This window comes from Arachis ipaensis, chromosome B7, assembly GCF_059453495.1.
Source record: "Arachis ipaensis isolate K30076 ecotype BB chromosome B7, ASM5945349v1, whole genome shotgun sequence".
NCBI lineage: Eukaryota > Viridiplantae > Streptophyta > Magnoliopsida > Fabales > Fabaceae > Arachis > Arachis ipaensis.
Window position 1 is genome coordinate 42,592,005 of NC_142442.1, and position 72,089 is coordinate 42,664,093.

The following is a 72,089-nucleotide window of genomic DNA, read 5'->3' on the forward strand; positions in this document are numbered from 1 at the left end:
GACTTGATAAAAACCACTCAATTTAGCACAAGATAAACCATAAAATAGTGGTTTATCAATCTCCCCACACTTAAACATTAGCATGTCCTCATGCTAAGCTCAAGGAGACAAAAGGAATGAATGGGGGAAAGTAAGACTCATGTAATGCAACCTATGTATGTGAATGCAACTATATGCTAAGATGTTTCTATTCACTTGGTTAAAAGTAAACAAGTTCTCCAAGACAAACATAAATCAGATTCCACTAATTCAAATCATACAGTAAAAGACAAGTAAACTTGTAAGAAGATAGCTCATGAAAGCAGGGAACATAGAATCAAGCATTGAACCCTCACTGGAAGTGTATATGCACTCTAATCGCTCAAGTGTCTAGGATTAATTCACTCTAATCTCCTCTAGTCATGCTTTCTAAAACTTTGTTCTTCCTCTAACCAATCAACAAATATCTAATGTACAAATGCAAACATCATGAGGTCTTTTCAAGGTTGTAATGGGGCTAAGGTAAGGGTGAGAATATATGTATGGCCAAGTGAGCTATAATATGAATCTTTGACTAACCTAAGCTCTCACCTAACACACACACACTCTATGTAATTCTAAAATCATGCCTAACTACCCAAAAATCCCACTTTTGCATCACATACTCATGTATTTAATTCCACCACATATGCATTGATCTTTTATTAAACTTAACATTGGGGTAATTTTGTCCCCTATTTATTTATTTATTTATTTATTTATATTGTAATATTTTTTTTCTATTTTTATTTTTTATTATTCTTTTAATTTATTTTTTATTTTTTTTATGAACATGAAAGCAAACATAACATATCAATGCACATGGTTTTTCTAGTCTCATATGAGTAGGCATCCAAATTCCCAATATTCAAATAAAGTAGAAACATAACACATTCCCATTAACCCAGGTTCCCACAATTTCCCACACTTAGTTAATACAATATCTTAAGCTAATCAAAGATTCAAATAGGGTAATTAATTATTATTTTTTTCGCTTAAAGTTAGTGATGTGGTAATATAAAGAACAAATGGGGATTAAAAAGGCTCAAATTGGCAACCAAAGGCAAATGGAATGGTAGGCTATTTGGGATAAGTAAGCTAATATCAAATGATGGCCTCAATCATATGTATGCATGCAAATACACTAAACAATGGACATATAGAATGGAACAAACTATAGATTGCAATCATAGAGAAGGAAACACACAAGAATAGAATTATGGTTAAATAATGTAACCATATAATTAAGCTCAAAATCTCACAGGTTGTGTTTTCTTAGCTCAAAAACCATGTTCCAAATTAAAATCTTCAAACAAGTTTAACAAAAAAGTTTTAATTTCAATTAGTGAAATGCTATAAAAATGGTCTTAAAAAATAACTTATTACTCCAACCAAGTAGTGGTAGAAGAACATGCACAAAATCAAACAAACATGCAATCAAACATGCAAATGCAACAACTAATTTAACAAGAAAAATTAAACATTGGTGTTGAAATAGGAAATAACTAACCCACAGAAGTCGGTATCGACATCCCCACACTTAAAAATTGCACCGTCCTCGGTGCATGAAAAGATGTGCAAGTGGACGGGTGGCTACAACGGATGCTTTTCTCCAAAGAATGTGCAGGTGGACTTGTATGTCGCCCCATTGAGAAGCTTCTCCTTTCCCTTCTCGGTGGCCATCCTGAAAGAAGAGAAAAGGGAAGAAAGGTAACCAAAAATAAAGATAGAAAATGAATAAAATATGGTTGGGTTAATGCCAAATAATGAGAGTCTCAATTACATGGTAGCTACAACATGCAAGTGAGAAAACATTAGAAGCACATGGCATATCAATAGTGCAAAAATTGCAACAAAGGGGAAGAGAGAGTGGCTCATGAAAGATAATATAAATTCATGTCAATGCAAAAGGAATACAAGTATCATAAAGGATTAGCATTGACTTAAATAATATTACCCAACAATGTAAAACAAGTCACGAAACACCAACATAATGCAAGAAAAAATGCAACAATTGAATAAGAACATTTAACACCAATGATAAAATAGGAAATTAGAAAAGAAAATAAAAACATGAACAAAATTAAAATACAATGAAGGAAAATATGCAAATGCAATATGTAAAAGAGAATGAAAGAGAATAAGGATGAGAAGTTAAAGAAATGAAGAAGAAGAAAGTAAGAAAAGATGAGGAAAGAAGGAGAAAAGAGAGGAGAAATAAGTGAGAAATGAAAAACAGGGTGCAACGCGCGCGCATGCATCACGCGTGAGCGTGAAAACTGAATTATCCAGGCGACGCGTAAGCGTCGCCCACGCGTATGCATGGTTGGCAAAAAATGCACACTGATGCATGAGCGTCGGTCATGCGTACGCGTGACTACTCGCTCGATTCCAGCACAGTGGCAGTCCAACTCTCTGTTCAATAACCTTACTACGCCGATTTTTCATTCCACGCATACGCGTCGCTGACGCTTACGCGTGGATTGGCAAAAACGCAGGGGACGCGTACGCGTGAGGCACGCGTATGCGTGGGTCTGGCTATGCGCCTAGCACCCCTCCCGCTCGGCTTTTGCCCAACTCTCTGTTCATTTTCAATATGTTGCGCATACGCATACGACGCGTGCGCGTCGTAGACGCTTACGCGTCGGTTCCCTCTTTTTTTCAGAATGCAGGTGATTATGTAGAATTTTATAAATGAACACTGAGAAAAATAAAATAAAACTAAAAATAAAAAAAGTAACGATCATACCGTGGTGGGTTGTCTCCCACCTAACACTTTTAGTTAAAGTCCTTAAGTTGGACATTTGGTGAGCTCCTTGTCATGGTGGCTTGTACTTGAACTCATCTTGAAACTTCCACCAACGCTTGGACTTCCAATAAGCTCTATCAATACCAAGTAAATTCCCCAAGCTTTGATGGAGTTCTTCACAAGCTCCGAGCTCCCAAAATTGATCCTCTTGTATGCCGGGATCCCAAATCTTGTTTCTACACCCGTCTTCAAGTTGATCATCATGATTCCATCCGGGTGGTTTAACCTTGGAATTCTCATTTAAGCACCCAAACATCCTCCTAGACCCAATCAATCGAGAATTATACCAACCCTTGCAATTAGGCCTTGAGCTTCAAACCATAACGAACCTAGGATGGTGTTACCAACCACTAGCCATCTCCCTTTTACTCTTAAAACCACAGATAGCTCTAAGTTGTCCATCCGTTTCAAGCAGACCATATTCAAGTGGGAAGGTAGAGTTTAAGGATAAGAATTTTACCCACTTGAATGTTGTGTTGGATGGTAATGGCTTGGGGGGAGGTATCTCCAGTGGCGGCCTTGCCAATGTATGCTTCAATCTCTTGGGCTCCTCTTTGATGATCTCCACCTCTTGACAAGCTTCTACAACATTAACATCTTCCTCTAGTTCAATGGGAGAGGGTTCAATTGTAGGTAAAAATTCATTAATTATTGAACCTATCTCATGATCAACCTTCTCAAAGTCTTCAACCATGATATGCCTTGGAGGTTGTACACCTCCTCAACATCAATTTCAAGCCTCTTGGAGGGAGGTTCTATGACTGGAGGTTCCCATGGAGGTTTCGCATCTCCTAAATCTTCAACCACTTCCTCTTCTTCAATAATTTTGGCTTTCTCCGCTTGCTCTAGTACAAAATCCAACTCCTCATTTATGACCTCCACCTTTTGACAACTTTCTTCAAGAGTCTCTCCTACCTCCACCTTTTGGGCCTCCTCTTGCTTCTCTTGAAGTATGTATGTGTGAACCCGATCCATTACGTCCATAAGACGATCCCTTCTCTCTTGTTCCATGTCAATAGCGTAATTCAGATCATTTTGCTCTTGGATTGATGGACATGGGTGAAAAGGAAGTGTACTAGAGCTTGAGGGTTGAGTATTGGGAATAAAGGATGGATCCACACGAGATATAAGAGGTTGGAGAGTAGAGGTGAGACCAGTGAAAGCAGAGGTAAGTGTGGTTTGAAGCTCCTGTTGCCCTTGGCGAATAACACTAAAGGTATCATCTATGGGAGCTTGGGGTGGATAGGAGGGTTCATTTGTTGGGAGAAAAGGTTCATAATACGGAGGTGGTTCTTCTTGATAAGGGTAGGGAGATGGTGTATATTGAGGTGGTAGTTCTGGGTATGGTTCATATGGTTCATATAGTGATTGGTGTGATGGATAAAGGTTAGGGTCATGTGGAGGTGAATGGTGAAAAGGGGCTTATGAGTATAGTGGTTCAAAGCTATGTTGAGGAGGGGGTTCATAGGCATATGGTGGGGCTTGTTAGTAACTACAAGGGGGTCCACCATATCTATTGTCTTGGTACGCACCTCGGAATGGCTCTTGCTCATGGCACATTGGAGGATGTTGTTGCCGAAAGGGTTGATCAAATCCTTGTGGCTCCTCCCATCTCTGATTGTCCCAACCTTGATGCATGTTCTCATTATAGCTTCCATTCCCTACAACATAATTTGAACCAAACTCGTAGCCAAAGGGGTGAGAATTCATAGTAACCAAAAGAAAGTAAAAGCAAAAACTAATAAGAGAATAATGAGAATAAACTCCTAAAACTAGAAACAACTAACAAAGAAACAAAAAAACAAAATTATAGTTGCTAATGGCTTTGATTTGTATTTGCTGGTTTTGCTTTGATTTGTAGTTGCTGGTTGTGCTGGTTTTGTTAGCTTTGTTTGTAATTGCTGGGTGAAGGTTTAGTGTTTTGTAATTGCTGCTTTGTTTTCTAATTGCTAGTTTTGCTTATGGCTCCTAATTTTTTTGTTCAAATTTGCTAATGGCTTTTATTTGTAGTTGCTGGTTTTGCTTTGATTTGTAGTTGCTGGTTGTGCTGGTTTTGCTGGCTTTGTTTGTAATTGCTGGGTGAATATTTAGTGTTTTGTAATTGTTGGCTTTGTTTTCTAATTGCTGGTTTTGCTGATGGGTCCTAATTTTTTGTTCAAATTTGCTAATGGTTTTTATTTTAGTTGTTGGTCTTGCTTTGATTTGTAGTTGCTGGTAGCTGGTTTTGCTGGCTTTGTTTGTAATTGCTGGGTGAAGGTTTAATTTCGCATCTGTTTTATTAATTTCAGTTATAGATAATAGTATTAATCAAGAAGCAATTGCTGATAACAGTGCATCTGTGAATAATAACTTGCCTGTTAATCCTCCTATTTCGAATGATGCTGCTAATCCTAATCTCCATAGTACTAATGATAGTCAGTCACAAGGTTCTTCTAACTTACGGGGAAAAACGAATTTAGCTTGGAAATATGTTGTTGTACATATGAATTTGGTTGATGATATTTTATGTAGTGTTTTAAATTTCGAAGATATTTTAAGATTTATATTAGACTATAATTATATTTTAGGATGTTTATTTATAATTTATTTATTATTTTATTCTAAAACGATTTTTCTAGTTGAACCACCGGTTGGACCGATTGGACCAATAAACTAGTGAACCAGTGACTAGAACGATTTGATGACCGGTCCGGTTCTCAGAACCTTGCTTTTAATGAATCATTCCCCAATAAAGACTTGATTTATGAGACACCTGCACCTGATAGATGCAAGAATGTGGGTTTTGTCCCGCTTGCTCAGTGTTGTGGTATAGTTATGGGAATGGTGGTTCGTCCTGCCCATGGTAACTCGGTAAAGATGGTGCAACTGTCTCGCTCACGAGATAATAAAATTGATTGAGTCAATGATTAAGACTAAATGTGATAGGAAAACAGAATTGACAAGGATGGAGTTTTGTCCCAGTTGTATAATATTTTTGGTTTTTTTTTTTTTTTGGTGACTGTACTTGATTTTTGGTTTAATTGATTTTCATGTCATTTTAATTTAATCGTGTTTTAAATTATATTTGTTACATTTAAAATATTTTAACCATGATTCCTAAATTTAATAAAATTGTGATTAACATTATTAAAAAAATTTATCATTTTTTGTTAGATTAAATATTTTATTTTTTTTTTTTCTAAATAGGCTTACTGTGTGAAAACTTTGTAAAGTTATATAAAGATTTGAAATATTTGATAATATTTAGTTAATAAAAAATATAAAAAACAAAACTTGCATTGTATACAGACATAGTAAAATAATACTAAATGAAAGTTTTCTTAATTAATTAATCCTTTTGTTTTTCACATACAATTAACAAGCTAGAAAATAGCAAAAAAAAAGGGAAAAATTAAACAAAACTAAACGGGAATATAATTAAATTAAGGGAAATTATAGCCTACAGATTTGTTTATACAGATTGATGGATTACATGACAAGTGGCAATATGATGCTTGAGACTTGAGAGGGGATAGGTTTGGTAGAGATTCTGACTCTTATCGGGTTTGCAGGGGAGCCACGGCTTAGAGGACGATAACTAGCTGCTTGCAAGGAAGGTGGGCCATTGTTTTAATATTTGGTCATGGATCGTTCTTTTTGGTCATGGAAGTTCTTCCTTTTGATCTTTTTATTTTTTTGGTCATATGGTGAGTGACTAATTAAATAGGCTTTTTCTTTGGTTCTTTTTATTTGGTTAGATTGAATTTTATTTTGGAAAGAAATATTGTATTAGATGTGTATTAAATTTTTTGTTATTTTTTATGAAATTCTAAAAATGCATACAAATATTTGAAATAAAATGGTAACAAATTATTTTATTTTAAATTAAGAATGTTAAGCTTAAGAAATAAAAGAGGCCTTAACAAATTTTCTTTTAAAAAATATATATATTTCATATTAGTTATTCAATACAAAACAAATATTTTAAAAAAAGAAAAGATCGGATAACAATTAATTTTATGTTGAATAAATAACTTTTACTGAAGTAAAATATATTAAAATATTGACTAATTGACTGGCTCTTTATGTATATTTTATTTTGATTTAATAATGATAATAATAATAATAATAATATAAATAATAATAACAATAAAAAATAGATAGTAATAATGTTAAGAAACAAAAAGTAATAAGATAGTAAAATTGTATTTTTGGAAGAGCATAAATAAAAAAGTAATAAATTATTTTAGAAAAATTAGCACAATTAAATTCCTATGTCATCTCATCCAAAAAAATAGATGTAATCGAATAATTGTATAAAAATATTTTATACCGTCAGTATATCGAAATTGAACTATAATCTGTATCTCAACAAGGATTTAGTTTTTAAATTTACTAGCAAAGTAGTTAGATATTTAATTTTTAATATTATTAAACTAATTTAAAATAAATTATTTATAAATTATTAATAAATTAGTACCGTAAGTAAACCTTAAAATATTGATTAATAAAAATAATTTTTAATACGTTTAATTTAATAAATCATTGTGTGTATTTCTTCCAGAACAGTATTAACTAAAATCTCCCATATTTTAGCAAAGTTTAAAATTAATTGAACTAATTTAAAAAATAATTATTTAATTGAACTAGAATGTCCTTCGATGAAGATGGGTTTCACTCTTTGTTCCTATTAACAAAATAAAAACCACTTCAGGTCCATTTTTGTTTTTTTGGATACCCAATTCAGTGATCTAATGCTGCTAAGGCTCATTCCACAAGTTTATCAGTTACCACTTCCATTCATCAAGCTTGGCTTAGCTACAACTACTATCCAAGCCCTGCCAGGACCTGTACCTACCAGTGCCATATGTTGATATGCTATTGAAGCAGATGAAATATCTATAAATCTGTACCAAATAGCATATGTACCATAGTGCGACCCTTAAATTAAATAACTATCAAATATATATAGTTCTTGTAGACCCTGGAATACAGTGGGGCCAACCGCACATTGATGTCTATTTTGATGGTTTAGGCACATCCATATATCACATCAATTGAAAGTATAATGGTATTCTATGGCGGGACCTATCCCTCTTTGGTCATTATTTTTTTACCCGAAAGTCCCAAACCCTAAAGTTAAGCCATCGATGATAGTATTAATAAGAGAGAGAGATACACCTTCAGGTGGAGTGAGTTTTTTTGAGATATGACTTTTTTGAGATATGAATATTATATGCCGTTTCGTTAGAAACCAACTACAAGTATAACTAATTAGAGTTAATTAATTTTAAAATAAAAAATTTGTTATAAAAAAAATAATCTCTCCCTACTCTTAATTTTTTGAATTTTAAAATTAAAAATATAAAAAATTAGTGTGAGTTGTCTTATGATATAATTAGTTCCTGGAATTTTTTCATATGATAAACACTATTTTTGGGCTTTTGGCTGATGGGTGTGGTGTGTGGAGTCCCCACCTTATAAATCCATATAATTTCATGGTTTGAACGGTCAAGCTACAAATTATTGATGTTCATGTGAAACATAAGATACCCAACTCTTTATTTTATTTTATTTATTTATTTTTCCATCTTTAAATTTGTGTAATGCCCACTGTCATCAATTCATTCTTTCTTTTCTGCACAATCTTGCAAATATTATTATTCTTTCTACTTGAGTTATTTCCTATGTTGCAAGCTTGTATATATTTGTAGGCTTGCGTTTGTGATTAAATTTCCAAGCAAAAAGTAAAAGCTCATTAATGAATAATAACTCTGAAAGAAAAATAAAAAGAACAACATAGGATTAGCTATATTTATATGTCCTAGCAGTGGAAATCACAAAAACTATATATGATAAAGTTTATTGAAGAATATGTGATTTATTCATAATTAATTAAGAATAAACTGAGCAAAGCTTGATAAGGAGAGACAAGATGAACAAGTTACTACTGTTTGAGTCTGCATATTATTAGACGATAGCGATTTATTTTATTTTTATCTTTTCCCTCAAGTCCTCGGTATAAACTGTTTGATATGGAAGGTAATTCAAAAGGGGAAAAAATCAAGTGAATATATACATATATAGGTAGAGTTTTTGGTATCTATGATTATGCCGGTTATATATAGTGTCTAAAGAAGTGTAACAACATTTTAAAACTATGGTGAAAATTAAAGTAATATTTTTTTTTATATTTTTATAAAACTTTTTATTTTTGTTTTTCAAATTAAAAAATAGTTAAATAATAAAAAATATTATTTTGATTTTAATAATTTTTTTTAAATATTAGTCACTGTAGCCGTTATAGCTATAAGCATTATGCATGCAATATTATATATATGTATATATATCATGTCTAGTTGTTTTTTTTTTTTTTTTTTTGAAAATTCTTATTAAAATATGACTTCGAAAGAACTTTTAGCTAACAAATTAAAAGAGAATAATGAAATGTGCCAATAGTTCCTGCTTATTAGTCTAAACGATTGAACAAAAGTAAAAGCAGCGCTGTGCGCTAGCGGTAAAAACAAAATTCTTCGTTAAGAGTTTAATTAATTATTAATTAACATTAGTTAATATTTTTAAAAATTAATTTTACACTAAATTCTAATCCTATTTCTAATTCCTATTCGCATTTAGAAAATAAGATTATAAAGTAATTTTATGATAAAAAGGTTAACTAATTTGACTAATTAAAAATTAATTGTTATAATTGTTCTTTATTTTATCAACACTTATGGATCGTGTTGGATTTTTTAATCAATATAGCAACTCTATATTCAACTAATAACAAGGGAAACATGAAGGGTTTGGCTAATGAACAATCATACAAATATTATTTTGATTTGCCTGTCGCAATCGTTTGGACACTACTGGGATCGGATTATTTAATTTGTTGTTTTCCTTCAAATGATCGTACAATTTAACTTATATAGCATGCTTCATTTGTTTAACTATTAGAATATCAAAATTAAGATTTTGACAACGGCTTGAAAACTGTTAAAATAATTTGGAACTTCGTAAACAATATTAAACTGTACTTGAGGCACAGTAGATGGCGACTGATGATCGAGGATGAGAATAATAATAATAGAGTTTCGATATCATATTAAGGCTTGTTACCAACGATGAACTTAGAGAATATAAAGAAAGTCTAGGAACCAACTAGGACACCAGTTAATTTTGCCAACTATAATATAGATCATAATAAAAAGGTTTAATAATTCAAAACAAAACATTTCATAATATTATTTGAACCTAACCTTAAGTTAATTTCTCAAAAACAACCGCATATTCAATGAGGAATATAAAAATGTTAAGTTGTGATGATAGAGATAGAGCATATAAAAATAATAAAAAATTTTACATAAACATATCGAAGTATATAATTAATAATATAAAATATTAAATATTCAATAATATTTTATTATTCATATTAGTATATTATATATCCATATTAAAAATTTAATATTAAATGTTAAATAATAATAATAATAATAATAATAATAATAATAATAATAATAATAATAATAATAATAATGTGAGACTAGTCAAGATAATATACTACAAGAAGAGCGGAGATTAGCGGCGGTTTTTTCTGTGATTCACGGCGGTTTTAAACCGCCGCAAAAACCAATGCCGGCGGTTTAGTGAAACGCCCGTGGCGCGGGCAATTGTTTTCGCGGCGATTTTTAGCAACCGCTGGTATAACCGCCACTAATTGGATCATTGATTTTGCGGCGGTTGTAAAACCGTCACTATTTTCCTTACTGGTTTTAAAAAAAATGGCGGCGGTTTAAAACCGCCGCAATTCTAATAGGTGCTTTAAAAAAAATGCAGTGGTTTTCAATGATCATACCTACAGCAAATGGCAATTTTGTAAGTGGCAATATAATTCAATTTAGATTAGTTTCCATAGTAAGGGCAATAGACTAAATGGAAAACCATATTTTTTGTTAGATTTTGAGATATTAGTATTCTAATTAATTCCTTGTCAATTGAAAAAAAAAAAAAACTAAAATCAGCTTCAGAAATGCCTTTTTTTTTTCTTTCAATCCTAATGTGTCACCGATTTTAGACCCAACAGCAGTTAATAACTTACTAATAATCTAAGTTGAGGTACTTAATTCATTTAAATTTTGTAGAACATAAGTTAACCTTTCCCATGGTGCTTCTTGTTCAAAGGAAACAGAACAACAAAAAATAACTACAGAAAAAGTTTAGAAACTTTATGCTTCTGTTGATTTAATTTCTAGACATAGTTTTAGCATTGAATTTTCGTTCATTCTTTGCACAGATCTCTAATCAAACTTTATATAGCATCTTCATCAAAATTAATATTATGATTTGTTATTGGCTTTCTTATGAATCAAATGATATAACTTTTAATCCAAGATACTTATATATATTAAGCAAGGTAAGTGGCACATATGTGAGAATTTACAACTAAAATCGCATTCATTCCAAAACTATAAAATTAAACCAAAGAAATAAGCAAAGTATGTAGTAGGAAGCTAGAATAACGCTCAGTATAATGGTTGAAAGTGATGCTGACCTCTAATAAATGCTATTGAAAGAAACCTCAAGATAAATGATTATAACAAAAGCATATGTATCTTAACAAGAATGTTCTATTTTAGAAAACTTAAATCGTTTTAATATATTTTTATATTCATATATAGCTTATTATAAGCTAACATTCTTTATTATTGTGCATGTGTCACAGATTCCTTACAGCATACCCTTTGCTCTAGCATCTATATTCTCTAGCTCCACAGGGGCAGGACAAGGTAAAAAGCTTAGCAATTTCTAATTTTATTCTAATTTTACCATTACATACATAGTTACAATCTCTTCTTGAAACTATACTCTAATTTTGCTATATTTGGGATGTTTCTTTTGTAAAACTTAGAATATTTCTATTGTTAAAGTTTGGATGTTTCTTTTATTAAACTTTGGATGTTTCTTTTTCTTAAACTTGGGATGTTTCTTTTTTCGATGTAGGTCACTCCACACGGTGCACAGAGGAGTTGTGGCAGAGGATACAACGGCAGCGCGACGGACGGTTAAAGACGAGGTACTGACGATGTAATGAAAGGGGATGAGATCGGCTTCAAATTGACAAAGCGGTTACGTTTTGCTAATCCTAATTTGGTGGCACTAATTCTAATTATTTAAAATTCTATTTTTTAAAAAGTCAAAATTTTTTTTAATGAGTTTAAAAAGTTGTTCAAGTTGGTTGGTACCCTAGTTGGTTGCTTAACGGGATTTGTAGCTAATAATATACATACAGTACATTCCATCAGAATAATAACTGGTAATTGTAATTTTAGCAAAACAAAAAGAAATAAAATTAAGGTATATAGATCATATATATCTAACATGTTCTCTTACGGAAGACTTCTTTTGAGTTTGTATAAAGTTTTTACACATTATTTTTCTTATTTTTTGCATGTCTTATATATTTTTTTTTTTTTGGAATTCAAAAAATATCGAACTCTAAACCTTTCGATCATAAAAGCTCTGATGTCATAGCATGAAATCACTTCAAGCTTTTGGAAGAAGTAGTTTCATGACATGGTATCAGCGTTAGAATCATTTTTTTACATCAAACTTCCCACGTAATTTTAGATTTATGTACCTTCCCAAGATATACACACCTGAATACTTAAAAGATTCATTTGCATTAATATTCAATAGCATATCATGTTTCTTCACGATTTTTTTAAATAAATATTTTAAATATTTTTTTATCAGTATATATAATTTGAACATAATTTATGCTTTTTGTATCCCATTACTTATCTCGTTTCCAACATAAACGAATTAATTATGAGTATATCTTATTTAGTAGTATAAACAAGATAAGACACAAATTTTAAATAAATAAAACGTGTGCACCCGTATTACATCAAAGTTGACGTACTCCACATATCTTATTTACGATGTAAACAAGATATACTCATGATTAATTTGTTTATACTATAAAAGAGATATGAGTATTTATAAGTAATAAAAATATAATTTTTATAGGCAAAAAAATATAATTTTTATTGGCATAAAATATAATTTTTTAAAATAATATAAAATATTAATAATTTGATTTGAACCAATTTAAAAAAATAGATATATTTTGTTACATTTTAAATCAAATAGAATATTAACAAATATTTTAGTTCGATAATTGGATTAAAAAAAATTCAAATACGGAGTTACTAATATGTTGTAAACGTGCTAGAAATTAGAGAACGTACTAATTGGTGAAAATTTTTGTAAACGGTCTCTTTCCATTTGAATGTGAGATTACTAACTACATATTTTAATACAATCTAAACTTTATACAATGGTAACAATTTGATTTTTTTAATCTATCTAACTAAAATATTTGTTAATATTCCATTCAAATTTTAAATTTTTCACTAAAACTAACCTCCATATTTTTAAAGTTTAGAACTTTTTATGTACTCTTTTGAGTACCAATTGGAATGTCAGTTAATAAATAAATTAGTCACAACGAATGATAAAAAAGAAATAAAAAAAAGATTATACCAATAATAAAGTATAGGTAGACAATAACATTGTTGAACAATATAAATAATGGGATTAAAAAAGTAAATTAATCTTAAATTTAATTAATGGCATGAGTAATTAATTTCTAATAAAAATAATAATAATAATCATATTTCAAATTTAAAAAATTCAGGGTTTGCACATTGTTAGTTACACATTTCATCACCTCTAACGACGCGTGCTTCATTGGTGAATTGTGGTTCTACAACTAGTCGCTGATCTTCTCTTACTCTCGTTGGACTTTCCCCGCCCTGGACGGCAGCCATCACCGCGCAGCTGCAGCCGACGCCGCCTCCCTCTATGCCAACGTCTCAGCAGCCCGCCGTGCACTAAAATTTTTACTCTCCCACAGCCCATTAACCCGTGCACCGTGCAGCCCCCGAAGCCCACCACGTCCACCGTCATTGCCTCTTCGTCTTCGACCGATCCGCCCGAATACAGGGGAGAGCTGCGGCTGCCGTTTCATACATACGTGACCTCTTACCGCCACTTCAATGGAGTCCAATTTGGTTGAACTAGTTTGTCATGCCCCAGCTTCCTTCGCCGACGATAATACCACGCATTCAAGTGACAACCTTCTCAATTCTTGTGACGTGGAAGGTGAAAAGTCTAACAAGGTAAGCAATGTATGTGGGTGCATTGGGATGTATGTTTATTTTCATATAAAGAATAAATGACCATTTGTACTCATGAAAGATGAAAATGCTGACATATGTACCAACACTAAATCGAAACTAAACTTGTACCCACGAAAGATCCCCTCCGTGTGACAAAAGTACCCTACGTGGCACTCCAACCCTCCAAAGATAGGGTACTTTTCTCACACGGAGAGAATCTTCCATGGGTACAAGTTTAGTTTCGATTTAGTGTGGGTATATATGTCAGCATTTTCATCTTTTATGGGTACAAATGGTCATTTATTCTTCATATAAATGAGATCGTTATTCTAAGTCCAACATTCTTAATGATGATATTCATTTAGAAAATTTTTTTATGGTGTTCTAGTCCGTCAATATAGTAGTTAGTTAAAGGGTAATAAATCATATAAGGAGTTTTAAAGAAGATGAAGATGAACATTTATTTACTTGAGCCGATAAACTATTATGTTACCTTTATAATATGTTATACTGAAATTGGTTCAGTATATGCTTAGTGTTAATTGAAAAAACATTGCACATGGTTGCTATTAGAATGTTTAGAATTTCCATCCCTATGCTCCCATGCCATGCATGCACAAACAAATATGGCTACATATGTAAGGAAGATACAGTAGCTAATAATGAGCTTTTTGACTTTTCAAAGCATAGAAAAAGACTCGCTTTTAGGGTGTGTAGGTATACTTTAGATGTGGTGGACCCATGCATGCTCTATATAAATAATTAATATAAGCCTAACTAGTTAGGTGGGACTTTTTATGAGTACATGTCTCATTGTTATGATTTCTTTTAATTCATGTATGGTAATAAATTTTTAATGATATTCTTAGAAAAAGTATTAATAAAATATTTTTAGTTGATATTTATTTAATAGTACGGTATCTAATTAGTTTATTTGTTTGTGTATATTTGATTGTAGGCCATAGAATGTACGGACATTACTGAGTTTGGTAGTGATGACACGGATCTTATTGATGAATGAGGTTTGGACTCTAGTTTATTGCTGTTTTTTCGTGAACCACATGTTTGAATCGACCATTAATCCTCATGTTCATCGAATGATGTCCGTTTTGAACTGATTCGCAGTTACTAGATCACAGTTGCCTTGTTAAAGACAAAATACTAAGAGTTGGGATGCGGTTTGAGCATTTAAAGCTGGTTCAGGATTTTTATACGACCTACGCAAAGAAAGTCGGTTTTGTAAGTAAGATACGGAACACAAATTTTGACGGGATGACAAAAGAACCGATTAACCAATTTATTCATTGTAATTGGGAGGGTTTCCATGGATCTCGTGTCAAAGCACCCACACAAAAGAACACAATTGCAGCCGTGGGGTGCAGAGCAAGGATATATGCAAAGTTTGACAAGGAGAAGCAAGATTGGGTCATGTTGAAGGTTGATTTGAGGCACTTGCACCCATGTTCAACTAAAAAGGCGATGCATTACCATGAGAATAGAGAGTTGACCATACATACGAAATGCGTGATTGAGGTTAATGATGAGGCGGGCATTCGACCCAATGAAACATTTCTAGCATTGGCTAATGAGGTTGGTGAGCCGTTAAACCTGTGTTTCTTAGAGAAGGATATTAGGAATTACATCTCATCAAGGCTTCGAGCCACTAATGTCAACTTTGATGTCAAGGAGATGTTGAATTACTTCATGCGAATGAAGGATATAAATCCGAACTTCTTCTACGCAGTGAATGTGGACGACGATTATAAATTTAGGAGTGCAGTTTCGGTAGATGCAAGGTGCAGGGTGTCCTATGAATACTATGGAGACATGGTGCCATTTGATACCACATACAGCACAAACCGGTAAAATTTATTTACGTTGATTTTGTTTACTTTTTTTTTGTTATTTTGTATTATTTGGATGTTCATAAATGGGGTTGTTTTTACTTTAGGCATGGTTTGCCATTCGCCTCTTTCATCGATGTGAACCACCATGGTAAGTTTACTTTGTTAGGTTGTTCTCTGCTAGGCAGCGAGGAGATTCCAAGTTTTGAGTAGGTGTTCACACAATGGATGAAGTGCATGAGAACTGCACCGCAGGGCATCATCACAGACCAGTGCAGGTCCATGTTTGGTGCAATAAGGAAGGTCCTATGCAATACACGCCACCATTGGTGCATCTGGCATATAACGAAAAAGATACTGTATAAGCTCGGTGGTTATGCTAGGTTCAGCGAGTTGAATGCAGAGTTGAAGCACATTATATGGAACTCTCGGTTGGTTGAGGCTTTCGAGGATGGTTGGGCTGAATTCATTGACGAGTTCAACCTACATCACAACACATGGCTATCAGGTTCGTGTCTTTTAAGTTAAATCATGTATTGTAATTGCTTAGATGTTGTAATGTTCTTGTATTTTGTTCTCAAAATCTGTTCCTTATGCGGGATTCTATTTTTGGGTGGTTTATTTTGTGTAGACCTATTTGAGGACCGACGCATGTGGGTGCCGATATTTTTCAAGGGTCAATTTTGGGCTGCTATGAGGAGTATGCAAAGGAGTGAGAGTATGCACGCATTGTTTGGTGGATACTTACATTGCAAGACTAGCTTGGTTCAGTTCATCCACGAGTTCGACAATGTGTTTAGAAACAAGGAGCAAAAGGAACTAGAGGACGATGCTGCAGACTCGAGAGGAGTAATCCCATGTGCAATTAGCTAAGCTATTGAGAGACAATTTCAATACACCAACGACATGTTTAGGGATTTCCAAACGGAGTTTGGCAAGAAGGCTGATTGCAATATTCGTGCCGTTTATGAAAAGGGTGACTCGGCCTGGATAAAAATGAAAGAGGAAATATTGGCCTATGAGAAGACCTGGTATGTTATGTACAACGTCCATTTTGACCGTTTGACTCACGAGGTTTGATATCAGTGCAACTTGTTCGAGAGTATAGGTATACTGTGTTGCCACTGTCTTGTAGTATTTTCCTCTTACAAAGTGAATAAAGTACCTTCCTGCTATGTTCTTCCTCATTGGAGCAAGAACATAAAGCGCAAGCACACCTACATTAAGAGTAGCCACGATGTGAGACATTCGGATGAGAGCCACAACTTATTCAGAGGGTTGTGTGCACACTTCTACAATGTTACGCAGGAATTTGTGAATGGTAACGATGAAGCAGACATGTTGCATGCTGCTCTGAACAATGCAAGGGCCAAGCTAGTTGATTACCGTGCCAAGTTATGGAATAAGACTGTCACTGATGCACACACTAGCATCGCCACAGATACTTCCTCCGTGGCGGGCACAGAGGACATTCAAGGCCCATCAAAAGTAACCATAAAGGGTCGTCCAAAAGGTAAAAGGCTCAGATATGAGTTGAAAAAATCAATCAAGAAATCCATGCAGAGAAAGCGGAAGAGTTCAGGCCAGGTTGGTATCGTAATTAATTTAAAGCTTCACCTTTAGTACATAGTTGATTATGTCGATAGTGACTTATTTTCGTTTGAGTTTGTTTCTTTCAGGATAATCGTGTAGAATCTTGTGGAAACATAGATTTGGATGCTCCCGCTCAGTAGATTATTCCGCAAGGAATTTGTGGATTCATGTCCCTGTTAAACTTTTTCGGCAATACCTGGACTGTTTTGGATACAAAATCCGCTATTATATTAGAGGTCATTTTTGTTAGTTATTCCAACTCAATATGTATGTTTAATGGTTATTTTGTAGTCCGAGTTGTTGATGGTCAAATGTCTATGAAACTGGTATTCTATGAGTTTGGCTTCTTGCTACGTGCCCGTGGCCGGCGTCTTTCTATTTTTTATGTGGTTTGACTGGTTGTAGGCTAATGTTAAGCGAATTCATGTTGTGTTCGAGTTATTTGAATAATACAATTGTGATTACTTTCTTCATTTCAGAATTACTTGATACATAATTCGGATGTTCACTGGAATAGGGTTGTACATGGTTATTTTGATTCTGAATTGGACGATTATTTTGTAGTAATACTTGACTACATTTAACATTGGCTGAACACGCTTGGATATTCAACTCCGTATGTGTGCGGATGGTTATGCTAATATTACCTTTTGTAATTGTTTGATTGCTTTTAGTTTAACTTACTACTTGAGAGATTCTAAATATTCATTTCACTAGGTACCCGGATGGTTATTTTGTAATGGCATTGGTGTGGTGTGCATAATTAGTTATAAGTAATCTAGGCTGGATGTTCGACTCAATAGGCTAGTAGATGGTTATTTCTATTGGTACCCAGATGGTTATTTGTAATAGTCTTGGTGTAAAGTGTATGAATAGTTACAAGTATTATAGGCTGGATGTTCGATTCAATAGGGTAGCGGATGGTTATTTCTCTTGGTACCCAGATAGTTATTTATAACCGTCTTGGTATAGTGTGTGTGATTAGTTACAATTAGTATAGACTGGATGTTCGATTCAATAGGCTAGTGGATGGTTATTTCTATTGGTACCCAGATGGTTATTTGTAACCTTTTTGGTATAGTGTGTGTGATTAGTTACATGTAGCATAGGCTAGATGTTCGATTCAATAAACTAGCGGATGGTTATTTCTTTGGTATCTAGATGGTCATTCTTTACTATTAGCTTTTTCACGTCACTAATATAATGGAACAGAATCAAAGGAGTTCGAAACTAATACACCATAAAAATGTTATTCGTAATGAAAATTTATCCTGTCTGTTGTAACAAAACTCCACTGCGAAAACACGTAAACAATGTCAAAATGGTATTTTTGGTATTAACACTAAGTACATCTATTGCTTTCTCCCATTTTGGTTCTTCCTCATAAGTGATTCTCCGACTCGTTTCATCAATGTCCTTGTGCTTGGTGCTGTAAATGGTGACTTAACCTCTTTTTTCTTGTTTCTTGGACAGTTGTGGCATACGTATTCACCATTTTGTTCCAACAAAGTTCACACCTGATCAATTGATTTATTGTGTGCTCTCATGACAATATCCATCATCAACTCCACTCTCATGTCCAAAGCATATCCTGTATGGTGTTTTCATTGTGAGCGCGATGTTCAAAGTGTCAAAGTAACATGAAACGCAAATAACAAACTAAAACAAAGTGACTAGGTAACTTACATCGTCCCATTCATCTAGTTTACAATCTTCAGTCCATGTCTCCATGAATTTAATGGCATAGATGCCACAATCCCAACTACATAATTAAGTAAGAATGGTGCTATCAGGATGATATCAATATTACAGTAACTGGGAATGGATACATTTATTGGGTGTGTTGCTTGGTTCTACTTACCCATTTGGTTGCATAGGGACTTTGCCAAATTTTTTTATATCAATTGTTAGTGATTCCATTCTCAATGAACTAGTTTCTTTTCTTCTTTTTAAGATACACTTCAGTGACCATATTATCATTTGAATTATCTTTCTCATATTAACAATATTGTTTATTTTTATCATATTAAAATTTTCGTGAGTAGGACTATTCTTCTCCTTTAAATTGGAACTTTTCTGGAGTAAAACGGTTCTGCTCTATCAAATTGGGACTTTCACCATCAATATTATTCTCCTCCAGTATTTAACAGCCCAAACTAAGCCTATCCTTAAAGTCTTTTGATAGGGTGTTACTCATTAAGGAGAAATCTCAATTCTAAAGGAGAGTACTCAAGGGGTCTTATTAAACTATACAACAGTTATCAACGAAATGAGATATTGACACGTTCAATAGAAACATAATATCATATGCATCTCGTTCATAGCATTTAGTCAAATATCTTAAGAAGAATTAACTAAAAAATACAATACGCCATAAACTAAATTTGGTCGAAAGATCTTGTTCCTAGCATTCGGTCAAATATCTTAAAGAGAATTAACTAAAAAATACAGTACATCATAAACTAAATTTGGTCGAAGAAACTCCCATCCTCAGTTCCATACTCCATCCTTCATTTGAACCTTTCAATATTCCACAAATCTAAATACTAATTATCTTCCTCCAACACTTTTTTTTGCGGGTAAAGTAATTTTCTCCTCCGAATTCTCTTCCATTAGGTACTCCTCTTCTGGAGATAGTATAAATAAAAAAGTATGAGAACTCAAAATTTTCAGTGATATGTAACACTTCTATACTTATCTCCAACTCATTCATGGGATTTTAAAAAGAAACGTAGCATGTACTATAATTTTTCTTGAGCAATAAAAGAAGAGAAAATTTAAAGAAAATAATGGTAATATTATCACATTCAATCATGCAGAACAAAACATAATCATATTTTTTTGTACTATTTATTTCTTTTCTTGTAACTTGTATATAAGGTATTGAATTCAAATCGGTATAAAGTGATGAGAGTTTTCTTTGCAAAAATAAACTTCTATAAAGTTGTCTGTACTGTATTGAAATATTGTTAATCTGAATGAATCCAAGTTCAAAAAAATATAGAAAAACAAGATTAAATTGTCTAATACACTGAAAAGCTTTACGAATACACCATAAACTATTCAAAATACACCGAAAGAATGTGCATACATATTTTTTTTGTAAATTATAACCAAGAGATATGAAAATTCTATAATTTAAATTGTTACCCTCTTTAAGTATTGAATTGTCTATGTATTATATATTTAAAACAAACAAATCCCTTCAGATAGTTGAAGACACTAATTTCCAAAAAAAAAAAAAAAACAGTAACATGTCAAATGGAACAAAATAAGAAAATATAAAAAAGAAGAGCATGCAGAATACATAGAAATTATTTTGTAGTACACCGAAATAGTGTCACACTACACCGGAAAAACTATCCTATGCTACAATCTCTGAACTGATAATTCATAACATGTCCATGATAATGGCTAAAATTTGACTGTACCACTGAACCACTATAAAAATGGTTCAACTGCAAAAGTAAATAATATATTACCACAACTATTAACATGCACAAACTCAATTTTCGGTATTTAAAGAACATCATTTTTACCTCGATTAGATCCTTCTTTTTCTTTTTCTTTGATGCATTTGCAATCTATTTTTTAGTGTTTAACCCTAATCTATTTCTCAGACGTCCTCATGTTCTAATCTGTTAAGGGCTTTGAAGCTCGTTAATATCTTCCAACGAAGCACCATGGTGAGATAACGAACATTTTCTTTTACTTTTGGCTTTGTATTCTTGCATCCCAACCATAACATTATCGTAAGAATGGTGCAAAATTGTAGTTCATTCATGAGATTCTGATGCAAATTCATAAATATTTTGCGATCAAAACACCAAATCATCAAATCTTTTGCTTTTTAGCTCCAATAGAGGCTCGTCATGGCTGCTCTTGATATGTGTGTGCCTCCTCTTTACGTTCTTGCTCCATCGTTCCAATATATATCTTGGTGACACTTTATTTACTTGTTCAAAGCTTAACGTGCTCAGAGAATGTTGGCACAATATCCCTCTTAACTCAAATAATAAGCACTGACATTTAACTTGAGCTGATATCGTGTCATATGTAACTGCAAACTTGTTGAATGTTGAGTTTGAAACCTATTCTACAACTTCATATACCATATAACCTAGAGCGGACTGAGTTGTTCTTGTGATGTAATTCACCTTTCCTTTAAATTGTGCTTGGACTTCCCTGAACTTTGTGTGAGTATACACATGCTAAAATTAAGCTTCTATTGAGGATTTTGTTGCACACAGTATGATGGTATGAAAATCTGCAGTATCCGATTCTCCCTCTCTCTGCTCTTTACTTCCTAGGCAATTATCATACTGTTTGACGAATTGTATAAGTGAGCTGTTGCGCGTAATAAACTTGTTAAAAAAAGAATACATACTCTCGCTCCTTTGTGTGCTTCTCATCCTGGCCCAGAAGTGGTGATCCAGATTAACTGAAATCCATAAATGACAATATTCGTAAAGCTCTGAAAAATTCATAAAAATACTAAGTCAAAACAAAAAATACATTGAAAGACATATAGTTTGACACCTCTACTGGACAGCATTACACTGAAGCACATAAAAATATCAGTTAATCCTAATAAAGATGTAAGATCCAGAACTTTTGAAAAATGGCTATCTTGAGCTAATTTCAAATTCAGTAATTCTGTAGCTTTAATTTCAGAAATTTCTTTATTAAAAAAAATTAAAGCAAGTTTCGATTAATTGAATTTGAAATAAATTATGATTATTATCCAATTTTACAATTATTGAATTATTTTCTATATTCAAATTATAAGGTTGGTAGTTGTGGAATAATAAGGATTTTATATGATTTGGATTAAATAATTAATATTTTAAATATTAATACTACTATTTTAAAAAATAAAGAAATTAAGTATATTATTTCTAATTTTTGGATTTAAACATTTTATTAAAAATAATTTGTAAAATTGATGAGCAAATAGTATTTTTCTATATATAATTAGTGTTGGATTTAATTTGGGTTCCATACCATACTGTTCCTATTTTTATTTGAAATTACTAAAATGTCCCTAACCCTAATTTTTGAAAATAAAACCTAAACCCTGAAATCCTAACCCAGTGACCCGGTTCCCTTCTCACCCAACCCAGCAGCAGTAACACAAACGCTTCCCCCTTTCCTCAAATCAATACACAGCAACAGTAGCAGAACGGAGAAGTGGGAAAGAGAGGAGGGGCGATGATGGCTGGGGCCTCACTACCGCCGCCGTGCAGCTCAACGCCGCTGTTCCATCATGCCGTGCCGTCGTGTCATGCCTTAAGGGCTGTCACGCAAGGGAAGGAGAAGAAGGAAGGGCGTCGTCGGCCTGGCGCCACTGCCGCCGTCGCGTCTTGCCATCCTGCCACCATGAAGCCGCCGAACCAGGCTGAGGGAGAGAGAGATCGAAACGAGCCATGAGAGAGGGTGACGAGCGCAAGCCAGGACTGGGAAGGAGAAGCCACAACCACGCATCCTCGTTGCCGTCGCTGGAGGCCTGGCATCACCTCCGCCTTTGTTAGTCGCGCCGTCGCCAGTCGCGCGAGAAAGAGACGCGTCGTGAGGGAGTAGCCACCGCGCTCAGCCGCCATCACATCCTGCCACCATCGGAGCTCTTGTCCCTGTCATCCTGGCCACTGTTCTTACCGTTGCTCCATTTGGGTTTTGAGTTGAGCACGCCGCCGTTGCCTTTGGAAGCCGCTGCTGAGGCCAAGATGCTATGGTGGTTGCTAATGGAGCCGCCGTTGATGATTGTGATGCGGCTATGCTGATTCTGAGTCACCGTGTCACTGCCGAAGTAAGAAAACTCACCGGAATGGCATCATCGGAGCTACTGTTCAGTTGATGCTGCTGCTTGGGTCGCTACGGTACAAGCTGTCATTGATGGAGCTGCTCTGTTCAGTGATTTCTGCAGGTTTTGACTTTTCGATAAGGGTTTTAAATTTGTGGTTTCTGTCATTTTGGGTTTTGAGAAGATTTTGATGCTGCGTGGTTATTATAGTTGACCCACCGGAGCTTCTAGCCGCTACCGGAGCTATTGCCGGGATGGTTCAGAATCGGAGCTGCCTCCTTTTGTCATTTTGGTAAGTAAGTATATTTCAAAAAGCCTCGCGTTAGTATTTTGTTGTGTTCAGTTAATGAATATGAGCTTTGGTAATGTGGGGTCGAGTCTTGATTATTATGTGTTGCGATTAGAGTCGTTGTGGTTGTTGAGAAAGCAAGTGGAGCCGAGTTGTTGGTTGCCGTCAATTCGGGTTGAGGCAGAAAGGACTCTGTGAGGCGTTTCTGCTGTAGTTTTGCGTGTCGAGGTAGGGGCTTTTTCCGAAAACTATGTTTTATATATTGGAATTATTACATATGGATACCGATCAGTCTTATGTATTGTTTGGTTGACTTGAATGATTATGAATGTTTGTTTGACTGGATTGTTGTGTGGCTTTATAAAACGGAATGTTTTTGAAGTTGAATTCTTTTAAAGATTTGAGATCGAGTTTAATCCATTGGGAATCGATTTGAGTGGAGTTGATTTTATTGAAAATGTGAAAAATAGAATACCCTTTTGGATTCAGTCTGGTTTGCTTTAATTGATTCGCTTTTGATAAATGAATTGTTGCTGAACGGTTTCTTTAAAGTTTTGGAAATGAATTTAGTCGGTTGATAATGATTTGATTTTGAAACGGTTCCCTTCAGATGTGAAAATGAGTTGAATGTTGGATTCAGTTGTTTTTGGACTGATTTTGGGTTTTGAACCGTTGATAAGGATTGTGGATTGGTTTGGATGGGACCCGGAAAGGGTGGCAGAGTCCAAGTTTTAGGGGAGGTGCTGTCGAAATTCTGGTAGAATCCGGGACTTTACTAAAATGTTATTCGGAAACTTATGAGTTAAATACTTCTACTATTTTATTTGAATTATTAAGAAAGGGATGACTTATGCTTTTGAAATGAATTATTAAAGAGAAAATTGTGATTTAGTCTTCTTTCTTAAGAAAAGTATTATATCTCCCTTATGAACCAGTTATTTAGATGAAACTTGTGCTTTAATGCTGTTTTAAATGTGAAAAGGGTTTATGTCTTTGAATTGGACTTGAGGATTTCAATTAGAGAAGTTTCAGTGACTTTGAAAGAACCTGAACGTCTATTGACAAGTTTCATTCTAAAATATTTTGGGAAAAGTTTTAAGTACTCTTTAAATTCTGAATTTTTGCAAGACTGAAACAATTTCTAGGCAGTTCGAAATGCTTTAGAATTTATCATGGGGGATTGAAGCTGGTTTCGTTTAAGTGAAGGAACCGGCTTTAAAAAGAGTAATTGATTACATGACTCGGTTTGGCTTAGATCCTATTTTATTACTCAAATCAGGAAGCCAAGGTTTTAATGATTTAAGTGAATTTGAGGAAAATGAGTTATGTTATTCTCTCCTAAGACTTGAGACTCTGCCGAGGAACCTTTGTTATAAAATCCCGTTGTTGGACGGATGATTTTGAATATTTCAAAATAAATCGTTAACTTGCCATGTTTTTGGAAGTTTTGGAAAGACTATACCGAGAGTGGCTTTGTTTTTAAAAGAGGAACTTACTTTGAGTAGAAGGGCCTTATGAGCCTGAGATGATTTGAGAAATGGGAACTTTAAAGCCAAGGCTGAAAAGAGTTAAAGTTTGATTTCAAAGCGAAGTGAATTGAAAAGAGTGATTTTTGGCTTTGAATAATGATTTTATGAATTTGATGATGTTGGATGGTGGAAGTTCTATTTTGTTATGAGCCAAATGGCTGTATATGATTATGAATTTTGGCTGGTTCTGGATTGAACTATGATCCGGATGGCTGACTATGAGTCATGAAATTAAGCCGGATGGCTGAAATGAATGTTGATTCATGGCTGAGAATAAATGCATATATGCTGAGACGTTGATATTGTGATTTTGCACTTCCACCTATATGAGATACGAGTTTCCCTGGGTGAAAGCAGTGGCTAGCCACCACATGCTCCAGGTTGAGACTTGATACTCTGCTGACCCTATGTCGTAAGTGTGGCATGGCACTGTGAAACTCCCGGATGAGCTCGCCCCCGTGAATATACACCAGTGAGGGTATTGGATATGGATTATGATTATGATCATGATGATAATTGGGAATAACTCGAGTTGGAGATCACGACAGAGGGACAGTCCAATGGTTAGCTACCAGGACTTGTCAGGTTGGCTATATAACCGACAGATGATATCATCAGCCACTAAGAAAGGCATGCATCATATGCATCTATGTGACATTGTTTGGGTGTGTATATTGTACTTGGTTTGCCTTTGTGATTACTTGTGATTATCTGCTAATTGTTCTACTTATAGTAACTGTTTGTTTGTGCTTGAACTTTTCTACTTGTGTTTGTGACTGGGATTCTGTTGGACCATGGTGATTGGTTGTTGGTTGGACTGTTTGGGTCTGGGGCCGTGGTTGATCATGATTTGGGCCGAAGGCCATGTTGGTTGGTGTTTCTGGTTTGGAAAAGCATGAAAGGCTAATTTGGTTCAGTTTAGATAAACCCTTTTGAAAGGCTTTTGAGTTTTTAAGAATTGAACGGTTCCTCTTTCAGAAAAAATTTCAGATTTCTCTTTTATAGTAAACCGTTGTTTTTTAAAGATACATAAGGCAGTTACCAATCACTGTAATGATTTTATCTCGCGTATCCTATTATAGTAATCCTGCAACCCTACGGTGGGAACCCTTTCGAGGATGATGTTCTCACCCCCCTACAATTTTCCCTTTCAGGATTGGACACAGAAGTCACGAAGAGATTATCTAGTTGTTGTCGCGATGCTTTGTATTGCTTTAGTTATTGTTTATTGTTTCCTCGCCTTTATCTTTATACTTTCTGTAAGAGGGATATGAATTGTATTGGTTAATGCTTGTAAAGTTATTTAATATACATATATGTATAAGTATGTACTCTTTGAGAGTTTTTGTAAGTTGTATTGTATGTATGGATGTACGTTACATAATAAAACTACTTTGGAGCGGTGTTGCGGTTCAAAATTTTAAACAGGCTCATATTTTAGTATTAAATAGTATAAAAATCGTCATAATGTCCGAGCTATCAGAGTCACGCAGCCAGAAGCGTGAGCTTTGGTAGTTAGGGTGTTACAAAGGACACCATTACCTAAAAGCCACTTGTTATCCCCAACACTGAACTTCATCAGAAAATCATTCCAATTCCTATCAAATGCTTCTTTTGTAAGAGAGTTCCATACAACATGACTCATCTAGGGTACAATTTCTTCATATCGCTTGTAGCCATTTAATTTACTTTGGACCTTCTTCATGACATGCTAAATATACCACCGGTGAATAGTGGTGGGCATACAAGCCTCAATAGTCCTTTGCATTGATGTACATTGATCGGTAAAAATTTCTTTTGGAGCATTGCCTCCCATGCAATGAAACCAACATTTAAATAATCATTTGAATGATTGAATATCCTCGTTTTTCATCAAAGCACATCCCAGAAGTGTTGATCGGCCGTGGTGATTCACCCCAACAAAAGAATCAAAAACCAAATTATACCTAAAACAACGACACATAAACAAATCATGTATACATTAAAACACTATTTATATACACCGAAATGAAGTTCAAAAAAACACATAAACCAGAACAACAAATTACATGTTTGTATTGTAAGTGGTATTGAATGAAATAACATCTCCAAAATACTCACAAGCAACCCTGCTTCTTGCATCGGCCCAAAAAGCAATCTTAATTGATTGATCAACTTCAAGTTCATGCTCGAAAAAGAAATTCGGATTCTTCTCTTTCATTCTTAATAAGTATTTCTCAAATTCTTTTGCATCCTCAAGTTTTGAAATATTCTGTACTTCTCTCATGATGTAATTTCTCACATTTTTTTCAATAAAACTTAATTCACGATGACCCCCTACTGCTGCAATAAATGATTGATATGTTTTGCTTGGTCTGATTTCGGCTTCCTCGTTATTCTCAATTGTACGTCGTACATGCATGCTTAGTTCATTGTGTTGTTTAAGCATCGATGCTTGATTTGGAAAACATGGATGTGAATGATGTAACACAACCTTCGAATTGATCTAAATACCAACATCCTTCAATATATGTATATAAATTCTTGTAGGACAATTTAATCCAGTAGAGGAATTTGTCTTCTCAGTTGGAGAGATGTTCGATTTCCATTTTTCCTATCTAGTACATATAATCAATTGGTTCTTAATTTTATTTCTCTTCTTATTTGTGTTCCGAATCTTCGTAGAAAAATCAGCAAGTTTAGAATAATCTTTGTAGAATTTTTCAGCTTCCTCAAACGTCTTGAAAGTCATGCCAACCTTTGGAACAAGCTGTTCATCAACATCCCACAGAAACTACATAATATACTAAAATAGTTTCAAAATAAACCATATTGCAAACTAAAATACATCGAAACTTGGACCGAAACAAATTCATTAAAATAAAAAAATTATAAACTAGTGACAAACCACATTAACTAGATTCAAACCACACCTCACCACTTTATTCGATAAAAAATAATAATACAATTCGCCCTGGTTCAATTTAAAGTTGGAAACTAAAATACACTGGAAGAAGTCCAAAGTACACCAGGTTTTTATTTAAATACACCGAAACTGAAAATCGAACAAATTTATCACAATACAATAATAATTCAAATTCAGAACTTGTACATTACATTCAACAATTCAAACCATCAACAATGATAAACTACATTATTTACGTATTGAATGATAAAATCACACCTCAGCCACTTGATTCAATTCAAAACAATAATCCACTTCGCTCTGGTTCAATTGACAGTCTGAATTTGAATCATTCATTATCTTCCACAACAAAATAGCTCTTCAAACCTGATTTCACAACTTGATTTCAAAAACTTTGATCGAAATCTTCAAAATCAATTAAAAGAGCGTTGAACTTGAATGAAGAGAACCCGAAGAACGAAGAGAACATAAAGAAGAAAGAGACGTAGAGAACGCAGAGATCGAACACAAAGTAGAGACGAAGAAAATGTTGAGAAAAAACAAAAAAGGAAACGAATCTGAATGAAAAAGACAATTATAAATTTTGCTTGCTGATTGAAAGGTTAATTAATGGCGCCCGGAGGAATATTATGTCAAAGTTACTTGGTTGGACTTATTTAAATGATTTGGAGTCTTGGATGTAAAAATTAATTGTTTAAAAAATTTACTGATTAAAAAATAAGGGAAAATTAGATTTTTGTTTCATTCTATAAAACATGGACACTTCGCTGAGTTGTCGTGTCCGCATGTCGGACACATTTCGGACACGACACTCGTCCGACATGCGTGTTTGCTGTGTCCAACCATGTCTGCTTGGACACACCTAAATACCATCACGTGTTAGCGTGTCTAGTCTTATTCTTAACATATATTTTTGAAATAAATTTAGATATAGTATATATTATTATTTATTAAAACAAAAAATATTTTAAATACTTGATTAATTAAAATAAGATTAAAAATAATTACAAAAATTAATTTATATTTTAATATTAATAAAATATCAAAATATCATTACGATTTATCTAAAAAATAATTTAAATTTTATATGTATGTATGTCCTCGTGTCTTATAAAATTTACGTGTCGACGTATCCCGTATTGTATCGTGTCTCGTGTACATATTAGTGTTAGTGCATCATAGATTTTATTCAACGGCAGACGTATTAAGTGCTTGTTTGGACGTCATTATTTTGATAAAAAAAAGATCTTTTTTCAATGAAAAAAGATCTTTTTTTTATTTTTTAGCGTGTTTGGCAAATTTCTAGTAGTAAAAGTAAAAGCACTAGAAAAATAAAAAAAAGGATCTTTTTCATCTAATAAATAAACAAAAAAGTATTTTTATATCGTTATACCCAAACATAATTAATAGATAAAAAGATTTTTTTGCATGAGATACCCAAACATAAAATTATTTTTAATTTTTCATAAGATCTTTTAAAAAAAGATAACTCAAAAAATTTTTTTTTTTAAAAGTTCATCCATACAAGCTCTAAGTAGGAGGAAAGCGAAAATGAGAATTTTTTTATTTAGTATGATTTTGAAGCGGATAAATCATAAATGTGAAATTATGGTGGTATACAAACATGAAAGATATAAATGCATGGTTAATTACTGTTTTACTATAAGTAGTAATTGCTGAGCACTAGTATTTATTGAAGGACAGGATGTGATTTGAGTTGGGTAGGACGTACATTCGTCGAGGGGAACGGGGACAAGTGCTAACCCAACACTAACCACACGCTGTGGTTAAAGGCAGGGGTAATATAGTCATTTCAGATTAGTAAGCTAGGGGTTGGTTCATTGACCCCAAAGCAAGAAAACAAAAAACGTTTCACAAGGATCATCATACAACTGCCCACGGGGCCACAGGAAAGAAAGAGAATATTATGTAGAGAGAGAAAAAGAAAATAAAAGAAAAGAAGAAAAGACGTTAATTAAACTTACGTTAATTCATGGGTTGCTGTGACCCATCATTGTTAATAGCTTGCGTGCACTCCCGACTCCTGAGTCCTCAGCCCTCACAACTCCTCACTCTCACTCCTCACGCACGGCCACATATTAAGTAATCATACAATCTTCCACAACACAATAACACTCACAGTTACCTTTTTTCCTTAATATAGTACTCATTTATATTTATATAGGGATTTAATTAACAAATAAAAAGTTTTAAATTATTTATTATATAAAAAATGAATAAATATTACTAAATTATTTTAAATAAATAATTTTTTAAAATTATTTAATAAAGAGCAATGAAAATTTCTAGTATTTAAATATTTTTCTCGTAATTTATAATTTAATTTGTCTTATTAATCATAAATCATTGAAAGATGGATTTAATTTGTTTGTATGTAATTATCGTATATTTTATGTATAATTTTAAAAATACATATAAATATATGATATTCGTAGTGTTGAATTATAAATAATAACATTTAAAATAGTTATTAACATATCGCACATGAATCAATTTGGTTTTTAGAAAATTTAACGCTTTAATTTGGTCTTTGAAAAAATGTGACACATAAAAAACTTTACTTTGCATATCGATGTCTAACAGATGGCATCAACATATATAACGTTAAAGAAAGAAAAAATATAACTAAAGTTTGTAGATCAAATTGAAGCAATGAATTTTATTTAAAATCAGCTTTCAAAATTATCTTTGTTAATCCTCTATGATAAGCAACATAAAGACCATAATATGTATTTCCCATACTTGAACAAGTGATGTTGCATGAGTCCAGAAAGCTACCTCCTTAAATCACACAAGGCTAGTTTCAGAATTCTTCACACTTCACAGTTAGCATATTTAGTTTCCTTAATCTAAATATTAATTAAGTAAGCAGATAATCCTAAACTATTATTATTTGGTCGACTTCGCTCAAGGGCATATGTGTCAATGCATGCTCTATATAATTGAAGCTCCGTTCCATCTTCTTGGTTACACACAGTTTCCACTTTCCACTTTGACTGTTCCCAACTCACGCTTCTTCTCTCTCTTTCTCTTGCACTTCAACAACACTTGCTCCTTTTCCGATTCGGATTCACATCTATCTAATTTTTAGTTTTCCTCGTAAGTTCTTCTTTCTCTACCCTTGATTCCGTTGTTCTTTTTCTCTTTTTTCTTTTTAAAAATTTTCTCTAATGAATCTCATGTTTTTTGGAGTTCTTTTCTTTGTATACATGTTTGTGTTTTTTTTTTTTTTTTTGAAATTTCCTTGTCGGTTGTACGATAATTTATTTATTTTGAAATTGCGTTAGGGTGCTAGAGCTTCAATTCTGCAGTTGAATCTTAATTTTATACCGTGAAATCACAAGGAAAATTTCATTTCTTTTTTATTCTTACACTTTTTTGGGGGATAAATTTCGTTTATATGTTTGATATTGTCTTAAGGAATTTCTATGCATAGTTTTCAAGCAAGTTACATAATTTCTATGCTAGTTTGTTTTTTAAAATAAATTTTCCCCAATATTAGTGGAAATAGGTTTTGTCTTTGCAAATAGGATTACGGGGAAAAAGAAGAAAGGCAGGAAGATTTTTTTCTCTATCTTTTTATTGATTCATCATGTTTTTTTTCTGAGATTTCAGTTAATACAGATTAATTGTTATTTGTAAATCTAAGCAATTATTTAGATCTCTGATGTTGAAAAATGTTTTTTTTTTTGCAGTATCTTTGCAAACAGATTCTATTCTTTTTAGCTGAAGGGAGTGTGGTGTTGGAATTTTTTTTCTCTCTTTTGAAGATAAGGGACACAAAGCAGCATGCGGTGGTGGCTTAATCTTTCTGTTGATGTATACCGCAAAGTCATTTCCCTGAACCTATATTGCAAAGTGATTCTGTAACTTGCGATTATTACAAATATAACCCTTCTCAACTCTTCTTAGTGTATTATTCTCTTTACTACAATCACCTCAATGGGTTCCACTTTCTTTGTTGTTATCCCTTGTTATGTCCGTCAGATCAGCTGAATCATTACAGCCCAATCTCGATTTCGGACATCTCTGTTAGATTATTACTCTTAGTTGTCTTTTTAGAATATTAGTTTTCATTAGCTAGTAGGTATTGCACTTAATCTTTAGGAATTTAAATTTCATTCACCTTTGGTCTTATTAAATTGATCAGATCAGAAACCTGTTTTCGCTGGCTTTGTAGTCTTCAGATTTCGTAAAATTTGTTTGTCATTGTCTTCTGGAACATTGTGTTCTTCTGATATTGTTGAAGGGTTGGGAAAAAGTAGTTATGGTGTGCCAAGCAGCAAGTCAAACCAGATTTCGGGCATTGAAACATGAGAATGGTACTGCAGGTTGCTCCACCATTATAGTTAGGGTTATAGCGTGCTTCCAACCTCTTAGAGAATGCCAGGTATATATGAGTTATTGTTTGTTCTCCCTTTCCTAATTTATGAATTATGTTGTTAATACTTTTGTTTTGGGTGTTCTTTTGCAGGCTGAATACTTTCGTCATCTCCTCAAGCCGGTGACGTAATAGTTTTTTTCTGCCTTGCGTTAATTTCGGGGTTACGAGTGGTGGTTTTGGTTGTTTTTTCTTGTTGGTGAAAGTTGAAGAAGTTTATAGTAAATAGTTCTTGCGTTGAAATTTTTTGTTGTAAGGTAAATATTGGATTGGTTAATTTGTCATTTATTGATTGAAATTTTGTTGATCTCCAATTCTAATTTGTTTATAGATATATGCTGATGGTTTCATGATTCATGTCTGAAAACCTTTTAGGTGATTGTTCTGGTGTGATGGGAGAAGACTGCGGAACTTGGATGCCGCAGCTGCATTTTGATTGGCAGTCACCCAATTTGAATTCTTATGGGGGGAAGCAAAATGGCATATCTGCTGCCGTGAACTCAGGCATCAATAACATGGCCACGAGGAATGAGACAATGCCAACATATGCATCCTCTGCACTACCGCATTTGCAGTTAGGACATTCCAATGCACCACCTCATGGTTGGTTTTATTGTTTGCCTCGCTTCCGACAGAGTTTTACACCTAACCCTGTCCCAAACTTAAATGCCGAAGAAAAACTCCATTCGGGCTGTGTCAAAACTTTCAGGGAGGAAACTAAACCTGGCGGTGAATCTGGTTTCCATCAGAAGCAATTCCTGGTCATCGACCAATCAGGTGATAAAACAACCCTTATTTATAGCTCACGGCTTGGGAGTCCTGTCGAGTGCCTTGCTTCTTGGAATTCAAAACTGCATGGTTCTAATAACTTGAACAACGTGAATGAGCCGTCTTTTGGAAGAGATTTGAACCATGTGGTTGGACCAACTTTAGACGGTAAAGTTGATGATGAAAATCGGGGAACGGACACTGAAAGTGAGATGCATGAAGATACAGAAGAAATCAATGCACTACTTTACTCCGATAGCGAGGGTTACTCCACTGAGGATGATGAAGTTACTAGCACTGGCCATTCACCGAGTACAATGACCAGTCATCATAACCAGGAACCAATTAGGGAAATTGCAGAAGAAGTCGCTAGTTCTGCTGGAAAAACAAAGAAGCGGAAGCTGTACCAAGAAAATCATGCGGATGAGCATGTTATGGATACAGCAAGTTCTCTGAATCTGAACAGACCCTTAAACTTGGGAGACGATGCAGAATCAAGATGCTCCTGTGGCAGCAACAGTCAAGGGTTAAATGACGAAATAAGGTCCTTGTTAGGCAACAAGAAGATGAGGAAGGAGAAGATACAAGAGGTTCTGAGCATTCTGCAGTGCATAATTCCCAGTGGGAAGGACAAGGAACTTGTCGAGCTTCTTGACGAAGCCATAGGATCCTTGAAATCCTTGAAGATGAAGGCCAGAGCTCTCGGACTCGATGCCTTCTAAGTAAATCTTTTCTTAACAGGATTACTTGTCACATTATAATTTATATACTATATTAGTTACGTTTTGAGTTCTGGTGTGCAAAATAAAGCAAGGCAACAGTGGATTCTGATGGAAATTGGCTACATTAAGGTGAGATCACATCTTTCAGCAAAAAGAGTTCTGAAGTTTGAAGTGTGAATTAATTGTTAGATCGAATGCAGTCAGAGAATGAAGTCAAGAACTCCAAGCCTTCAAATTAAAAGGCTTTCTTCTACTTGTCTTACCTGTTGCCTAATTTGTTATTCTGTGTGTTAAAAGGAGGAGGGGATCTGAGAATTCAGTATGGTGCAAAAATATTAAGAAGAAAATTAAAGGAAGGAGAAAATGTGAAATCATTATTAGTCCATTTTCTTGGGGGTTGGAGAAAGTAGCACTCAGAGTGTGGCATGGGGTATGAGCTGTAATTTTGAATTGAGAAGACTTGGTGGTGGTGGTTGATTTTCCAAAAAGTGACCCAAAAACAAGTGTGCACGCGTCTTGGCTGTTATGGGCCCCAACAGAACCCTTCACTCCCTCCTTCTTTTTGGATCCATGTCATGTTTCATTCATTCATTCAATCCTTGTGTGTGGGTTCTTGCCTTTTTTTTTTCCTTCTGATCTTTAATGTATAAAAAATGGTATCACTATAGCCAAGGCAAAGCACCTTCTCTCTTTTTATGGTGACCGGTACAACTCGTTTGAGGGTCCCTTCTCTCCTCTCCTCTCTCTCATTCGCAATATTTTCTACTGTATTGTAAACTATGGCTTGTGGGAAACACTGATATTTGTGTTTTATGCTTCTGATTAATATTTATTATTATGGGTTTCAGTTGTTGTGAACCATAATTGGTGTAAGCACTTGTTAAAAGAAACGGATGATGATATGTTGATGTATTGGTTGGATGTATGATTTTCAAAGTTTTATTGTGTGTTATTGTTGTCCTTTTGCTAGTGTAGTTACGTCGCATGCACGCATTTATTATGAGAGAGTGAAATATATGCTTTTTAATTAATTTATATTTTATTAATTATTGTTATTATTATTTGGATGATTGATTCCTATGCCCGTGAGATATATATATCATATATGAAAATGTAAAGTCTTTCTATTTATCAAAGGGGAGAGAAAGGGTGTGGTGATAGCCTGATAGAGTGATAGGGGCATGTGGGGACCACAGCGTTGAATTATTACAGGGGAATATGTGAGAGGGAAGGGCACGGGCGTGGATATGGTGAGTGGTCAATAGTCATGGTTGGTAACAAACAAAAGAGAGAATCTTTGTGCAGTGTTTCGTTGAACACTCCTTTGATATGCAATATATTTTCTACAGTGCAAAGGGCAAAGGCCACGCCATTCTTCTTCTTTTCCTTTCTAAGTGTTTAATGCATGGTTCATATGGGGATCCTATATTCCTATCGGTCAACAACCAGTTAATCTTTGATTATAGATAGTAATATGGTTTAAGTAATTTTTTATTTTTTATTTGCATAAAGTATGTGTTATGTATTTAGTGATACTGATACGTCTTAAAACTATTTTTAACATGTAATTTTAAGCAATTTTTATTCTTTAACATTTGATTTTGATCAATTTTGTATTTATTATTTCAGGGGTAACCAATTACTATTTTTTTTCAAATTATTAAGTTTATGTCTATTATACTCTCCTTTACTATTATGGTCACAATTTTTTCTAGCTTCTTTTTTCCAATCTTCCACCATATGACCATAAACACTCATCTTACCGTTGCCTCCACCACCACATTGTCGTGGGCACGACCAACCATCCTCCTCCTCATTTAGAACCTCGATCTTGTGCGATAAAACATCAGTATTACTTTCTTACATATTTATCACATATAAATTAAGAAAAAATATAAGGAACAAATTCTATATGTAACCAACTTATTAACATAGTAGCCAATTTTTTAAAAAATTCTGATTTTAAATTTTAAAAAATTAGTTTTACACTTAAAAAAATATGTGTCCTTCCACTCCCTCACTTATCTTCTCATAGTCGTAGTGGAAGCATTTTCTGTTGCCGTTTTGCGTCTCACTTAATTGTCGGATTGCATCGTGTCACTGCAATAACCATGATGTGTCGGCCTTCCTGCAACTCCCATAAACGTAAAACTCGCAGTGTTTTTGCTTTTTCCACTACGTTTTGGAGCTCTCCTGTCGCCAAGTTGTGTATTCCGTGGCTCATAGAAGTGCCACCCCACTACTAGTTTTTCTCATGGACGAGTGGTTGGCATCAATTCTCCCTCAAAATTAGCCACGCTAAGTGCAATCCACAACTCTCCTGCGTTCTGGTCTGAGTGTTTGGATCACAATCAGTTTTGTAGCGTCCATGGCTTCATCAGTTAATGTAGGGGACTCAAATACAGTCGTTTTGTCTGTGAATTATCCTGCTCTTGAAGACAAGTTTGAGGGTGTTAATCTTGCTCCTCGTCAACATGATGATCGTGTATGTTATCTGATATTTAAAATTTTGGATGATTTTTTTTGTTGGTTTAAATGTTTATGTTTGGGTTTGGATGTTTATTTGATAAGGTTTTGTATGTTTATGTTGTAAGCATGTTGGACGTTTCAATATGAATGTGGATAGTTATTGGTTGTTAGGTTTTGGATGTTTATTTTTGTTCTTTTTGAATGTTTTTGTGTCAATATGTTAGTTTTCTTTTTATTTTTTTTATGGATGTGTCTTTTTTTAGTTGTGGGTTTTTTTTTAGGTTTCATGTGTTTAGGTTGCACGCATTTTGGATGTTTTTTCTATTGTATAATGTATGTTTTTAGTCTAGATTTGGATATTTATTAGTTGTTAGATTACAAATCTTTCTGTTAGGTTATGTTTGGATGTTCTTTTTTAAAAGTTTAGGTTGTTATTTTCTTTATTCTTTTATGGTTGTCTTATTTATTTGGTTCTGTATGATTTGTGGATGAGATTTCATATCTTTATATAACAGGTATTTTGGATATTTTTGTTATATAGTGGATATTTTTAGTATGATTTTGGATATTTCTTAGTTGGTTGATTCCATATATTTTTTAATCCTTTTTTGGATGTTCTTTTTCAATGTTTTGGTTGTCTTTTCTTTGTGTTAGCTAATGGTTCACATTTCGGTTGGTTTGAATGTTTTTTATATTCAGTTTTCATATGTTTATTTAGCAAGCATTTTAGATATTTCCTTTTGTTAAATACTGGATGTTTTTAGTATGAATTTGAATATTTATTGCTTGTTAGATTTCAGATATTTCTTGTAGGTCATGTTAGGAGTTTTTTTTTCAACGTTTTGGGTTTTTTCTTTATACTTTCTAGTAGTATCTTTTCGTATGTTTATTTAGCCGGTATTTTGGATGTTTCGTTTTGTTATATATTGAACGCTTTTAGTATGATTTTGGATGTTTATTGGTTGTTAGATTTCAGATGTTTCTGTTTGCTCGTCTTTTAGATGTTTAATTTTTGGTTGTTTTTTCTTTGTGTTTTTCCGAATATATGTTGGATGTTTCTTGTGTTATGGTTCTTCGATGTTTTTTTTTGCTATGGGTTGGATATTTATTAAATGAAGTTATTCTAATTAGATTAGATTGTAGGTGCAAGAAGTTACAACCATTATTGAGCAACATCTGAAACCGTCTAAGAGAATAATCCAATTTTGACAAAAAGAATTTGAAATCTTGTCAAGGAAACTAACTAAAAACCCAGAAAGAAACATCCAAAACTAAAATGAAGCTTCTAATATTTTGAGCAAGTAAAAATCTAAAACTACAAAAAAAAAAAAACAAATCTAAAATCGTCTAAGATGATCATCCAAGTTTAACAAAAGAAACATCTGAATTCTTGTCACTAAAATTTTCAACGAGTAATAAGAGATACTTGTAAAGCTTAACATAAAAAAGCATCCAATAACCTTTAAAAAAACATATATTAAGAAACACATGGAAGAAAGTATCACATGTCCGTGAATAAAGAAACAACAAAACAAATTTCACGGCAAACATAGAAAAATTTTTCAAAACAAACATCCAAAATCTATTGCAAAGATAACGCTTATACAGGAAGCATAACATCCAAAACTCTTACCAAAATAACATCCAAAACTCATGAAAATTTGAGTCATGTTCCCTCCAACGAGAAAATTCAAAAAAAAAAAAAAAAAAAACAAAAGAGCGTAACCGAGTCAAGGCAAGCGGCGGTGAAAAGTTTCCTCGCAATGAGAAAGAATGCTGTGTGTAGCAGATAGATGATGCTGTGATGTGAGCTTTCCTTTCTTGCATAGTTCACGGTGTTGGGCAGCTGAGTTAACGGAGGCGATGGTGATGGGGCAGCACGGCGCAGTGAGGCGCCTTCTGCGGGACACGGCGACTCTGAACGTGACTCTAAACGTCTAAGTAACTTGGGGGAGGAGGTTCTCTGACATCAGTGATACGTAGGGGAAGGGATAGGGTTTTGTGGTTTTTTTTTTTACTGTAAATGAGAATGAAAGTGAAATTAGGATTACTCTTAGTTTAGGGTTGTGGATTTTTTTGTTGGACTTCTTTTGCAGTCCATATACTAGTTGCCTGTAGTTGACTAGTACCCTAGTTGGTTAGCTAGCATAGTTGATAAATTAAATATTAAAAGATAATTTTTACTGCATCTTATGCCAAGTCTAATTTACACCTTAAAGTCTTAAGGATATGCTTTCATTGGAGGTAAAAGTTCTTTATGAATAAAGTTTATATGTAAACTCATCTTTGAAAATTATAACTTTTTTTTATCCCGTATCCAACTAATTATACTCTAAAAAAGTTATTTTTTTATTGATTTCTATGGGAGTCCTTATACTAATTGATATGTGGTCAAACATCTAAGGCCATAACTAAAAACTCCAAAGTTTGTTCCAAAATCTTTATAGGGCAAAAAACCATTATAAGCCAATGCCATCTAGAATTTACGTATATAAGTCAAACTGGAAATGGTTTCAGTAATGCGCCAGAACGTATATTAATATAAATCGAACCAACGTGGTTCGAACTGCATTTGTTAGTAATTCGAACCAGTACAGTTCGAATTACATGTTGACTGTTGTTAATAAATCGAACCAAGATGGTTCGAACTTCAAGTGCATATAATTCGAACCAGGGTGGTTCGAATTATAGAGAGAAAGCTGACAAAGTAATTCGAACCATCCTGGTTCGAATTAAACCAACCATAATTCGAGAAAAAATTAATAATTTATTAAAAAAAATTATTAAAAAATTTATTAAAAAAATTAATAATTTAAAAATTAAAAAATATATATTTTTATTTCATACGTTAAAAAAAGCTAACAAAATATTTAATTACGAGACTTCTTTAAAATATTAATGAGCTATCAATTTGAATTCCATACAATACTTTTCTGTCCATTTTTAATAATTCATGAATATTTTTTAATAAATTTTTTTAAATTATACTACAAAAAATATTTTATCCTATGCAAAACAATTTAAAAAAAATGGCTTAAAAATGTTAGGAGTACTATAAAAATTTGTAATGTTATAATAACTTAGGTAAATACATGTATGTACTCAAATTTTAAATAAAATACTCTACATAGTCAATAATAATTTAGAAATGAAAAAAAATATTTTATTCCATACAAAATAATTAAAAAATATATTTTATTCTATACAAAATAATTTTAAAAAATGGCTTAAAAGATGTTATGAGTACTATAAAAGTTTGTAATATTCTAGTGATTTAGGTAAATACATGATAAAAATATTTTTTCTTTAATTTCTAAATTATTAGTGACTATGTGAAGTATTTCTTTAATGTCCTAAGTCATTAGGACATTACAAATTTCTATAGTACTTCTAACAGTTTTTAAGCCATTTTTTAAATTATTTTGCATAGAATAAAATATTTTTTTGTGGTATAATTTAAATAAATTTATTAAAAAATATTCATGATAATTTTTTAATAAAATTATTTAAATTATATGGTGAGATATTACATGATTCGAATTACGCATAGGGAAGTTTGAATTACTCTGATTCAAATTATATGGTGAGCAATTCGAATTCTATACAATACTCTTCTGCCCATTCTTGATAGTTCATGAATATTTTTTAATAAATTTATTTAAATTATACCACAAAAAAATATTTTATTCTATGCAAAATAATTTAAAAAATGGCTTAAAGGATGTTAGAAGTAATATAAAAATTTGTAATGTCCTAATGACTTAGGACATTAAAGAAATACTCCACATAGTCACTAATAATTTAGAAATTAAAGAAAAAATATTTTTATCATGTATTTACCTAAATCACTAGAATATTACAAACTTTTATAGTACTCATAACATCTTTTAAGCCATTTTTTAAAATTATTTTGTATAGAATAAAATATATTTTTTAATTATTTTGTATGGAATAAAATATTTTCTTTCATTTTTAAATTATTATTGACTATGTAGAGTATTTTATTTAAAATTTGAGTACATGCATGTATTTACCTAAGTTATTATAACATTACAAATTTTTATAGTACTCCTAACATTTTTAAGCCATTTTTTTTAAATTGTTTTGCATAGGATAAAATATTTTTTGTAGTATAATTTAAAAAAATTTATTAAAAAATATTCATGAACTATTAAAAATGGACAGAAAAGTATTGTATGGAATTCAAATTGATAGCTCATTAATATTTTAAAGAAGTCTCGTAATTAAATATTTTGTTAGCTTTTTTTTAACGTATGAAATAAAAATATATATATTTTTTAATTTTTAAATTATTAATTTTTTCTCGAATTATGGTTGGTTTAATTCGAACCAGGATGGTTCGAATTACTTTGTCAGCTTTCTCTCTCTATAATTCGAACCACCCTGGTTCGAATTATATGCACTTGAAGTTCGAACCATCTTGGTTCGATTTATTAACAACAGTCAACATGTAATTCGAATTGCACTGGTTCGAATTACTAACAAATGCAGTTCGAACCACGTTGGTTCGATTTATATTAATATACGTTCTGGCGCATTACTGAAACCATTTTCAGTTTGGCTTATATACGTAAATTCTAGATGACATTGGTTTATAATGGTTTTTTGCCCATCTTTATATATACGCATTATTGGGTGTTGGATAGAATTGAAGTTTGTATTTGGGTTTAGATTGCCGAAATATCAAATCTCTATGATATGGATCAAATCTCCTTTTAACAATGTGTTCAAATTAGTTTTCAGCTATAGATAATAATTCCAGAAAATAGAAAACTTAGCTGTAATGAACTAAATGAATGAAAAAGAGTAAAGTGAATTTTGTATTGAATAGAAGATCTCAATCAATTATAGTAACTAACAAGATATATATAGTTATATAGTTATACTTGACTAGCTAACTTTAGAATCTACCACTAATTGGTCTAACTAATATACAGCTGTCATATTTACATAATCGATTTAATAAATTTGTGATAAACTTCTAATATAAGAAGTAAAAATATTTTATACACCAACAACCCCCTTAAGCTAGGATTGTATATGTTGTACAAGCCTAACTTACCATACAAAGTTTCAAAAGGTCATTGAGATAGAGATTTAGTAAAAAAAAATCTGCTATCTGTTCTCTCGAAGAACTTGAGGCTTCCGTCTTGCACTTTTTCGCGTATCTTGTGACAATCAATTTCTATGTGCTTTGTTCTTTCATGAAACACTGGATTAGTGGCAATATATCTTGCTGGTTGACTGTTACAGAATAAAATCATTGGCCTATCCAACTTAATTCCAAAGCTACTCAAGATATAAGTGAGCCAAATGCCTTCACAAGTGGCTAGTGCCATGGCTCGATATTCTGCTTTGGATGAGGAACGAGCTACTGTCGGTTGTTTTTTACTTTTCTAAGAGACTAAATATTTTTCTATGAAGAAGCAATACCCTGAAACTAATCTTCGAGTGTCAGGACAAGTTTCCTAGTCAAAATCAGTGAATCCCCTTAGAGATAAATCATAGCTGTAGTCAAACAATAGTCCTTTAGAAGGGGCTAGTTTTAGGTATAGCAGGATGTGTAGGGCAACTTTAAAATGTTCATTAGTGGCACAATCCAAGATCTGACTTAGTTTGTTGACAGCATAGCATATGTCAGGTCTTGCGGTTGTAAGGTAGATCAATCTTCCTAGAACTCTTCTATAAGGTTTAACATCTTCCAAAGGTGTCCCAAAAAGTCTTCGATAGTTAAAGTAGTTCATTGGAGTGCTGGCAGGCTTGCAATGTAGTAATCCATATTGTTGTAGTAAATCTAAGGTGTATTTTTGTTGATATAGTGTTATGCCTTGTTTGCTACGAGCTATTTCCAATCCTAGAAAGAATTTAAGTTCTTTTAAGTCTTTGATCTTGAAGAGGTCATCAAGCTTCTTTTTAATGGTTTGAATTTTATTGATGCTGTCCCCTACTAGCACTAAATCATCTACATAGATGAGAATTGAGGTGAATTCTATTGTGATAGACTTGGTGAATAAGGAATAGTTTGCCTTCAATTGAGTATAACTCGATTGAAGTAGAACTGAACAGAGCTTCGAATTCTATTGGCGACTTGCTTGCTTGAGGATGTACAAGGATCGTTGGAGTTTGCAAACTGTTCCTGGTGGAGCGCTTAGTCCAAGAGGCACCTTCATGTAGACTTCCTTTGGGAGATCAGCGTGTAAGAAGGATGTGTTGATGTCTAATTGATGAAGATATCCGTTTTTACGTGTAGCAATAGCTAAAAGAACCTGTAGTGTTTTTATCTTGATAACTGGACTAAAAGTGTCAAAATAATTATAGCCTTGAGTTTGTGTGAATCCCTTCGCCACTAGTCTTGCTTTGTGTCTTTCAATGCTTCCATTTAATTTATATTTTGTTTTGAAAATCTATTTGCACCCAATTATCTTTTTGTCTTTGGGAAGAGAGGTGAGCTTCTAGGTGTTGCTGTAAGCTTTTAACTCAAATTTGATTGCTTGCCTCCAGCAATCATGTATGATTTCTTATTCATAAGATGTTGGTTCAGGATTTGTTGAGATAGTAATAGATAGAGCCTTGTGTAACTGAGAGAGTGAGTCATAGGACATGTAATTTGACATAGGATACTTCGAAGGGGATGATTGGATGCAAGGTTGGGAGATGGTGGTGGGCATACATTAATAATCTTCTAAATAACTTGGTTATGCCTTTCTCGTGTGGATCTTCTCAGAACAGCAGTTTCACCAGTGATAGATTATGTGTGAGATAATATATCACTGTCATGAGTAGTGATGGTAGTGGTGTTCTTATTTGTGTCATTGTTTTATGTTTCAGATGAATGATATGCATCAAGTTATGAGTGTGTGAAAGGAGTGTTAGATGCCATGTTAGGAATAAAAAAAATTATCTAGAGAATGAGAACGTGTGCAATCATCATCATGAGATATATTTTGAGGATGCATAGGTAAATTAGAGAGATTACTATCTACAAATGTGGAATTTTGAAAACTAAAATAAGGAAAAATATGTTCATAGAAAGTAACATGTCTACTAACAAGAAATTGCTTACTATGTATATCCATAAAAAGAAAACCTTTAGTGCCAGATTGTGATCCTAAATAAATGCATTTTCTCGACCTTTTGTCAAGCTTTTGTTTATGTGCAACCAAAATGAATGCAAAGACAAGACAACCAAATACCTTAAGGTGTTGGAGATTTGGCATATCATTGTAAAGGAGTTGATATGGGCAAGAGTTCTTAGAAACAGAGCTAGGCACTCTATTTAGGATGTGGACAACATGAGCAGTAGCATGCTTCCAAAAATTTTTTGGCAAATGTACTTTGAATAAGAGTGCTGTAGTTATGTTTAAGATCTCTTGATGTTTTCTATCCACCACCCCATTTTGTTGAGGGGTTTCAACACATGAGGTTTGGTGTAGGATTCCTGTTGATGCATAATAATTTGCCATTTTAAATTCAGCGCCATTATCAGTTCAAATGCATTTTATGTTTATATTATGCTGAAGTTTAATAAATTGCACAAAGTGTTGAACAAAAGAAGAAGTTTCACTTTTATTTTTCATAAAGAAAAACCCATGTGAATCTGCTTTTGTCTTCAACAATGGTAAAAAGGCACTTATGTCCAACAAAAGATGGGGTAGATACAGGTCCCTAAATGTCCATATGAACTAAATCAAACAAATTTTCTGATTTGGTCTGGCTTAAGCTAAAAGCTAAGCATTTTTCTTGGCATAAAGGCAAGGTTCACATGGAATAGTATTCAAGGGACAAAAAATAAAAGGATAATGTTTTTTCATTTCTAACAATCTATCATTGGAAATATGACCTGATTTACAGTGCCAAATGTCATGATTGAGAGAATTATTAGTGGTATTAGCTATGATGACTAGTGTACTACTATCTGAACTTACTATATGTGCATTATCTGGCTTATAGGCAGTAGAATATCCTTCAACATCTAGAATGTACAGGCCACCTCTTTGTTCAACATGCCCAATCATCTTCAAGGAATGACTGTCATGAACCTCGCAATGTATATTTTTGAACAAAAATTCACAAGATAAGAGATCAGTGGCTTTAGACATAGATATAAGATTGAATGTGAAAGAAGAAACATACAGAACATTAGTGAGAATGAAATTCTGTGATAGAACAACAATTCCACAAATGTTAGTGATGCTTTTAGTGCCGGCATTTAATTGAAATGGGATCAATAGCATTGTAAGTTTGAAAGAATTTTAGGGAAAATGTGACATGTGCAGTAGCGCCAGTATCCATTATCCAATTGTTAGGTTGTAAAGATATATGTGATGTAGATAGAATATAATAAACACCTGTTGAAGGGGATATGACAGTATTAATGGCTTGAGATTGAAGAGAAGACTGAGGTTGATCATTTCCTTGTTGAAAAAGTGCAATTAGAGATTTCTTTTGAACCTGAGAGAATAATGCATCAAGGCTTTGGTTATCTTCAGTTGAGATTGAATTATTGTTGAGCGTTGTTGGTAGTAGAAGCATTCTCAGCAACAACGAGATTGTTGACACTTGCAGTTCCAAATCTCCTTTGTAAATGAGGAGGGAAACCATGTTTGTGGTAGCAGGTTTCAACTGTGTGACCAGTCTTGCCACAATGAGAATAGCTTCTTGTTGATCCTCTACTTGCCCCATTTCTTCCGCTATGGACTCCATTGTTGCTGCTTCTGCCTCCACGCATGGAGCGACTGAAATTCGAAGCAAATTCTTTAAAGTTGTTGTTGCCGGTATTAGTATTCAAAGTATTTACCATAAATTTTTCTTCAGATTGATCTGATCCTGTGAGTTGGCATTCTTGTTGAAGAAGCAAGGAGTAGATTGAATTAACATTTGGTAAAGGTGTCATGAGCATACTCTGGGATTCGACTGTGCTATATTGATCATTTAAGCGTCTTAAGATTCGAATAACATACTCTTGTTCTCTATATTCTCGCATAATCTTCAACCCACAGGAGCATTGTGTTCCGCAATTGCAATTTGGGATAGGTTTGAACTCATCAAGCTCTTCCCGAAATCCCTTTAATTTGGTGAAATAAACAGTGACAGATAGGTCTCCTTATTTCATTACAAACATTTCTTCTTAAAGTTATGTAATTCAAAAAAGATCTCCTTCATAAAAGTGATGCTTGAGATCGTTCCAAAGTTGTGAAGTTGTATTACACGATAGAATGCTCGGCAAGATTTCGTTGCTTGAGAAGGAGTGCAGCCATGATAGAACGAAGGTGTTGCATCTGTCCTAGAGTTAAAAATTTGGATAGTTTCGTTTAGGTTTTTGAAGGGTTCCGTCAAGAAATCCGAATTTGTTCTTAGATTTGATAGACAACAAGACAGATCACACCCAAGAATGATAATTGTGGGTTGTTAATAGAGTGTGGGTGAGCATTAAACCTGATGTTTCATTTGATGCAAGTAATATGAGTTTGTCGAATCTTGAATCACATTGATGGTTGTTCTTCCTATTGGTGATTGAAATGATGCAAGTTTATTCATCAATCTTGCTACTGTTTGTAAATTTGACATTGAAAAATTCTGATTTTGTTGATTCTCTGGATCTACCACTCTTCCCCACGATCTGCCATGGTTGATGCAGATGGAGGAGACAAATCTCTTGATTTTCTATGTATTTTCAATCAGCAGCACTTTCACGTTCACTCATTATGTTTAAATTGGTTCTGAACTACAAATCATGATTCTAGAAAGTAGAGAATTCAGCTGTAATAAACTAAATGAATGAAAAATAGTAAATTGAATTTTGTATTAAATAAAAAATTTCAATCAATTATAGTCCAAGGAGAAGAGAAAATCTAAGAAGGTTTAGTTAGAATGGTTAAGGAAGACGACTTCGGAGGATGGCAGATTCCACGATCAAAACAAAAATGGAGGCCAAAACAGGTCAGAACAAGTTATGAAGAAGCTGTTAGAGGGAGGAAGCGTTGGGATGAAATGGAGAAGAAGTCTCATACGGTTTTCGTTGACAATTTGCCGCATGATGTGTCGAAAGGGATGTTGTTTAAGATGTTTGGATGGGCGGGGAGTGTTCTTGACGTCTTTATATCAAGAAAGAAGAGAAGGGAGTCTCTGTACCCTTTTGCATTTGTCAGATTCGATGCTATAGGTGGTGCTGAACGTGCAGTTAACGAGATGGATGGAGTTTACGTGAAGAGCAAAAGAATAATGGTGAGCCATGCAATGTTTAAAAGAGTTAGTAGTGAACAAAAAAGAAGAGGTGTGAGTAAAAGGATACAAAGTGAAGGAGTGAATGTTGCACTTGGTGCTACTAAGAGTAAGGAAGGGGCCACAGATCAGCACCGAGGCAAAGTAAAAGTGTTGGAAGATCAAAGACAAGAAGATAGGGCTGCCAATGAAAATAGAAAAAGCAAAAGGAAAGTGGTTGATGTTGAGGTATCGAGCACTCAAACAGAGAGGCTGAAGAGGAGTATAGTGGGGGGGACAGTTCATCCGATAAAGTTTAGTAACATGATGCAATGATTGAGGGAGGAATGGGAAGGGCCGAGTCAAATTGAATGTAGAGACATCAGCCCGTATAAGTGCCTCCTTACTTTTGAATCGGAAGAATATATGAATATGGCGATGGAATCTCCACTCTTGCAATCATTGTTCGTGGAACTTAATCTCCATTGGGGGTTTACTTATAGCTTCACGAGGAGAGTGTGGATAGAGATTATTGGAATTCCAATTCATGTATGGTCAATGGACACTTTTGAGAAGATTGGAAGAGTATGGGGAGACATGGTTATGGCGGAGGATATCACTGAACATAGCTGTTCCTTTGGAGCGGCGAGAATTCTTATTGATACATATCATTGGGAGCCAATACAAGAATGGTTCATGATAAAAGCAGAAGGAGTAGAATTCGAAGCTTATGCTAGGGAGTTTGGGAGGGAGGTATACAGCGTGCAGGTTCATCCAGGAAGAGCAACGGAGGAGAGCATATGTAGGGATGCGGACTTGTCAAAGAGTAGCTCAGACGATGTTGAGACTGTATCGAAAAAGTTGCCGGCGGCAGCCATGTCTGAAGCACATATGGAAGTTCAAGAGACCGACCCTGATATGTCTGATGGAGGAAGAAAAGTGGTGTGGGACCCGATTATAGAAGAGTTAATGATGAAAGATGAAAATGGGGGCTTCAATTGCTTTGGTAGTAGTGAGTGGGGCGGCTACGAACATATTTTCGAGGGAGAGATTAATGCTAGTAATGGAGTATGGAAAGGAAGTGAGAATGCCGTTAACAAAAGAAAGGAGAATTTAGAAAATTTAGAGTGGGCCATGATAACATGGAGTGGACCTCAATGGCCAATGGCCCAGGAAGAAAAGGAAAGGAAGCTATGTGAATCTGAGGAAATTGAAAGTGAAACTTCTTTTGGGTCACTAGACTCCTGCCCATACCCACCGGGATTTGGGCCTTGCTCCAAGTCTGGGCACATTCATCGATCTTTGGGGGGAATGGGTGACGAAAACTACTCTAATAAGGAATGTTGGCCAAATGAGACAGAACTTGAAGTGAGCAACCTGAAGGATGATGCGATATACTCTAAACAGTGTGTGAAGAAGATGGCAAAAACCACAAAGAGGTTATGTGAGGAAGCAGGCATGTAATTTAGAGATGACGAGTCAGAGATGGTTCTTAGCCAATTAATTAAAATGGGGAGCAAGAACAAGAGTAAGTCGTACGAACTTCTGTCAAAAAAGAAGAAGGTTGTCAAGAATGTTCAAAGCATAGACGGTCATGGAAAGCGATCGTCCAAATCAGGTGATAAATTTTTATTTAAATGAAAGCTTTGTTCTGGAATGTTAGGGGGTTGGGGGTAAAGGAAAAACAGAGATGGTGAAAAGGGTGTGCAAAATGTATAGAGTGGATTTTATAGGGCTTATTGAAACAAAGAAGGATTGTTTGGATAAAGGCTTGGTGTCTCGTATATGGGGGGTAATAATGTGTCTTGGGAAGGTTTGGAATCTGAAGGGAGTTCAGGAGGTATATTGTGTTTATGGAAGAATAATTTTTTTGAAAAATCTCATGTACAAAAAGGTAAAAGATGGGTGGCAGTAAGGGGTATAATAAAAGAAGTTAAATTAGAAGGTGCAATTTGTGTAATATATGGTCCCCATATTAGAGAAAAAAAGCTGGAGTTGTGGTCTAAGCTCATGGGGTTGAAAATGAGTTGGGGTGTGCCGATTTTATTCGGAGGAGATTTCAACGAGATTTTGATGACTGAGGAGAGGGTGGGATGTAAAGTATTGTCACAGAGTAGTAATGAATTTAAAGAATGGGTGGATAATATGGAATTGCTAGAACTGCAATTGTTGGGCAGAAAATTCACATGGTATGGTGGGAGGAGCTGTAGTAGAATAGATAGAGTTTTTGTTGATAGTGAATGGCTAGAGGCTTTTGACATGCTCATTTTGAAGGGTTTGAATAAGTCGATGTCTGATCATTGTCCTTTATTAGTGAATTCAGAGGTGGTGGATTGGGGCCCTAAACCTTTTAGAACATTGGATGCATGGTTAACACATAGTAGCTTCGAAGAAACAGTGAGAAAAGAGTGGGATAAATTGGAGGGAAGTAGCATAATTGACAAGATGGAAGCCTTGAAAAAGCCACTAAAAGTATGGAACAAAGAGAAGTTTGGGAACATTGATTCCCAAATTGAGAAGATTGAGGCAGAAATGCAAAAAGTTGATGAAAGAATGGAGGATGGGGAGGTGGACGATTGTCTTGTAGCAAGGAGTAATGCTCTAAAGATTTTAGCTGAAAAGTGGTATGACAGGAAAGAATTATACTGGAAACAACTATCAAGGTCAAAATTTGCCTCAGATATGGATCGAAATACACGTTTTTTTCATAATATTGCAAAGAATAGAAGAAATTGCAAAGTTATTGACTCAGTGTGTATTGGCGGAAGACGGTTTGAAGGTCCGACTAGAGTCAAGAAGGAGATTCGGCGATTTTTCATGAAACTGTACACTGAAGATCAACACCTTCATGTTGGGTTTGATGATGGGCTGGTGAATAAAATTACAGAGGAGGAGGCTGATTGGATAGAAAGAATGCCGCTAATGGAAGAGATAAAAGATGCGGTTTGGGATTGTGAACCATCTAGAGCTCCAGGTCCAGATGGTTTCAATTTCAAATATATTAGAAAGCTGTGGGGTGTGGTGGGTGAGGATTTTTGTAGTATGGTGCAAGATATTTTTGATAAAGGGATGCTTCCAAAGAAAGCTAACTTAACTTGGGTGGCGTTAGCGCATAAGGAAGGAGGGTCTGATGAGTTAAAAGATTATCGCCCAATTAGTATGGTGGGGTGTATATACAAAGTAATAGCAAAGCTACTATCAAAAAGACTTCAACCGTTGATGAGTGTCTTGGTGGGTGAAGAACAGTCTACGTTTGTGAAGAGGAGAAAGATTGTTGATGGCACATTAATAGCTTGTGAAGCAGTTCATTGGTTAAAGAAGAAGAAGGCTCCGGCTTGGTTGATTAAACTTGATTTTCATAAGGCTTATGACAGGGTCAGATGGAGTTTTGTGGATGTAGTGTTGGAGAATATGGGGTTCGGAAAAAAGTGGAGAGAGTGGATTCGTGTGTGCCTTACGACAGCATCCATGTCCATTTTGGTGAACGGAACACCAACCATTCCATTTAAGCTACGTAGGGGCTTACGTCAGGGTGATCCATTATCCCCATTCTTATTTGTTCTAGTTGGTCAAGTGTTGAATAGTATGCTTGAAAGGTTGTCTGAAATTGGGATAAAACCGTTGGAGATAGGTAGAGACAAGATACAAATCTCATACTTACAGTTAGCAGACGACACAATCTTGTTTTGTCCTTGTGACGTTGAGTCTGTGACGAACTATAAGAGGATCTTACAGGGCTTTGAGATTATGTCTGGTCTAAAGATCAATTATGACAAATCTGTGGTCATTGGCTTAAACTGTGGAGAGGAGACAATTGATGAAGCGTGTGGTATCTTGGAGTGCAACAAAGCTAAACTTCCGATCCGGTATTTGGGGATTCCCCTAGGAGCAAATCCAAAACGTGTGAAGACATGGGATCCTATTATAAAGAAGGTAGAGGAAAGACTTAAGGGTTGGGAAGGAAAGTCTTTAACAAAGGCAGGTAAACTAGTCCTTATAAAGGCTGTCCTAAATAGCCTTCCTATGTATTACCTTAGCATGTTCAAAATTCCTAAGGCTGTTGCTGCGAAGATTGTTTCTCTACAGTCGAGATTTTTTTGGGGTAAGGCAGATGGTGGAAAGGGTATGCCAACGGTAAAGTGGAGTGTTGTACAAAAACCAAAAAATCAAGGAGGTTTGGGGGTTGGAGACATATCTTTGAAGAATACTGCTCTATTGTTTAAGTGGTGGTGGAGGTTCAATAAGGAGGAATGTCCGCTTTGGAAGAAAGTAGTTTGCTCTTGCAATAACCTTGATGGTGGTGTGTCTTTTGAAAATCAAAATTTGAAGAGAACTGGGGGTGTATGGGCTGACATTGGCAACATACGTAGGAGTGAGAGTAGTCTTGTGGGTATATATCAAGAGGGACTTCAATTGCAAGTGGGTAACGGAACTAAAACCAAATTCTGGCACGACCTTTGGGTACAGGAAGGTAGATTGAAAGAGGTATTCCCGAGTCTTTACAGAGTGACGCTGAACAAGGAGTGCTCAATCAGTGAGTGTGGCATTTGGGATGGTTATATTTGGAGATGGAGCCTACAATGGAGAAGAGCTTTATGGGAATGGGAGGAACAAGACCTTGTAAAGCTTCTTGTAATTTTGTCAAAAATCGGAATTAGACAAGAAGAGGTGGACACTTTGAAATGGAAGCATGACAAGCAAGGTAATTTTTCTGTTAAATCTTTTTTAGATGTGGTTTATAAGAATAAGGAGATAGGAGTGGAACCCAATATGTATAATTTCACGAAACAATTGTGGAAAAGTATTGTGCCTCCACGGGTTGAGTTGCTGATGTGGTTTGTAATTTTGGAAAGATTGAATACTAGAGATAGATTATGTAAGTTTAAGATTGTTCTAGAAGCGGAGTCCTGTTTTGTCTTATGTAAGGATAGGTTGGAGATGGTACATCATTTATTTTTTTCATGTGATCACATATGGAAGTTATGGGGATCAATCTTGGTGGATTGGAGTGTGATTTGGGTTTGGCCAGGAACCACCAAAGAATGCTTTGAGGTGTGGATGGATAGAAAAATAAGGAAAGATATGAAGGAAGTATGGATGGTGTTATTTTTCTCTGTAATATGGTGCACATGGAAATGTAGAAATAACATTGTCTTTAATAATGGAGTGTTGGTATTAGAGAAGTTAAAGGAGGAAGTTGTCGAATGCACAAATCGATGGTGTCAAGATCGACAATTTAGGAGTATTTGATGTACTTATGAGTACAAATATCAAGTTTAAGGGGAATTAGAAGACATATGAAGTTGATTTTTGATGCATGATTTTCTGATCTATGGAAAAGGCAAATAAGTTTGCAGAGTAAAAGTTGGAAGGAGTATGATCATGATTTGATGTTGTATATTTGAGCAGGTTCATTTTGAAGGTCTTGAGAGGAGCTAAAATCATCATATTCTTTTGCTTCCTGTTTGCTGTTTAATGCTAGTTTTTATATTTTCTTTGTAATTGTTGCCCTGTTTTTGTTGCTGTTTTTTGGAACTACGCCAACTTTATTTGGAGTTGGGTGAAGATGTAATTATCTAAAAAAAAGTAACTAATAAGCTATATATATAATTATACTTGATTACCTAACTCTAAAATCTACCACTAATTGGTTTAACTAATATACAGCTCTCATATTTATATAATAGATTTAATAAATTTGTAATAAACTTTTAATATAAGAAGTAAAAATACTTTATACACCAACACAGTGCAACGTGAGAAACAAGATTGAGGTACATTATGAGAAGATTCAATAGCAGCTAGGATTAGGAATATTATCTTTGTTTTAAAGTATGGAGAGTGGAACTTACCAAAAAGAAAAAAAAAAGTATGGAGAGTGGGGCTTCATGGATGGGCAGGTTACCATATATATATTCCTTGTACCGGCAATATTGTTTGAATTAGACGGTGTTTGAGATTCACATCACTTTTCCTTTCCAAGACAGAACAAGAAGTTTGGTCTTGTGAAAGATGTAGTTGGTCTGAACTTTTATAGTCATTAATTATCTCAATTTTTTGTAAGATAGATATGTGGCGTGCTTCAAAAATTGTACCTAAAGTCTCCATTGGCATGTTTAGTGAGTGCCTAAGGAATCGAATAAAAACCCTAATAAGATTATGAAAGGTAATATGAGCGTAGACACAAAAGTGAAGCAAGTCATCTCATCACTTATCAGTTATCACATGCGGTACTCTGTTCTCTTTTGATTCTCCATCACTTTCACTTTATTAATTTTCTTTGTTAAGCTGGTAATTTGGTGGCCACAAGTAGTGAATTGTGTACTTTAGAGAAAAAGGTATTCTGTACACCATTTTGTACATTTACGTAGTTGATTAGTAGAAAAGATTATATGGCATATCAATGTTTTTTTTTTTTTTTTAATCTTTGTATTATTTAAGGTGATTATGGATTTATGGTGGTTATTTACATAAAAAAGTTATTTGGGCAATAACACACTAGTTTTAATGACGTGACAACAAATTAGATGGGAGTGGATCATCTCCAGTGAGAAAAAAACTGGATGGTATACAGTGTTCAATCTAACCATTCATTACTCTCTCTCTTATTTATTTCTGGTCCCACTCATAGAATCAAATGTGATAGATCACACTGTATTTTATCAATTGTTAAAAAAACTGGAGATGTATGAGTAATGCATGGAATAACTTAAATTTGAAGTGAACTTTTTTATTACATAATTTAATCATAATTTATTAATTATTAGAGAAAAAAAAAGTTAAAGTTCTTATATTTATTACATTCAAATAGTTTTATAACTTTTAATTCTAATAAATACTCTTTATATGACTATTTCCAAATGTAGTTTATTTTTCTGCTTTTATTTCTTGTTTTTTATTTATGTATATATTATTTTGAAAGAGTACTACGCTTAAAATTGAAACAAAAGATAATTTTAATAGAATTAAGATATACTTAACTTTAATGGAAATGGTAAATTGATTTTGAAACTTACAAAATCATGCTTTTTAATTTTATATATATATATATATATATATATATATATAATATAAAAGCAAGCATACTTTTAATAAATTGTGGTCGAATTCATATATCATGTACAAATATGGTAGAACTAGGATGGTGCAGAAATACAAAGTTACAAATAGCTTAACCACATACTACAACTACCGGTGGAGATAAGGTTCTTAATCGAGCTAGGATATACTTAAGAAAGTAAAGTGTATTCCTAATATGGAATAAGACTCAATGTTCCAAAATTTTTTTAAAAAATAAACATTCAATCCCAGACAAATTTTTATTTTTTAAAAATTTTTGAAAATTAATTTTATTGAATAGATTGGTTTTTTTCTGCCGTTTTGAAGAGCAAATAATTTGTCTTAGAGTGGTATTTTTTGAAAATTTAATTGTTTTATAATAAATTTTTTGAAAATTTTTTTTTATCCAATATGTACATTAAAAAATTAATTGAAAGTGACAAAGAAACTAATTTGTCTTACGAGAATAATTTTTAAAGATTTTTTGAGAATAAAAATTTGCCGAGGATTAAAATACCCGATCTGAATTTTTTGAGTATGAATTTAAATATTTACTCTTTTAAAAATGTTCAATGCAATTTGATTAATAAGTTTTATAACTCTAAACCACATTGGTCCCTTAGTCACTAATTCAATTAACAAAATGGCTAGCTGATACGACACACTAAAAAGTGAGTTAGTGAGACTCAATTTGGTTCCTCAATAGACTAAATTAATCCCAAGTCCACAAATAAAATAAAATAAAAAAAAACTAAATTAATCCATCAACAAATTGAATCTCACAAATTTAGTTTATCTCATTTTTTTTGGTCGTGGAGTTCATCTCAATTTAGATGTGATCGTATTTTAGTGCAATGGTTCATGGGTATCCGTTTGTTTATTTTTTATTTTTTGGGTCTTGGGTTTTTAAAAAGACTGTTGGGCCTCGCCCATTTAATAGGCATGCTTTATTGCTGGTTACTTACTCTCTGCCTTTGATATGTTCTATTAAGTTACAAGTTCGAAAAAAAATTGAATTGGTCATTGAACCTCTTTAGCTATTGATTCATTAGTTTATTGATTCAATCAATTTAATTATAGTTTAGTTAGAATAACTATTTTATAATAAAATAATAAATAAATACACTAAAATATAATTATAATCTAATATAAACTTTAAAATGTCATCTAAATAAAAATATTACATCATCCGTAATATTATAATCTCATGTAAATACAAACTCAATAATTAAATATCACAATCACAAGATCAAAAATAGCACTGCAATAACAGTAATTTATCAAATTAACAAATTCGAGAACATGAACTCAAATCAAAATAATTATTCAAATTAATAATTAGGCAAAAATATAACAACCTAACAATCACATAGCATCTCAACAATAATTTATCAAATTACTAAATTAACAAGATCAAGAACATGAACTTAGATCAGAATAATTGTTCAAATAAACAATTAGACAAAAATACAACAACGTAATAATCACAGGGTCAAAAAACAACACCTCAAGAATAATTTATCAAATTACCAAATTAATAATATCAATAACATGAACTTAAATCAGGATCACAACAATTAAAATAGCTAAAACCAAAAAAGAACAGCAACCTAAATACAAGTTTGTTTTTTCCCAAATATTAGAATAAGCTTGTGGTTGACTATCATTGGAATCAAGAGGATGAGAAGCTTCATTTGAACTAAGAGGATTATAGGCCAAATTTTTTGGATGCATTATTGTAACACCCTACTATACAGAGCTTTACATCTAGGACGTAAATCAGAGGTGGCGAGGCGCTACGACCTCTAAAAGTAAAAATACATAATATAATATAACCGAAGGAAATTGTAACTAGGAGCCTTGAAAGATAAGGTAATAAAAAACGAAACAGAAATCGCATCACTCACGATCGGATCAATGCATAAAGGTAGATAAGGTCAAACGGAAAAGGATAATACATATATATAAGATTAGAGTTTCAAAGATACAATTAACAAGCTCTTGGCTCGACCTGTGAAGCAAAGGCTGACGAGAGTATACATATACATATACATATATGTAACCCCAAAGAGTAATCCCAACACACAAGCTACAAACCTGTTTCTCCAAGTCAACCTCTAGGAGGGACAAAATGCAAAATATACATAGCGGATAATCTATATACATATATACATCAGCAAAATACAAACCCTAAAATCCAAAATAGTTCTTCACTTCCAAAGAGTCTTTAGAAAGCTCAAAGAGGTGCCTCTCAACCTGCATCTGAAAAATAACAACACGTATGGAATGAGAACTAGAGGTTATCAGCATGGTAAAGGTGCCCACATAGATAATATATAAGGTCCCAAGAAAGCCAGAGGCGATTCTAGAACTTTGATACTCAGATTTAAAACTGGAAACCATAAACAGGGTAGTTTGTCTAAGGCTCTTAACCCTAACTCAATTCTAACTTAATTCTAACTTATTCCCTTAGCATCTCGTCTTCTTTCAATCCCCCAAAACTCTGGTGGAACTGCTCTTGTTACTCCTCTGCCAAACGAGGGGCCTCTCAGTTGCACAAACATACAATGCAGAGAAAGAAATCACAAAAAGGATGCAGTTACAGCAAGAAAATCATATAGCAAGTAAGCATAGATATTCAAATAGGCAAACCAAGTAATGCAAACTCAAACAAGACAAACAAATGCATATGATGTATGCCTTTTCTACTGGCCGTGAGTTCACGTGTCAGACACACTCGGTAGCTAACCCGGATATCGTCTCTCTGACTTGCTCCACACTCTTGGGATATAGTGCCTGTTACAGTCTTGGAATATAGTACCTGCCATACTCATAGGATATAGTGCCTGCCGTATTTCCCAGGATAAAGTGTTCCCACACTCTTGGGATATAGCGTCCGCCACACTCTTGGGATATAGTTCCCACCACACTCTTGGGATATAGTGCCCGATACATTTCCCAGGGTAAAGTGCTCACACACTCTTGGGATATAGCACCCGCCACGTTCTTAGGATATAGTACCTGACACACTCATGGGATATAGTACCCGACACACTTTACAAATAGAGAAAAAACTTAAACATACTCAACATCAACAATCTCAATCAGGCCTCAATTATCATATTCATTCATTCAATATCTTTATGGCCAATATTCGTCAATTATAAAAATTTTCACACTTTCTAAATTAATCATAATCATTTAATCATCAATCATATTTCAATAATAATTCATCATTTCAATTAATCGGCATCATTTCAGCCTCAAACATCTCAGACTCAGCCTTCTATACTTTCTCAGCTCATTCAATATCAACTTAACTGTTATTCACCTCATATACATTTACAACTTCCTAACTCAAGTTCTTTTTTTCTCTACTTCCTCTATGGGTCTACTATCCTTCTTAAACTCAAGAGCTAGGTATCGGACCAAAAAGGATAGGTAAAAGAGGTTGGAAGCTAGAGAATTGGTAAAACCTAAAAAAAAAAACTCACTTGTGCTGCAAAAAAGGGGGCTCGCGTACGCGGCCTTGAAAATCTTCCATCCCGCGTACGTGTCACTTGCCCGCATACGCGGATGTGCGAACCTGAAATGAAATCCTGCGGCGCGTGCGTGTGTCTCGCGTACATAGAGGTGTGAAAAGCGAGGGTCCACATACATGGGATTGCTCTGCGTACATGAGACGTATGAGCAGTGCCCACCGTCCATGTCGCGTGTGCCAGTCGCGTACGCATTTCTCCATTTTCCCCCAAAAACTAGCAAAGTTCCATAATTCACCTTTCGCGCACCAAACTGCAAATTCACATAACTCTTTTGTTTTAAAATATTTTTCATACGTTCTTCAAACGGCATAAACTTCACGGATCTAAATTTTCATTTAAATCAAGTTTGATGAAAATTGAGGGTCCAGAAGCCGAGTTATGGCTTACTGAAGTTGTTCCAAAATTAGATTTTTCAAAAGCAACATTAGTCCTCATTTTCTACCAAAACCTCAAAACACATAACCTCTTTTCACAACCATTACAAACCCATACTCATAATCATTATTCGTTATCAATAACTCCTAACCAAATTACTCTCAATCATTTTCGATACAAACCATACATAATCTTCTCTATGCAACATCATTTTCATAATTCATTATCATCACACAATCTCATCACCATTATTATTCAACATTTACCATCATCAATCATTCAATATACATTTCAACCACCAAAATAATAATTATCAACACAAGTCATTAATCCTCAACCATACATACCATACAACCTATCTTAGGATCATTTAGCCTAAATTTTCACGACACATTACATGTTACCAATGAAAAAACTAAACCATACCTTAGCTGATTTCTCCCTAATGCTAGAGCACCTTAATTTCACCGTTTCCTCAAGCTTTCACTTCACCAAAATCACACCAAAACTGGTCTCCAGCTTCCAAGGTTCCAAATCCACAAGTTCAACCACCAATTGGACTCTAAATCGACATAATTCAATCTATTTCCACATTATATTATTATATTTAACATCAAGCTTACTAATTCAATAATCCACAAAGGGTTTAAGGGTTCTTACCTTTCTCAAGTACCAATAGAATAAAACCCAATAATTTTCTCAAGCTAATTCAAGCCTAAAGCATCAAAATCACAAAATCTCTCAAACCCAAAATTCTAAATTTTCTAATTAAAGAGAGGAAGGATGAGTGAAGATTTGAGATTTTCTTACTAAATTGGTTAATAGGCTTTGTAGAGAATTTTGAGATAAAAGTGTGACCACTGACGACTAGTCAATCGGAGCTCTAGATTGAAAGACATGGAGGTTGGAAGATTGAAATGGGGTTAGGGTTCTTTACTTTCCCTCCCCCCATCAATGTGCAGCGTGTTTCCCTTATCATTTGGGGAAGAAGGCTGGCTCTAGTGTTTATATATGTTGGGTCTTGGGTCCAGTTTAAGTCTAGTTTAATCGGCACGGTCCGTTGGTCCGTTTTTGGATCAAAAATTTTAAAATTAGTGTCTAAATTTGTATTTTAATTATTTTTACCTTTCTAAATGATCAAAATTAATTTTTTAATTTCTTTAAATAAAAATTAATTTATTAATTAATTATTTACTAATTACATGAGATTTACATTATTTTTCCTAAATGCTTCTTGATTGATGTAACACCCCAAATTTTTGAAAATTAAATAATTAGTTATTTATGAGTTATTATATTATATTGAGATTTTGTTTTTAAAAAAATTATTTTTAACAAAACTAATTAAATAAAATTTTAAGATTTTTGAAGTATAATTTAATTATAACTTATTCTATTAATTTAAATTATTTATTAAAAATTATTTTAGTAAGCAAAATTTAAATTGATCCTTATTATTATTATTATTATTATTATTATTATTATTATTATTATTATTATTATTATTATTATTATTATTATTATTATTATTATTATTTCCTTAGTTCAATTCATATTCATATTTATTTTATATATATATAACCATCAATTATCTTTCACTCTTCCTAAATGATTTATCGAACCAAAATCAAGGCAATATGGGAAAGAGAAGTGACTGAGTGAGGGAGAGAAACCGTGACTCTCTTTGATCTTCTGACTTCGATTTTTTGAGATCTGTAACTCTAATAAAAAATTTAATCCAGTAAAAGTGTTCATATCTTCCTCCTATACGTGTTGGTGTCATTTTTGTGCGGCAAAAGTTGATGGTGATGTAGCTTCCTGGTGCGCGAATTTGTGACTCGCACAACTGAACCTGCAAGTGCACCGGGTCATCAAAGTAATACCTCAGGTGAGTGAGGGTCAAATCTCACGAGGATTGTCAGATTGAGCAAGCTGTGGTTAACTTGCAGATCTTAGTCAGGCGAATAGAAAGATAGTTGTTGGTTGTTGTGGGCACATAAACAAACAATAACCATAGAACGTAGAAACAGTAATTAGCAGTCAGTTAAGGTTTCAGAGTTGTTTCTTCTTCTGGATTAACACGTCATACTCACTACTCCAATGATGGATGATTCCTTCAATGGTAAGGCTGTAAGTGATTAAGCCATTGGTCGTGGTCATTAATCTCCTTAGGTCCAAACCAAACATCCGAACAGACTAGATCAATCTGGGAGAGGGTGAAGCGCGCGCAATTCAATCTCTTTGATGATCCTACTCAAAACGCCACAGACAAGGTCGGATCTTCCGGATCAGAAATTGATGCTCTTACGGTTCTAGCACTTAGAGCCACAGGAACCTCAGTTACCCCTGACTAATGAGGTTTTATATCATGTACCCCAATTAGCCCAGATAATTTTGTTGGAACCCGTGATGCATCCTCAAGCTGTAGTTCAATACTATCCAAGTTAGGACCCGTAAGAACTCATGAAGAATCGAGATTCATAGGGATGAAGAATCGAGATTCATAGGGATGAAGAACGACAATAAAACATAGAATAGAATCAAACACAGATTGAAGTAGAAAAGTAATTATATTAATCCATAGGAATTAGCAGAGCTCCTAACCTTAACCTAGGAGGTTTAGTTGCTCATACTATACAGAGAATAAACTGTCTAAAGTTCAAATATGGTGGAGAAGATCCTTAACAAGAGTGATTGATGAGCGGATATTTTATACGCTTTTTAGGGATAATTTCATATAGTTTTGAGTATGTTTTAGTTAGTTTTTAGTTTATTTCCAGTAGTTTCTAGGAAAAATTCATGTTTCTGGACTTTACTATGAGTTGTGTGTTTTTCTGTAATTTCAGGTATTTTTCTGGCTGAAATTGAAGGAGCTGAGCAAAAATCTGATCCAGGCTGAAAAAGGACGGCTGATGCTGTTGGATTCTAACCTCCCTGCACTCAAAGTGGATTTTCTTGAGCTACCGAACTTGAAATGGCGTGATTCCAATTGCGTTGGAAAGTAGACATCCAGGGCTTTCCAGAAATATATAATAGTCCATACTTTGCACAAGAATTGACGACGTAAACTGGCGTTCAACGCCAGCCTTCTGCCCAAATCTGGCGTCCAGCGCCAGAAAAGGATAAAAAACTGGAGTTGAACGCCCAAACTGGCACAAAAACTGGCGTTCAACTCCACAAATGGCCTCTGCACGTGAATTGCTTAAAGTTTCAGCCCCAGCACACACCAAGTGGGCCCCAGCACACCAAGTGGGCCCCAGAAGTGGATCTCTGCATCATCCATCATAGTCCACTCATATTTTGTAACCCTAGGCTACTGGTTTAGTATTTAAACAACTTTTAGAGACTTATTTTGTATCTCATGACATTTCAGATCTAAACTTTGTATTCTCTAACGGCATGAGTCTCTAAACCCCATTGTTGGGGGTGAGGAGCTCTGCTGTGTCTCAATGAATTAATGCAAGTATTTCTGTTTTCCATTCAAACACGCTTGTTCCTATCTAAGATGTTCATTCGCGCTTAACTGTGATGAAGGTGATGACCCGTGACATTCATCACCTTCCTCAACCCATGAACGTGTGCCTGACAACCACCTCCGTTCTATATCTGATTGAATGAGTATCTCTGAGATCTCTTAATCAGAATCTCCGTGGTATAAGCTAGAACTGATGGCGGCATTCATGAGAATCCGGAAAGTCTAAACCTTGTCTGTGGTATTCCGAGTAGGATTCAATGATTGAATGACTGTGACGAGCTTCAAACTCCTGAAGGCTGGGCGTTAGTGACAGACGCAAAAGGATAGTAAATCCTATTCCAACCAGATCGAGAACCAACCGGTGATTAGCCGTGCTGTGACAGAGCGCGTGAGCGTAGTTTTCACTGGAAGGATGGAAGGTAGCCATTGACAACGGTGATCCACCAACACACAGCTTGCCATAGGAGGACGTGCGTGCGTGAATCAGAAGACAGAGGAAAGCAGAGATTCAGAGGACAAAGCATCTCCAAAACTCCAACATATTCTCCATTACTGCACAACAAGTAACTTTTAATTTATGCTCTACTGGTTATTCACAATTCAACAGATAAACATAATTGACTTCCTGACTAAGATTTACAAGATAACCATAGATTGTTTCAAACCAACAATCTCCGTGGGATTCGACCCTTACTCACGTAAGGTATTACTTGGACGACCCAGTGCACTTGCTGGTTAGTGGTACGCGTTGTGAAAAGTGTGATTCACAATTCGTGCTACCAAGTTTTTGGCGCCGTTGCCGGGTATTGTTCGTGTTTGAACAACTGACGGATTATTTTGTTGCTTAGATTAGGAAAAATCTTTCTTTTTTTTTTTTTCGGTTTAGAGTCTTTTATTAATTACCCCTTGTTAAAATACTTTAAATTTATAGCTCAGTTATTTAGAACGTGGTGTTTATGTTCATGATAATTGGCTATCATATTTTTTAAAAACCTTTTTCAAAAATAATTTTTCTATTAAATCCTGTGCCAAACTTTAAGTTTGGTGTTTTCAAAAATAATCTTTCTTAAAATAAGGTCCCATAACTCATTTGGCTAAAACATTAATTTGATTGGGTTAGAATCTTTTATACTCTTTTCAAAACATTCTTTTTCAAAAATATTTTTTTTATTAAATCTTGTGCCAAACTTTAAGTTTGGTGTTTTCTTGTTGATTTCCCTTTGATTTTCGAAAATTTTGTTTGGTTTTCAAAAAAATTTTAAGTTTGGTGTTCTTCCTTCATGTTCTTGTGTTCTTGTGAGTCTTCAAAGTGTTCTTGAGTTTCCTTGTGTCTTGATCTTAAAATTTTTAAGTTTGGTGTTCCTTAGTGTTTTTCCCTCCAAAATTTTCGAAAACAAGGAGCATTAGATCTAAAAATTTTAAATCTTGTACTATCTTATTGTTTTTCTCTCTCCTCACTAAATTCAAAAATATCTTTTCAAAATATCTTTTCTAACTTCATATCTTTTCAAAATTTGTTTCAACTAACTAACTAACTTTTTGTTTGTTTCTTAACTTTTTCAAAACTACCTAACTAACTCTCTCTCTCTCTCAAATTTTCGAAAATATCTCCCCTCTTTTTCAAAAATTTCTGTTTTTTTTAACTAATTATTTTTAAATTTTTTTTTACGAAAAAAATTTTTTTTTTTCAAAATTCACATTCTTTTTAGTTATTTTATTTTATTTAAGTATTTACTTCTTATAAAATAAAATAAATAAAAAGATAAATCAGTCCAAGTTATATCCATAGATCCATCATGGACATAAGTGGAGATGGACAGTCCAGGAGGACTTTGGGGTCATATTCTAACCCCTCTACTGCTTCATATGGGAGTAGCATCTGCATACCCTCCATTGGAGTTAGTAACTTTGAGTTGAATCCTCAGCTCATTATCATGGTGCAGCAAAGTTGCCAGTATTCCGGTCTTCCACAGGAAGAACCTACAGAGTTTCTGGCACAATTTTTACAAATTGCTGACACAGTACATGATAAGGAAATAGATCAGGATGTCTACAGACTATTACTGTTTCCATTTGCTGTAAAAGATCAAGCCAAGAGGTGGTTAAATAACCAACCTAAGGCCAGCATAAGAACATGGAATCAGCTGACAGAAAAATTCCTGAATCAATATTTCCCTCCAAAAAGGATGACACAGCTAAGGCTGGACATCCAAGGCTTTAAACAAGGAGATAATGAATCTCTTTATGATGCTTGGGAGAGATACAGAGAAATGCTACGAAAATGCCCCTCTGAAATGTTTTCAGAGTGGGTTCAGTTAGACATCTTCTACTATGGGCTTGCAGAAGGAGCTCAGATGTCTTTAGATTACTCAGCTGGTGGATCTATCCATTTGAGAAAGACAATTGAAGAAGCTCAAGAGCTCATTGATACAGTTGCCAGGAATCAGCATCTGTATCTAAGCAGCAACCCTTCCATGAATGAAGAGGTTAAAACAGTAACTGCTGAATTCAGTACTGTAAAACAAGCTGCTGAATTCAATCAGCAATTAGATTTTCTAACAAAGCAGCTAGCTGAATTCAAAGACAGGTTACAGGAGACAAGGATAGCTAATATACATATGGAAGAACAGTTTAAGCAAACAAAGCAGCAGCTATCAAAGCAAATAGTAGAAGAATGCCAAGCAGTTCAATTAAGAAGTGGGAAAACATTAAATACCCCACCTCAAGGCATCAAAAATTCAAGAAATAAGCAACCCACCAAAGATTCCCCTGAGGACAGTAAGAGCCCAGGGAAAAATAATTCTGGCACTAAAACGCCAGAAAATGGGTGGAAGGCTGGCGCTGAACGCCCAGACCATGCCCAAAACTGGCGTTCAGCGCCAGAAACAAGGCAGGATTGGCGTTCAACGCCAGAAATGGGCAAGAATCTGGCGTTGAACGCCCAACAGGGGCACATTTCTGGCGTTCAGGCGCCAGGAACAGACAGTGAGCTGGCGTCTAACGTCACTCCAGCTTCTGACTCTGGCATTCAATTGCCAGTGAGGGATCAGACACACACAAGTGCTGACAACAACCCCTCTAAAAAGGCTTCTTTAACCACTAAGGTTGAGGAATATAAAGCCAAGATACCTTATCCTCAAAAACTCCGGAAAGAGGAGCAGGATAAGCAATTTGCTCGCTTTGCAGATTATCTAAGGACTCTTGAGATAAAGATTCCATTTGCAGAGGCACTTGAGCAAATACCTTCTTATGCCAAGTTCATGAAAGAGATCTTGAGTCATAAAAAGGAGTGGAGAGAAACAGAAAGAGTTCTCCTCACTGAAGAATGCAGTGCAGTCATTCTTAAAAGCTTTCCTGAAAAGCTTAAAGACCCCGGGAGTTTTCTGATACCATGCATAATAGAAGGTGATTGCACCAAGACAGCTTTATGCGATCTTGGGGCAAGCATTAACCTGATACCTGCATCCACTATCAGGAAGCTTGGCTTAACTGATGAAGTTAAACCAACCCGGATATGTCTCCAACTTGCTGATGGTTCCACTAAATACCCATCAGGCGTGATTGAGGACATGATTGTCAGAGTTGGGCCATTCGCCTTTCCCACTGACTTTGTTGTGCTGGAAATGGAGGAGCACAAGAGTGCTACTCTCATTCTAGGAAGACCCTTCCTAGCAACTGGACGATCCCTCATTGACATCCAGCAGGGGGAAATAACCCTGAGAGTCAACGATGACGAGTTCAAGTTGAACGCTGTCAAAGCCATGCAGCATCCAGACACATCAACAGACTGCATGAAAGTTGACCTTATTGACTCTTTGGTAGAAGAGATCAACATGGCTGAGAGTCTCGAATCAGAGTTGGAAAACATCTTTAAAGATGTTCAGCCTGATTTGGAGGATTCAGGGGACATGAAAGAGCCTCTGAACTTTCTTCTGAAAGAGGAAAAACCTCCTAAACCAGAGCTCAAGCCACTGCCACCATCCTTGAAATATGCATTTCTAGGAGAAGGTGACACTTTTCCAGTGATCATAAGCTCTGCTTTAAATTCACAGGAAGAGGAAGCACTTATTCAAGTGCTAAGGACACACAAGACAGCTCTTGGGTGGTCCATAGGTGACCTTAAGGGCATAAGCCCAGCTAGATGCATGCACAAAATCCTATTGGAGGATAATGCCAAACCAGTGGTTCAACCACAGAGGCGGCTAAATCCAGCCATGAAGGAAGTGGTGCAGAAAGAGGTCACCAAATTACTAGAGGCTGGGATTATTTATCCCATTTCTGATAGCCCCTGGGTGAGCCCTGTTCAAGTTGTCCCAAAAAAGGGAGGCATGACAGTGATTCATAATGAAAAAAATGAACTGGTTCCTACAAGAACAGTTACAGGGTGGCGCATGTGTATTGACTACAGAAGGCTCAATACAGCCACCAGAAAGGATCATTTTCCTTTACCATTCATAGACCAGATGCTAGAGAGACTAGCAGGTCATGATTATTACTGCTTTTTGGATGGCTACTCAGGCTATAACCAGATTGCAGTAGATCCCCAGGATCAAGAGAAAACAGCATTCACATGTCCATCCGGAGTGTTTGCTTATAGAAGGATGCCCTTTGGGCTATGCAATGCACCTGCAACCTTCCAGAGATGCATGCTCTCTATTTTCTCTGATATGGTGGAAAAATTTCTGGAAGTCTTCATGGATGACTTCTCAGTATATGGAGACTCATTCAGCTCCTGTCTTGATCACCTAAAACTTGTTTTGAAAAGATGCCAAGAAACCAACCTAGTTTTAAACTGGGAAAAGTGTCACTTCATGGTGACTGAAGGAATTGTTCTTGGGCATAAAATCTCAAACAAGGGAATAGAGGTGGATCAAGCAAAAATAGAGGTAATTGAAAAATTACCACCACCTGCCAATGTTAAGGCAATCAGAAGCTTTCTGGGGCATGCAGGATTCTATAGGAGGTTTATAAAGGATTTTTCAAAAATCGCAAAACCTCTAAGCAATCTGCTAGCTGCTGACACGCCATTTGTGTTTGACACAAAATGCCTGCAGGCGTTTGAAACGCTGAAAGCTAAGCTGGTCACAGCACCAGTCATTTCTGCACCAGACTGGACATTACCATTTGAGCTAATGTGTGATGCCAGTGATCATGCCATTGGTGCAGTATTGGGACAGAGGCATGATAAGCTTCTGCATGTCATTTATTATGCCAGTCACATTTTAAATGATGCCCAGAAAAATTACACAACCACAGAAAAGGAATTACTTGCAGTGGTTTACGCCATTGACAAGTTCAGATCCTACTTAGTAGGATCAAAGGTGATTGTGTACACTGACCATGCTGCTCTTAAGTATCTACTCACAAAGCAGGATTCAAAACCCAGGCTCATCAGATGGGTATTGCTTCTGCAAGAGTTTGATATAGAAATAAGAGACAGAAAAGGGACAGAGAACCAAGTAGCTGATCATCTGTCCCGGATAGAGCCAGTGGAAGGGACGTCCCTCCCCTTCCTTGAGATCTCTGAGACGTTCCCTGATGAGCATCTATTTGCCATTCAGGAAGCACCATGGTTTGCCGATATTGCAAACTATAAAGCTGCAAGGTTCATACCCAAGGAGTACAATAGAATACAAAAAAAGAAACTAATTACTGATGCAAAGTACTACTTGTGGGATGAGCCCTATCTCTTTAAGAGATGTGCAGACGGAATTATCCGTAGGTGTGTCCCCAGAGAGGAAGCACAGAGAATCCTATGGCATTGCCATGGATCTCAATATGGAGGCCATTTCGGAGGTGAGCGAACAGCCACCAAGGTCCTCCAACGTGGCTTCTATTGGCCCACACTCTATAAAGATTCCCGAGAGTTTGTATGTAATTGTGACAGTTGCCAAAGAGCTGGTAATCTGCCTCATGGTTACGCCATGCCTCAACAAGGAATCTTGGAAATAGAGTTGTTTGATGTATGGGGAATTGACTTCATGGGACCTTTCCCACCATCATACTCAAACACTTATATTCTGGTGGCAGTTGACTATGTATCAAAATGGGTTGAGGCTATTGCCACACCCACCAATGATACTAAAACAGTGCTGAAGTTCCTCCAGAAACATATCTTTAGCAGGTTTGGTGTCCCTAGAGTGTTAATCAGTGATGGGGGCACTCACTTCTGCAATAAACAGCTTTACTCTGCCATGGTTCGGTATGGAATTTGCCACAAAGTGGCCACTCCATATCATCCACAAACCAACGGGCAAGCTGAAGTCTCTAACAGAGAATTAAAGAGAATCCTGGAACGGACAGTAAATACCCGTAGAAAGGATTGGGCAAGAAGCTTGGATGATGCTCTGTGGGCTTACAGAACAGCATTCAAGACCCCTATAGGGACCTCTCCATACCAACTCGTGTATGGTAAGGCATGCCACTTGCCCGTGGAACTGGAACATAAGGCCTACTGGGCAACCAGATTCCTAAACTTAGATGCCAAATTAGCAGGAGAAAAACGATTGCTCCAGCTAAATGAGCTAGAGGAATTCAGATTCACAGCTTTCGAAAATGCCAAGCTTTATAAAGAAAAATAAAAAAAATGGCATGACAGAAAGCTGTCATCTAGAATCTTTGAACCAGGACAGAAGGTCCTGTTGTTTAACTCTAGACTCAGGCTATTCCCCGGGAAACTGAAATCCCGGTGGAGGGGACCATACGTGATTACAAGTGTGTCACCATATGGCTATGTGGAGCTTCAAGATATTGATTCTGATAAGAAGTTCATTGTCAATGGATAGAGAATCAAGCATTATCTTGAAGGCAACACTGAGCAAGAATGCTCAAGGCTGACGCTAGATTAAAAGCTCAGCAAGGTCCAGCTAAAGACAATAAAGAAGCGCTTGCTGGGAGGCAACCCAGCCATGGGGCAACAATCCTCTAAGCATTTTGCCCTATTTTTATTTGTTTATATAAAGTTCACTGACACTAAGGTAAAGAATCATTTGCATAAGTTTACAGGGTTACAGAAGGAATCTACACACAAAACAGAGCTAGGGAGCTTACTGGCAAGAAAACGCCAGTGAAGGCCATTTTGGGCGTTCAGCGCCCAAAATGGGCATCCAGTGGGCGCTGAACGCCAGTAAGGATAGCTATCTGGCGTTCAACGCCAGAAAAGGGCAACAACTGGGCGTTGAACGCCCAGGATAGCAGCATTTGGGCATTGAACGCCCAAAACAGGCAGTGTTTGGGCGTTCAAACGCCAGGATGGTGGGGAGGAGCTCTCCTTCTACCCATCTCCTTCTTTTTCTTTTGCTTGAGGACAAGCAAAGCTCTAAGTTTGGTGTGCTTATCTGTGATCACTAAGATCATGGCCCCTAAAGGAAAACAACCCACTCCAAGAGGAGCAAGGGCGTGATTTAAAGGAACTGAAGCACCAGAAATTCTCTCTTGAAGGACCAAGCACCTCACAGACTAGAAGAACATCCACTTCCCAAACCTCAAGGTTGTTAAGTTCTAATCTTAGCCTTAACTCTGTGATAACTGTTCTTATTTTAATTTTACCTTAGGAGTCATATAGTAGTAATTAGTCTATTTTGATTTTATCTCCAATTAAGCTATAGTTTATTTTTCTCATCATCAGCAAACATGAATAAAATAGTAGATCTTTTAAATAAGAAGCAATAAAATTTCGAGTTTTAATAAGAGAAATTCTAATTAGTTAAATGTGGTGGCAATGCTTTCTGTCTTCTGAATGAATGCTTGAACAGTGCATATATCTTTTGAATTTGTTGTTTAAGACTGTTAAATATGTTGGCTCTTGAAAGAATGATGAACATGAGACATGTTATTGAGAATCTGAAAAATCATAAAAATGATTCTTGAAGCAAGAAAAAGCAGCAAAGAACAAAGCTTGCAGAAAAAAAAAAAAAGAGAGAGAGAAAGAAAAAAGAGAAAGCAAGCAGAAAAAGCCAAAGCCCTTAAAACCAAAAGGCAAGGGTAATAAAAAGGATCCCAAGGCTTTGAGCATCAGTGGATAGGAGGGCCAAAAAGGAATAAAATCCTGGCCTAAGCGGCTAAATCAAGCTGTCCCTAACCATGTGCTTGTGGCGTGAAGGTGTCAAGTGAAAACTTGAGACTGAGCGGTTAAAGTCAAGGTCCAAAGCAAAAAGAAGAGTGTGCTTAAGAACTCTGGACACCTCTAATTGGGGACTTTAGCAAAGCTGAGTCACAATCTGAAAAGGTTCACCCAGTTATGTGTCTGTGGCATTTATGTATCCGGTAGTAATACTGGAAAACAAAGTGCTTAGGGCCACGGCCAAGACTCATAAAGAAGCTGTGTTCAAGAATCATCACACTGAACTAAGAGAATCAATAACACTATCTGAATTCTGAGTTCCTATAGATGCCAATCACTCTGAGCTTCAATGGATAAAGTGAGATGCCAAAACTGTTCAGAAGCAAAATGCTACTAGTCCCGCTCATCTAATTAGGATCTGAGCTTCAATCAAAAACTCTGAGATATTATTGCTTCTCAACCTATTAGTCTTCTATTTTATTTGTCTAGTTGCTTGAGGACAAGCAACAGTTTAAGTTTGGTGTTGTGATGAGCGGATATTTTATACGCTTTTTAGGGATAATTTCATATAGTTTTGAGTATGTTTTAGTTAGTTTTTAGTTTATTTCCAGTAGTTTTTAGGAAAAATTCATGTTTCTGGACTTTACTATGAGTTGTGTGTTTTTCTGTAATTTCAGGTATTTTTCTGGCTGAAATTGAAGGAGCTGAGCAAAAATCTGATCCAGGCTGAAAAAGGACGGCTGATGCTGTTGGATTCTGACCTCCCTGCACTCAAAGTGGATTTTCTGGAGCTACAGAACTCGAAATGGCGTGCTTCCAATTGCGTTGGAAAGTAGACATCCAGGGCTTTCCAGCAATATATAATAGTCCATACTTTGCACAAGAATTAACGACGTAAACTGGCGTTCAACGACAGCCTTTTGCCCAAATCTGGCGTCCAGCGCCAGAAAAGGATAAAAAACTGGAGTTGAACGCCCAAACTGGCACAAAAACTGGCGTTCAACTCCACAAATGGCCTCTGCACGTGAATTGCTTAAAGTCTCAGCCCCAGCACACACCAAGTGGGCCCCAGCACACCAAGTGGGCCCCAGAAGTGGATCTCTGCATCATCCATCATAGTCCACTCATATTTTGTAACCCTAGGCTACTGGTTTAGTATTTAAACAACTTTTAGAGACTTATTTTGTATCTCATGACATTTCAGATCTAAACTTTGTATTCTCTAACGGCATGAGTCTCTAAACCCCATTGTTGGGGGTGAGGAGCTCTGCTGTGTCTTAATGAATTAATGCAAGTATTTCTGTTTTCCATTCAAACACGCTTGTTCCTATCTAAGATGTTCATTCACGCTTAACTGTGATGAAGGTGATGACCCGTGACATTCATCACCTTCCTCAACCCATGAACGTGTGCCTGACAACCACCTCCGTTCTATATCTGATTGAATGAGTATTTCTGAGATCTCTTAATCAGAATCTCCGTGGTATAAGCTAGAACTGATGGCGGCATTCATGAGAATCCGGAAAGTCTAAACCTTGTCTATGGTATTCCGAGTAGGATTCAATGATTGAATGACTGTGACGAGCTTCAAACTCCTGAAGGCTGGGCGTTAGTGACAGACGCAAAAGGATAGTAAATCCTATTCCAACTGGATCGAGAACCAACCGGTGATTAGCCGTGCTGTGACAGAGCGCGTGAGCGTAGTTTTCACTGGAAGGATGGAAGGTAGCCATTGACAACGGTGATCCACCAACACACAGCTTGCCATAGGAGGACGTGCGTGCGTGAATCAGAAGACAGAGGAAAGCAGAGATTCAGAGGACAAAGCATCTCCAAAACTCCAACATATTCTCCATTACTGCACAACAAGTAACTTTTAATTTATGCTCTACTGGTTATTCACAATTCAACTGATAAACATAATTGACTTCCTGACTAAGATTTACAAGATAACCATAGATTGCTTCAAACCAACAATCTCCGTGGGATTCGACCCTTACTCACGTAAGGTATTACTTGGACGACCCAGTGCACTTGCTGGTTAGTGGTACGCGTTGTGAAAAGTGTGATTCACAATTCGTGCTACCATGTTTTTGGCGCCGTTTCCGGGGATTGTTCGTGTTTGAACAACTGACGGATTATTTTGTTGCTTAGATTAGGAAAAATCTTTCTTTTTTTTTTTCGGTTTAGAGTCTTTTATTAATTACCCCTTGTTAAAATACTTTAAATTTATAGCTCAGTTATTTAGAACGTGGTGTTTATGTTCATGATAATTGGCTATCATATTTTTTAAAAACCTTTTTCAAAAATAATTTTTCTATTAAATCCTGTGCCAAACTTTAAGTTTGGTGTTTTCAAAAATAATCTTTCTTAAAATAAGGTCCCATAACTCATTTGGCTAAAACATTAATTTGATTGGGTTAGAATCTTTTATACTCTTTTCAAAACATTCTTTTTCAAAAATATTTTTTTTATTAAATCTTGTGCCAAACTTTAAGTTTGGTGTTTTCTTGTTGATTTCCCTTTGATTTTCGAAAATTTTGTTTGGTTTTCAAAAAAATTTTAAGTTTGGTGTTCTTCCTTCATGTTCTTGTGTTCTTGTGAGTCTTCAAAGTGTTCTTGAGTTTCCTTGTGTCTTGATCTTAAAATTTTTAAGTTTGGTGTTCCTTGGTGTTTTTCCCTCCAAAATTTTCGAAAACAAGGAGCATTAGATCTAAAAATTTTAAATCTTGTACTATCTTATTGTTTTTCTCTCTCCTCACTAAATTCAAAAATATCTTTTCAAAATATCTTTTCTAACTTCATATCTTTTCAAAATTTGTTTCAACTAACTAACTAACTTTTTGTTTGTTTCTTAACTTTTTCAAAACTACCTAACTAACTCTCTCTCTCTCTCAAATTTTCGAAAATATCTCCCCTCTTTTTCAAAAATTTCTATTTTTTTTAACTAATTATTTTTAAATTTTTTTTTTTACGAAAAAAAAATTTTTTTTTTTCAAAATTCACATTCTTTTTAGTTATTTTATTTTATTTAAGTATTTACTT

The 72,089-nt window shown here is 34.8% G+C and overlaps 3 protein-coding genes across 3 annotated transcripts; 2 read left to right on the forward strand and 1 right to left on the reverse strand.

Moving 5' to 3' along the window:
* The first annotated feature begins 15,261 nt into the window (after positions 1–15,261).
* LOC107607051 (protein FAR1-RELATED SEQUENCE 5-like) lies at positions 15,262–16,706 on the forward strand. The gene is made up of 4 exons (XM_021107785.2): positions 15,262–15,851; positions 15,941–16,042; positions 16,217–16,341; positions 16,465–16,706. Exons 1-4 carry the CDS (start codon positions 15,262–15,264, stop codon positions 16,704–16,706), a joined length of 1,059 nt encoding a protein of 352 aa, XP_020963444.2.
* Positions 16,707–26,884: 10,178 nt separating this feature from the next.
* On the reverse strand, positions 26,885–27,445 carry LOC107607050 (protein FAR1-RELATED SEQUENCE 5-like). The gene is made up of 2 exons (XM_016309039.1): positions 27,093–27,445; positions 26,885–26,990 (listed from the first exon to the last, which is right to left on the reverse strand). The coding sequence occupies exons 1-2, from the start codon at positions 27,443–27,445 to the stop codon at positions 26,885–26,887; spliced, it is 459 nt and encodes a 152-aa protein (XP_016164525.1).
* Positions 27,446–30,600: 3,155 nt separating this feature from the next.
* Positions 30,601–34,777, forward strand: LOC107608854 (transcription factor bHLH143). The gene is made up of 4 exons (XM_016310604.3): positions 30,601–31,069; positions 31,666–32,360; positions 32,445–32,608; positions 32,727–34,777. Exon 4 carries the CDS (start codon positions 32,744–32,746, stop codon positions 33,839–33,841), a length of 1,098 nt encoding a protein of 365 aa, XP_016166090.1. The 5' UTR covers positions 30,601–31,069; positions 31,666–32,360; positions 32,445–32,608; positions 32,727–32,743; the 3' UTR covers positions 33,842–34,777.
* Positions 34,778–72,089: the final 37,312 nt, after the last annotated feature.

What these genes read in the sequence shown, in the direction of transcription:
- LOC107607051 (XM_021107785.2), top strand. Translation starts at nt 15,262, where the DNA reads ATGACAAAAGAACCGATTAACCAATTTATTCATTGTAATTGGGAGGGT. An exon ending in ACCACATACAGCACAAACCG is followed by an intron (nt 15,852 to 15,940) that starts GTAAAATTTATT and finishes TTTTTACTTTAG; the next exon opens with GCATGGTTTGCCATTCGCCT. An exon ending in GAGGAGATTCCAAGTTTTGA is followed by an intron (nt 16,043 to 16,216) that starts GTAGGTGTTCAC and finishes TGGTTATGCTAG; the next exon opens with GTTCAGCGAGTTGAATGCAG.
- LOC107607050 (XM_016309039.1), bottom strand. Translation starts at nt 27,445, where the DNA reads ATGCATGTACGACGTACAATTGAGAATAACGAGGAAGCCGAAATCAGA. An exon ending in ACCACTTACAATACAAACAT is followed by an intron (nt 26,991 to 27,092) that starts GTAATTTGTTGT and finishes TCGTTGTTTTAG; the next exon opens with GTATAATTTGGTTTTTGATT.
- LOC107608854 (XM_016310604.3), top strand. Translation starts at nt 32,744, where the DNA reads ATGGGAGAAGACTGCGGAACTTGGATGCCGCAGCTGCATTTTGATTGG.